Source organism: Diabrotica virgifera, chromosome 4, assembly GCF_917563875.1.
Source record: "Diabrotica virgifera virgifera chromosome 4, PGI_DIABVI_V3a".
Taxonomy (NCBI): Eukaryota; Metazoa; Arthropoda; class Insecta; order Coleoptera; family Chrysomelidae; genus Diabrotica; species Diabrotica virgifera.
The window spans coordinates 234,389,420-234,461,508 of record NC_065446.1 but is presented as its reverse complement, the minus strand read 5'-3'; the positions used below and the strand labels follow the sequence as shown (position 1 = coordinate 234,461,508).

The 72,089-nt window shown below is 32.5% G+C and overlaps 1 protein-coding gene and 2 long non-coding RNA genes across 3 annotated transcripts; 1 reads left to right on the top strand and 2 right to left on the bottom strand.

Annotated features, from left to right (window-relative positions):
• Nucleotides 1–36,086: 36,086 nt before the first annotated feature.
• LOC126884107 (uncharacterized) lies at nt 36,087–47,660 on the bottom strand. Its single transcript, XM_050649908.1, has 2 exons — nt 47,122–47,660; nt 36,087–43,412 (listed from the first exon to the last, which is right to left on the bottom strand). Exon 2 carries the CDS (start codon nt 43,188–43,190, stop codon nt 39,315–39,317), a length of 3,876 nt encoding a protein of 1,291 aa, XP_050505865.1. The 5' UTR covers nt 43,191–43,412; nt 47,122–47,660; the 3' UTR covers nt 36,087–39,314.
• On the top strand, nt 43,391–44,545 carry LOC126884109 (uncharacterized). Its single transcript, XR_007697855.1, has 2 exons — nt 43,391–43,484; nt 44,131–44,545. It is a non-coding gene; the product is annotated as an uncharacterized LOC126884109 (long non-coding RNA).
• Nucleotides 47,661–50,661: 3,001 nt separating the features above from the next.
• On the bottom strand, nt 50,662–50,981 carry LOC126884108 (uncharacterized). The gene is made up of 2 exons (XR_007697854.1): nt 50,840–50,981; nt 50,662–50,719 (listed from the first exon to the last, which is right to left on the bottom strand). It is a non-coding gene; the product is annotated as an uncharacterized LOC126884108 (long non-coding RNA).
• Between the last annotated feature and the right edge of the window lie 21,108 nt (nt 50,982–72,089).

Here is a 72,089-nt window from a genome sequence, read left to right as displayed (position 1 = left end):
CACATTTATCGTATGCTTTTGTAGTTTTATTTGAACATACATTATTCTTCTTTGAGAACCAGTACTAATTAGATACTCTGTTGATGGGGATGGAGCAGGATTTACTGCAATATTTTGAGGTCCAGTAGAACGGATAGAACGACTTTACATAATTAGACAATAATGTACGAACTATATGTCTTCTAAATTCTAAATTGTCATTTTTATATCCAAACTGTCGTGCTGGTGTCCAATCATTAGCTACACAAACATCCAGTACCCATATCCATATTGGAAAGTACCATATTTTCCACGAATTTTTATTTTCTAGTTCGAAATGTTGTTGTCTATCAAGTCGACTCCGTCCATAAATTTTTTGTATTGCGAAATTACAAATAGTTGATCTATTTGAATTTTTAGTTATTTTTTGCTGAATATAAAACATGTTGATACAACAGTTGTAGATTAAAACGAGCCAATTTTTTTGGTCCAAAGGCATCAAACATGATTATTGTAAAATTCTGACCTAGCCATTTATCTCAAACATCAGAGATATATTATTTATCATCCAGTATAGTTTCACTACTTTCAATTTTTTCTATTTCCTCCAGAATTTTTGCAGTAGATAATGGTTTCTTACTAAAAAAACATTTTCTCATTATGACATGTCATGTGCCCAACGGGTCGTTAACGACCCATTAAAATATAATATCATACTTATGACATATTATATAAAATTATTTTTATACCAGTAATATTATAATGTGTTAATACAACTTGTGTTTAACTTTATAAAATGAATTTAAATAATAAAATAATTTATTTAAATGTACTTAGAAATGTTTGAATGAAGCCATGCTGTGAACGTTATTCAAGTTCTATTTTGATGTACACTATACGAATACTAGGAGCGAAATAAACGGTTTGCACTAATAGCCCAGTAAATGAACGGGAAATACGGCGATACCGTGTAATTTTCAGGGGCAACTCCGAATTGCATGAAAATTTGGAAATAGGCTCTACTTACCCTCCACTTCAAAGTTGAAATTGTGCCGTTGGTTGCTTTTATTTGGGGGGTGACAGTCACCCCTTCTGGGGGTTGAAAAAACATATATTCAAGATAAAACCGGAAATGGATAAATTGACTGATTTTAAGCAACTTTTGTTCTAGAGAGTTTTTTATGTAAGTCAATACTTTTCGAGTTATTTTCGATTGAAAATGTTTATTTTTCGACAAAAAAACTACGTTTTCGGACGGTTTTTCGCAAATAACTCAAAAAGTAAATACTTGATCGAAAAAAAATCCCTAACAAAAGTGTAGCTTATAAAAAACTGAAAAAAAATGTATATCAGTAAAGTCTATCAATCTAGTAAAAACAAAGTTGTAGCTCATGGAAAATACGTTCTTGTGCGTCTAATTCCAAATCGAATATTTCAAGGTGAAATCACCGAAAAATTAAGCACTTTTCGGGAAAAACCTATTTGAACTTTTTTAAAGTGTTTATAAAAAGCTTAATTAGAATTGTACATAAAAGTTTCTAGCATTAAAAATAAGCGAGTTATGCTCAAAATAAAGTTGGTCCTCTTTTTTTTTGTAAAAAAAGCATGCAAATCTCCCCGTGTTTAGCTCCTCAAATGAAATTAATCGCTACCGCTATACAAACAATTTACTTACTTATCTATTTTTTGTATGATCTGTCAGTCTCACCGGTTTAAACTGCTTATTTTTGAAAGGGCTATAGTTAAAAAAGCTTGAACGGGTCACTAATCACGAGTGTATGCAAATTTTGAACAGCCATATCTTAACCAATTTTTGTCTTGCGGAAAAACAAAATGAAACTAGCATATTTATAATAACAAAACCTATATTTTTTTACTCTTTAAGGTTTTTCTTATCACTAATACTTTTTAAGTTATTTTGAAAAAAGGAAATTTTTCAAAAATTTTTAGAAAATTTTGTTTTATTATAAAACCAAATTTTTTCAAAAATAAGCACTTCAAGCCCATCAAACTTACAGATCATATAAACAATATATATATACAGTTAAAATAAGTGGTAAACCGGTAACGATTAATTTTATTAAGAGTGCTAAATAGACGGAGGCTTTCACAATTTTTTTTACCAAAAAAAGGGGCCAACAATTTTTTTCAGTGTAACTCGTTTGTTTTTGGTGCTAGAAACTTTTGTAAAAAACAAATATAAATCTTTTTTTAGGTACTTTAAAAATGTTAATAAGCTTTTCCCGAAAGGTGCTTAATTTTTCGGTGATTTCGCGTTGACTTATTCGATTTGGAATTAGACGAATAAGAACGTATTTTTCATGAGCTACAACTTTGCTTTTTCTCAATTTATATACTTTAGAGATACACCGTTTTTTTTTGTTTTTTTATAGGATACACTTTTGCTAAGAATATTTTTTTCGATAAAATATTTACTTTTTGAGTTATTTGCGAAAAACTGTCTGAAAACGTAGTTTTTTTGTCGAAAAATCAATATTTTCAATTGCGAATAACGCGAAAAGTATTGACTTAGGTAAAAAACTTTATAGAACTAAAGTTGCTTATAATCGGTCAATTTATCCATTTCCAGGCTTATTTTAAACACGCGTTTTTCACCCCCTAAGAAGGGGTGACTGACACCCACCCCCCAAGTAAAAGCAACCAATGGAACAAATTCAACTTTGAAGTGGAGGGTAAGTAGAACCTAAATCCAAATTTTCATGCAATTCGGAGTTGCCCCTGAAAATTACACTCCAAAACGGTCATTTATTGGGCTATAAATAAATTGCTTACTTTCATAGTCAGGAATGAACTTGTAAACAAACGGCGACTGGTAATTTCGACATATTTGCTTGGAACATATTTTTGTTAGTTGGGTCGTTAACGACCCATTGGGCATAAATGGGTTAACTAGAAAACTTCTTCATGAATAATGTTTTATTTCTGTGTTGGTTAAAATTATAAGCAAAAAAGTTTGTCGCTTAACTTTTTTAAGTAAACATGAAACTAACGAAAGCTGACGACAAAATGTTTAAAAATTAACAACTCCTCTTTTAATCTGTATAAACATTTTGTACAACGCTCGTTGTTATCTAAATACATAAAAATAATACAGTAAAATTTTCAAGAGGAAATATTTACAGCAACCAAAGAGACGGCGAGGTAAATTTGAAAAATCATCAAAATTTATTTTTCACATTTTTGCATAAAATTTGATTTTTGAACATGTTCCACCAAATCTAGATAAAAATAAACTTCATATTCCGATTCACCGACCTCGAAAACATAAAAAACCACCAAAATTGGTCATTCACCTTAAAGTTAATTTTCGTGGTCGATATAACGTAATTTTAGGGGTTGCTGCCGCTCGCTGAAAGTTAAACCTGTACAAATATATCATTTTAATGACCATCGATCAAAATATCCGCTCAAAAGTTAGGCAAACTTGTAGATAATATGAGAATAAGCGTCAGATTTTTGCTTGAACGCCTCTCAAAACGAATACGCTTAGATATACGGGCCCAATAAAATCCAAACGTTTTCAATCTATCACACCAAACTGATGAATGAGCTCCACACCGATGCACCTCAATTTTTATGAATGCTCAACCGTTTTTGAGAACGCATCACGATTTAGAGGCGAGGGTGATATCGTAAAAATCTAAGCTGCCATCAAAATTTAGGTTATCGTGAAATTGGAACATATTTGAAAGTGTTTTATAAGCTGTTAAAATTTTACTGGATATATTATAGACCTTTTATATGAAAGTTTCTCACAATTTTATTTGAAAATATGTTTTGTGTCTTGATAAGTTTAACATTTTTTTGAAGTTATAATTCTTTAGGCACGATTGGTAGAAATGAGAATAATTTAAAAAAAAAGGACAGTATGAATTACGCGCAAGAGACAGTATGAAGTTAGTTGCTAAATCTTTAAGTTACGCATATACGTGCAAAGTTTTCATCAGTGCAAATAAAGTGTGAAAAAAATATACAGGGTGATTGATTAGTAGGGTAAATAAAGCTCAATAGATCCGCTATAGTCGGAGATAGCAATAAAAGTTAATAACAAAAATTTTAGCCAACTTTGAGTTTCACATTTCAAAATTAGTTAGAATGTTACAGGGTGTTCTATAACACAGTGGCAGACCAAACTTATGTTTTTTTTAATAGAACACCCTATATTTTATTTTAAATTCGAAATCCTGTTAACTTCTCCATTACAAAAATATAAAGGTTTTTTATGTTATACAGGGTATTTAAAAAGTTATAACCAATTTTATATGAGAATCGTAACAAGTTCAACTCCCTGTATAAATAAAAATAAGCAAAACAACAATGGTTTATAAATGCCATATTTTTTAACGTATTGCCAAAATTTTCAAGAATGGTCGATATTGCTAATTTTCTTTATATCAAATACAGGGTGAGTCAAAACGCAAGAACATTATTTTCTCAGTAATTTTAAATGGAACACCCTGTATTTTATGTCACTATTGAAAAGTACCATTACAGTACTTTAATTTTTTGATAACATTCCCTATGTCTAAATTTATTAGTTTTCGAGATATTTTCATTTTTCAATGGACCAGTAGCGTGGCCACCCAAATCACCAGAATTTAATGAACTGGACTGATTTTTTTGGGGTTACGTTAGTAATGAAGTTTATAAAAAACCTTCAACAACAAGGGTTGAGATAAAACATAGAATACAAAGTGTATTTCGATGTGTTAATTTACAAATGCTCCGTATAGTAAGTAGCTCATTCAATGATCGTTTTAGGCGTACATAAATGTGTTAGGAGATAATTTTGAACACCTTATGTAATTAAATATTAAAAATGTTTTATTAAAAGTAGCTTCTAATTTTTTCAAACATGTTTTTTTTGCAAAAGGTATTACTGATAAATTATGTTTCGTTCTTTATTAAATTTGTTACATTGTTACATTTACATAAAAAAGTAGTGTTTAATTGTCTTCACAAAATATTGTATTTTTTGTTTGTGTGTTTTTTTGTAAAAAATTTATTACTAATTTTCTTTGTTTATTTGTTGCATTTACATAAAAATATAGTTTTAATTGTTTCAAAAATGTTGCATATAGTGGTTGTGTTTTTGTTTGTAAAATGTATTACTAATAAATTAATTTTATTTCTTTATTTGCTACAATGTTACATTGATTACCGGATTGGTAATCGGTAATCTTCAATTGTCAATTCAGTCATGGCTTACTTAAAATTTAGATAAATTTAAACACCTAAAATAATTTGCTCTGAAAAATGAAAATATCTCGAAAACTAATAAATTTGGGCATAGGGAATGTTATATAAAAATTAAAGTACGTTAATATTACTTTTCAATAATGATAGAAAATACAGGGTGTTCCATTTAACATTACTGAGGAAATAATGTACTTGCGTTTTGACTCACCCTGTATTTGATATAAAGAAAATTAGCAACATCCGTAATTCTTAAAAATTCTGACAATAAATAAAAAAATATGGCGTTAACAAACCATTGCTGTTGTGCTTATGTTTATTTTTACAAGGAGTTGAACTTGTTACGATTTTCATACAAAATTGGTTATAACTTTGTAAATACCCTGTATAACATCACAAACCTTTATATTTTTGTGATGGAGAAGTTAACGGGATTTCGAATATAAAATAAAATAAAGGGTGTTCCACTTAAAAAAACATAAATTAAGTCTGCCACTGTGTTATCGAACACCCTATAACATTCTAACTAATTTTGTAATGTGAAGCTCAAAGGTGGCTAGAATTTTTGTCATTAACTTTTACTGCTATCTATTACTATAGCGGAGCTATTGAGCTTTACCCTACTAATCAATCACCCTGTATAGGTGTTTTTAGTAAATATATTATTTATTATAATTTTTGTGTCTTTGGATTTGTCTTCATCGAGAATAGGACAATAAGTATTGAAATAGGATGAAAAGATTAAAAAGCAATCTTAATATGATTTATACAATCTGTTAAAATAATTTATTTTATTAGGACTTTATTGTAATATATAGAATAAAATCGTAAATGGCGCTTTTTAAGTTTTAATGAAAAACTTCTACATGACAAATTAATATATAATTAACTGACAACTGTCAAACACAAAGTGTACATAAACTTAAAACTATGCTTACTCTTACAGTTTACATATTATTAATAACTACTTTTTCCAACACTCTCCCTTAAACTGTAAAGTGAGAACATTAAGAAATTAAACATATTGAATTGAACATAAACAATTGAACTACATACACATTAAATACATAATATCCAATATATAAAAAATATGACTACAAAAAAATTCTTTATTCGCTGATGAACAACAGGTTCGTCATCAGAACTAACTAACTGTTAGGTAAAATAATCTGTTAAACAATCGGGTGGACGTCTCTTCTTGACTTTCAGTATCATTTGAATAATCATGAGTGATAGTAAATGATTCATCAATTATAGACTCATCACCAACTATTTGATTATATTCCTTAATAAGAGGTGTTGATTCTATTATAACCTCAGGTTGAGTTGAAACAGAATTCTTTCCATACATTACGTGTTCAAAAATACAACATCTCTGCATTTTTCTACTTTTCCTCTACAATTGGGGTCAGCTAATCTATAGCGTTTAGTATGTTCGCAATATCCTACCATAATCATGGGTTTAGATTTAACATCAAATTTACCTCTAAAATTCTTAGGTATATGAGCATAAGCTTTACATCCAAATACTCTTAAGTGACTCAAATCAACCTTGGAACCAGTCCATAATTCTTCAGAAAGAGTACCATTAACAGCGGTAGTAGGGCTACGATTTTTTAAATATATTGCAGTAGCCACTTCTTCTCCCCAGTAAGCTTTAGGTAACCCAAAATCAGTGAGCAAAGCCCTAGCTTTTTCTACGACCGTGCGATTGGCACGCTCCTGTACACCATTTTGTTCAGGAGTGTATGGCACTGTAGTTTCATATATTATTCCTGAATCCTTAAATAGAGCTCTAAACTGAGCATTAGAAAATTCTAAACCGTTATCGCTCCTACAGCGTTTTATTTTAAGCCCGTTTGCTTTTCAACGAGTATCTTAAATTATTGAAACCTGAAAAAAGTTTCACTCTTAGACTTGAGTCAATATCCAAAAGTTTTACCAGTATAATCATCAGTTAACATAAAAACAAATCTTGCCCGTCCCCAGCTTTTTTCTGACATGGAACCTACCAAGTCTCCACGCACTAACTCTAGCTTGGAGGTAGCACGTCTAGCTTGACCCTTTGGACAACACTTTCTGGTCTGCTTTGCTTCTATACATGTAGTACAGGGAAGCAGTTCAGTATTTTGGTAATCAATACCACTAGCCATACTAGTTAACAAATTCAAACTCTTTGTGCACAAGTGTCCTAAGCGCTTATGCCACAGAGAAACATTATTACTCTAATTAGTAACAGACACTAAATTGTTGTTAACAGTATTGTTACAAGTATTAACTGTTTCTTTAGATGTACTAGGAGGATTCTCATTTTCAGAACTTTCTGTATCAGAAATGGTGTCCAACTTATAAATTCCCCCAAATTCAGAACCTGTAAATTTTACAGTACCCTTAATACTAACTTTGCCTTGGTCATACACATCAAAACCTTTTTGAGTAAACATAATTATATGACCTTTAGATGCTAATTGGCTTACTGATAATAAATTTGCAGCCGGATTGGGTGCATACATAACATTAGTTATTGTACCAGAACTAATACAATTATTGTGTGACTTAACTAAATCACTTGGAATATTTCCAACTCCGGTGGCCAATAACGGGCCCTTATCAGCTGTACAAAATTTAGAATTTTTATTTGGATCAAAATCTACCATCCAATCTCTATTATTAGACACATGTTTACTAGCACAACTAGAACTTACAAATATAGTAGTAGGAATAAATAAAATATTATTAGTTTTATCATGATTCTCCTTAGATTGGTCCTTACCAGTTGGTGGTTTGGAATTAGGTTTCAAATTTTTGGAATTCCTCTTGGGACATTTGAGACGGATATGGTCTTTGTCTCCGCAGCCGTTACAAGTAGGGATGAATTCGGTAAGGAATTAAAGAAAACGCTTCTTCTTGATAAAATTATTTTTTGTAAACAAAGTTTATCCTCACCATTTTCTCTCAACTTTTCACGATCAGTAATATCATTCAACAAGGTTATGACTTCTTTTAATAACTGAATGTGTTGCACAGTAACCATTAACAACCTGTTCTTCAGTGTCAGGAAGTCCACATAACATCAGTGTCCCAACTTCACTATCATCAATCACATCACTATATTTAATTCTGCAAGTTCCTGAACAATATCAAGTATTCCAGATATACACTGTGTCCGTAAAGTGTGGAACAAATTCTTTTTTAGCTAAACAGAGCATTTTAAGAAATAATCCTGAAACACATCGATTTCTGATTTCAATTTACCGTATTTTAAAATAATATTCTATTATACAGGGTGAATTACTTTCGAGTAGTGACGTCACCGTCATTTTTTTTAATGGAACACCCCCATTTTATCTCAATTTTCGGATTACTCTAGCTGAGCTGATTCCAAAAATGTATCACATGTTGATTCAAATTGGTACAGGGTGGACAAAATACAATACCTTTGTGCGTGTTCATAAAGTAACGCGTTAGTTAAATTAACAATATTATCAAAAATACTTATTGTATTTTTGATATTTTAATTAATTTTTGATTTTAATTAATATTGATATTGTTTAATTTAATATTTTAATTTAATATCAAAAATTAATTAAAATTTAATATTATGAACACACACAAAACTATTGTATTTTTGTCCACCCTGTACCAATTTGAATCAACATATGATACATTTTTGGAATCAGCTCAGCTAGAGTAATCCGAAAATTGAGACAAAATGGGGTGCTCCATTAAAAAAAATGACGGTGACGTCATTACTCGAAAGTAATTCACCCTGTATATTAGAATATTATTTTAAAATACGGTAAATTAAAATCAAAAATCAACGTGTTTCAGGATTATTTCTTAAAATGCTCTGTTTAGCTAAAAAAGAATTTGTTCCATACTTTACGGACACAGTGTATAATCACTAATGCAAGAAAAATCTTTTAACTTTGCACGATATAACTTTCTTTTTAGAAACATTTGCCTAGTTAAACCGGTACTTTGATACGCCTTTTTTAAGTTATCATAACCTTCTTTCGAGGTAGTTTCTTTTCTTAGATGAGCTAAGCAAGTTGGTTTCACCGATAAACTTAGTTTGGCTAACGCTCTTTGGTCTTTATCTGGATCTTTATCATTTCCAGTAATACAATTCCATAGACCATAATCTATCAAAAACATTTTCATTTGAAACTGCCAGATTTCGTAGTTTGGTCTTCCATCTAATTTTTCGATATTTGGGGCACCAGGGCTAACAAAAACATTATTAATAGTTCTCGATTCAACTTTTTCTTGTTCAGACATTTCGTCGAGTAAAATACTTCAATAGAACAGGAGCAAACACGTTTATCATAGACACCACAAAATATACGCACCACGTGAAGAGTTTTCAACAATTTTTGTTTTCTTCAATTTGTAACACAGTGGAAATATATAGCGTAAACTGGGCCCATAACCTATTAGGATGTTATTTTAATATATATTAAAATAAAATCCTAATAGATTTTGCTATCAATTTTACGGCCATAGCACACTGACTTACACGGTTGTCGCCTGATAACTGTAGTCAGGCATGTGCTTAGCGCGGTTATGTTTTGGATGGGTGACCGCCTAGGAACACCTCATGTTATTGAATTGTCTTACCATACTTCTTATCGTTCGGTATGGAACTTTGGCGGGTGGAAAATAGAATTGGGCGTTCCAGTCACTAGATTTGCGACTTTATAATATAAACTTGCTGAACAAACTTTTACGTTATAACTACTGCAAGAAGTTTTTCTTCTTTTGACATCGATTTACGAAGTGGAAATCGAAAGATTGGAAGGAATATTTCAGCGACCTATGGACAGAAAACAGAAAGGAATTCGAAACATCAAAACCAGTCCAGGACACAGTAGGAGTAACAGGATATCCAATAAAGCTATCCACCAATGAAATAAAGAAAGTATGTACCGAACTAAAAAACGGTAAAGCACCAGGACCTGGGGGGACTCCAGCCTAGTTGAGAAAAAACGGAATTCCAAGACTTTACGAGCACATAAGGAAACTACTACAAAGATGCATCGACTACAAAGAAGTCCAACAAAAATGGAAATTATCGTATATGTCAGCAATATACAAAAAAGTAGATGGAAAATAATGTGACAACTACAGGGGTATTTCCGTTACACCAACAATCATCAAAATATACGAAAAGATCTTAAAAAGCCAAATAGAAGACGAAAACAAGGAAATTGAAGCAGAAGAACAAGAAGTATTTAGAGCCGGAAGATCTACAATTGACCATGTGTTTGCAATCACACAGATCATCATAATAACATACAGCTGCAAAGTATGAACAACAAATATTAGAGGTCACCAAAATGGATTTCTGGAGAAGATCTGCAGGAAGATCAAGAAGAGAACATGTTACCAATGAACGGATACAAGAAATAATAAAGGTCACCCAAACAATAAATAACGAAATAAACGAAATACAACTAAGATGGTTTGGTCACGTACAAAGAATGCATGAGGACAGAATCCCAAAACAAATACAAAACTGGAAACCACAAGGTAGAAGAAGAAGAGGTAGACCGAGGAAAAGTTGGCAGGCAGGAATAAACAAAGCCATGGATGAAAGAGGTTTGCAAGTAGATCAATGTGTGGACAGAGAGGAATCTCGAACGGGAACCGGAAGACGGTAAACGTTGTAAACCGATAGTATATCTATGTATATAAATAAAAATGAATGTTTGTATGTATGTATGTATGTATGTATGTATGTATGTACCTTATAGACTCGCAAACTATGCATTTCATCATATGATGACCTTAGTCAAAGTTGTTGTACATGAACCCGGGATGGTTTCTGAGTTAGTACCACCAACCTAAGTAAAAAGGGGGCTTGCCCCCACCATAATTATTTTTTATTTTTTTGGACAAACTGTATTTTTTTAATTATATATGATGTAGAACCAAAAGATACATACAGTCCTAAATTTTCACTTTTCTATCACCAACCGTCATTTTTTAATAGCCATCTAAATATTTCCTCTTCTATATAAATAATAATAAAAATGAATGTTTATATGTACAGAGAGGTCCTAAATTATGAAATAAATTCATTTTCTCTAAAATGGACGACTTTAGAGAAAAATTCCGAAACAGATCGATTTTTATTTATAAATTACAATTTTTTGGCATATATCTCATACTAGTGACGTCATCCATCTGAGAGTGATGACGTAATCGATGGTTTTTTTAAATGGGTAGTGTGGCACCTTATTTGAAAGGGCGTTTAATTGTCTATACAGTAATATAAATATTAATATCATTAATTATAGGTACAGGGTGGCCAAAATAATAATTTTTGAATTAAATTAATTCACGAAAAAAGAAGAATGTATGCAATTTATTTAACTCAACATACATTCTGTCGCTGTCAGAAAATAGAAAAAAATGTTTATTTGGCAAATATACATTGCTTTTCGCTTAAATTAAATGTTCAAACTGCCAAGAGGTAGGTGGGAGGTTGTTTGTGATTTAATTTAAGCGAAAAGAAATGTTTATTTGAAAAAAATATTTGACAAAAGTATTTTTTTGGTCAGCCTGTATAAATAATGATATTTTCGTTTATATTACTGAATAGATAATTGATCACCCTTTCAAATGAGGTGCCACACGACCCCTATTTCCATTAAAAAAAATCATTGATTACGTCATCACACTCAGATGGATGATGTCACTAGTATGAAATATATGCCAGAAAATTGTAATTTAAAAATAAAAATCGACCTGTTTCAAGATTTTTCTCCAAAGTCGTTCATTTTAGAGAAAATGAATTTATTCCATAATTTAGGACCTCTCTGTATTTATGTAGGCATTTACGTACCTTATAGACTCGCAAACTATGCATTTCATCATAAATATGATGTCCTAAGCAAATTTGTCGTTGTCGCGGCGGAAGGCGGCGGCGTGCGGCTGCGAGAAACTGAAGATTTGTCGAGGCTCGACGAAATTAACGAATTAAAATTAAAAATCCACAAGGAAAAAGTTTTCCTGTAGTTGTTTGTATACCACGTAATACAAAAAAAAATTAGTAAATCCTTTATAAAAGGTATATATTTAAAATCCCTAAAAAGGGCTACATCACAATCACATAACTAGTTTTCATCTGGTTTACCAGTCATCATCAGTGCTTACGTGAAGTTTACATGCTAACCACCAAGATATAGTTTAACAAAAATATGTGAGTCAAAGCCCTGTATAAGTGGTCCGTTAAGGAAACATAATTTAAAAATGACAATTAAAGCATGGATGTTTAAACTATTTTAATATTATGCCCCAGGTAACATCTGAGCTGTGGTGTGACTTGATTACATTGTGAAAGTCTGGTAGCAAATGACTTTCACCATGTAATCAAGTCACACCACAGCTCAGATGTTACCTGGGGCATAATATTAAAATCGTTTAAACATCCATGCTTTAATTGTCATTTTTAACTGATGTTTCCTTAACGGACCACTTATACAGGGCTTTGACCCACATATTTTTGTTAAACTATATCTTGGTGGTTAGCATGTAAACTTCACTTAAGCACTGATGATGACTGGTAAACCAGTTGAAAACTAGTTATGTGATTGTGATGTAGCCCTTTTTAGGGATTTTAAATATATACCTTTTATAAAGGATTTACTAATTTTTTTGAATTAAAATTAAATATTGTAAGATTTGTGAAAAGCTGAAAAATGCTATAGCTGGAATATACCTACAGGCAAGAAGATGCAAAGACAAAAACGAAAATATTACAATAGATGCTGACAGGCAGGCGAAAAAAAAAGATGGTTGTTTGACGTAGAAGACGGCTTGGAAACTATAAGACGATGAATAAGAAGAACATAAGGAAGGTCTTAATGGAAGGGCATAGCAAGACAGACAAAGAACCATCAACGGTTATGATGAAAAAAGAAGAATTATTAAAATACATACAATACTTAATTTTCTCCCTTTTATCACCTATCCCTATTTCTTAATAGCCATATTAGTAATTTAATAATTTTTTACCGTGTTCGATAATTGACCAATTATGACTAGACCATTTATCCCCGCCAGGCGTCTACCGGTGTCACTTCTTACTCAGTAAACAGCAATATTTTGTGTATGTATGTATCCAGCGTAGTAGTGACGTTTTTAATTGCAAGTTTTTTGGGAGTTTGCTGAATAAACTTTGAGTGTCCATCTTTCGGGCAAGAAAAATTAAACGTGCATTGAAAAACCGCCATTGTTTTATATTTATGCACGGCAAATAGTATTGCTAATCAGAATGAATTAAATTGATACTTTTATATTGGGTAATATGTAATATTTTTTAAGTATTTTTTTAATGTTCTGTTAATTTTTATTTATTGAACTTTGACACATTATTTATTTATTTCTAAGGTGGTACGAAGTTCGCCGGGTCAGCTAGTTATACCGGGTGTCCACTTATATTTTCCCCCATTTTAACTGCCTTTAACTTCTAAACGGCTCAAAATAGAAATATGCGGTTTTCGCTGAAATGTTTTATTTTAGTAAAAGTTTTGTCTGAATGGATTGAATTTTTTATATCGATTTCAAATACGAAAAAAAATGACGTATTTTTGAAAAAAACGTTGACTTTTTTTAACGGAACACCCAGCATATTTTTTTGTAAATCGAAAGAAAGGTCATTCACCTATCCAGCGATATAAAGTTTTTCAAAATCGGTTGTCAAATCACTGAGTAATTAATTTTTAAAATGAGAGGTGCAACGTGGCTATCACATACCTAAATAACATAACTAAGCAAATTGATATTATGTTATGTGATTTCCACATTGCATCTCTCATATTTTAAAAACTAATTGCTCACTTATTTGACAACCGAATTTAAAAAAATTTATATCGCTGGATAGGTAAATAACCGTTTTTTCAAGTTACAAAAAATATACTGGGTGTTTTAATAAGAAAAGTCAACAACGTTTTTTTTAAATTCCGCAATTTTTTATTTAAAAGCGATATAAAAAATGGTCATTTACCTAAAAATTTGAAAGAAAGTTCATTTACCTGTCCAGCGATATAATTTTTTTTTAAATCTGTTGTCAAATGATTGAGCAACTAATTTTTAAAATGAGAGATGCAATGTGGAAATCACATAATATAATATCAATTTGCTTAGTTATGTTATTTAGGTATGTGATATCCACGTTGCACCTCTCATTTTAAAAATTAATTACTCAGTGATTTGACAACTGATTTTGAAAAACATTATATTGCTGGATAGGTGAACGACCTTTCTTTTAATTTACAGAAAAATATACTGGGTGTTCCATTAAAAAAAAGTCAACAACGTGTTTTTCTAAAATCCGCCATTTTTTCCGTATTTGAAAGCGATATAAAGAACTAAACCCATTCAGAGAAAACTTTTACTAAAATAAAACGTTTCAGCGAAAACCGCATATTTCTATCTTGAGCCGTTTAGAAGTTAAAGGAAGTTAAAATGGGGGAAAATATAAGTGGACAACCGGTATTATAAAAATCGTAACGTTAAATATTTTTAGTTAAAACTTACATTACAACATAACTGTAGCTATTCCCATATAAACATAACATTTAATCGTTGAATGTCATATTTTACTCTGTTTTACAACTGTTTTATTAAAACGAATATAGATTTGAGAACTTTGAGAGTTTGCTCGTATTATATCGTTAAATAATATAAAGGATATAGTATCATAAATTAATTATTATTTTCAACTAAAATCCAAAAAAAAGTTCATAAACCTGAACTCTACATCCGAAAATATACTTTATTAGTCTATTGCACTGCCATAAATGACCCTGCTAGGAATATAACAATAACTTCTAGTCAGTTAGTAAAAATCCTCTTGATAGTTATGTGAGAATGTAGAGTTTGGAATTTAATCAAATGGCTTTTCCTGGATTACAACTCTCAAATATATTTTGGTAGGATAACTACGTTTTATGTGATGGGCATACACTGTTAAAACCTGGAATTGAATTTATCTAGAGAAACTATTTGAGGACCAAAGAGATGACACCTTTGAGATAGAAAAAGGGTTAAATGATGGACCAAGAATATTACAGCAGGCAGTTTGTTCTGCAATGACAGAGCTAAAAGATGGCAAAGCAGCAGCAAGGTATAATGGAGGACGAATTAACAGCAATAATCACAAAGGTACTGAACTACATATACAACTCTGGAGAAATAACAACAGAACGCACTTCCAAAACAACCATTCGTAAGAGAATTTACAAGCTCTGTTAAGTCAAATTTTCTCTTAACCAGTGTGGTTTCATAAATGCTGTTGGTACGAGAGAGGCTTTTTTCTCAATGGTTTTATTTCAAAGATGCAGAGACGTCAATTGCGACGTTTAGATATCGCACCTCCGCTAAAAAAGAGTCACAACTCAAAAAACGTTGTTTTGAGAAAATCGATGTTAAAGATTTTAGTTCAGTTGAACATATATTTGTCAGTTCCATGACTAAATGCAAGCTGATATGTTATTTTATTGTAAGTGGGAATATATGTATTATAGTCTAAGAGCTAGTGAACCCTCCGACTAACGGTCGTCCTGTAAGGCTAGAAATTTTTCTAGTGATAATTCATAGCACACCAAGGCTAAAAACCATGACCTGGCAGGCCTCAGTGGTGCACGTGAATCTACCAGGTGAATCGAAAAGTGCAAATTTAGGGGGTAAAATAAACTTTCTCCTGTAAGGTTTAAATTTAAGTGTGTGTTTGAGTCAGTCATTCAGAAGAAATGTGTACAATGACAGGCGATTCTGAAGAGCATAAGACCTTGCCAGGCGACGGGAAAGATTAGGGGTTTTTCCTAAAATTATTCTTTTTGCATCGAACAATTTTTTTTTAGGTTTCTTGAAACATTCCAAACAGAAAACATCTTTAGTGATTTTTCTCTTCAGTTAATAGTTTTTGTTATATAAGCGATTGAAAATTTTGAAAATTGCGAAATCGGCCATTTTTACCCTAAATCGGACATTTATCTAAAAATTTCAATGTTGCCAAGATACGTAGATATTCTTTAAACCTTGATTGATGAAATCCCGAAGAGATTTTTGCAATAAAATATCGAAAACCCCTTTGTTTTTTTTTAATTGCTAATCAAGCAGGTGCGACACTGTAGTATAAGTGAGGACGTTTGAGTTTGCATAAATTCATTATCTCGAGAATGGGCAAATTTCGAGAGAAATCCTTAGACAGGTCGATTTTTATTTTTAAATTAGGACTTTTTGGCATATACATAATACTAGTGACGTCATCCATCTGAGCGTGATGACGTAATCAATGATTTTTTTAAATGAGAATAGGGGTTGTGTGATAGCTCATTTGAAAGGTTATTGAATTTTCTATTCACTAATATAAACATTAACGTAATTATTTATACAGGGTGTACAATTTTTTTTTATTAAATTAACTTTGATTAAATTTGACAAATAGAAAGAAATTTTTTTTGTACACCCTGTATAAACAATTATGTTAATGTTTATATAACTGCATAGAGAATTAAATAACCTTTGAAATGAGCTATCACACAACCCCTACTCTTATTTAAAAAAATCATCGATTACGTCATCACGCCCATATGGATGACGTCACTAGTATTATATATATGCCAAAAAGTCCTAATTCAAAAATAAAAATCGACTTGTCTGAGAATTTCTCTTGTAATTTGCCCATTCTCGAGCTAATTAATTTATGAAAACTAAAACGTCCTCACTTATACTACAGTGTCACACACGCTTGATTAGCAATTAAAAAAACAAAGGGGTTTTCGATATTTTATTGCAAAAACTCTTCTAGATTTCACCAATCAATGTTTAAAGAATATCTACGTACCTTGGTAACATTGAAATTTTTAGATAAATGTCCGATTTAGGGTTAAAAACGGCCGATTTCTCAATTTTCAAAATTTTCAATCGCTCATATAACAAAAACTATTAACTTAAGAGAAAAATCACTAAAGATGTTTTCTGTTTGAAATGATTCAAAAAACCTAAAAAAAAATTTGTTCGATGCAAAAAGAATAATTTTAGGAAAAACCACTAATCTTTCCCCTCGCCTGGCAAGGTCTTATGCTCTTCAGAATCGCCTGTCATTGTACACATTTCTTCTAAATGACTTACTCAAACACATACTTAAATTTAAACCTTACAGGAGCAAGTTTATTTTACCCCCAAAATTTGCACTTTTCGATTCACCTGGTAGATACGCGTGCACCGCTGAGGCCTGCCAGATCATGGTTTTTAGCCTTGGTGTGCTATGAATTATCACTAGAAAAATTTTTAGCCTTATAGGACGACCGTTAGTCGGAGGGTTCACTAGCTCTTAGACTATTAGCTCAGTGTTTTGGTGCAATATTTTTCTCAGAAAACTAAATTTTTGCAGTTCTTAGTGAAAAAAGAGGAACATGCCGATATTGTGACACCTTTTTAGAACAACATATTGTCATCTTAGAAATCACGTTGTTAGAGTATAATAAAACAAACACAAATAAAAACACAAACAATTTTGTATTTATTATTACAAAGAGTTAAAGAAAGCTGAATAACAACTGGGAATGTGATTATGCTTTACTAAATCCAAGACATATTTTTTCTTATTCCCTTTAATGCTAAGTACACTTTTGTAGGCCTGTTGTAAGGTACTTGGAATGGTACTGTTGTTTCTTCGGCAGAGATCTGAGAGAGGGTGGTAGGATTTTCTTGATTTAACTTAAAAACCTTTACTTCAGTAATCTTCAAAGATTTTATGCCTGTCATGCCTATATCGTCACACAATTTTTTAAGCGAATAAAAATCCAAATAGCCGAATTCATTTACATGGTAGGGTTCTTTCTTCTTTTTTGCCAAACGAATGATTTGTGCATAATGACTTGGCACATAGATAGGACCAGATTTTAAACTTTTCTTTACATCCTTCTCAATAGTTGAATGAACATAATCTCTTTCATTCTGACTATGTCCACTTATCAAATATTTATGGGTTATTGAACGTATTTTAGGGTATTTACCCAGAGCATAAATATACATAGCAACTAAAAATATATTTTTTTGTTGGCCACAACAATTATCTGAAAAGAAAACGAAGTCAAGCCCAGCTTTATTATTAGAAGTACCCAGTTTTTTTTTCTATGAAATTAAATAAACACATGAACCTATTTCATCACTCCCCCTATTTCCATGCCCTTCATGCCAAAAGTAGCATTCCGTTGAACCAGTTTTCAAGTCAGACACCGTGAAGTTGTAGCAATTCAACGTCGATTTATAATAAAAAAGAGATACAGTTCCTTGCGTCGTAGGAAGCACTGCTTGCAAGTCACAGACTGATATAATGTAATTGGGATTAGCCTTCGCTTTTCTTGGTTCTTTTCTTTTCTCGATAAATCTTTTTCTTCCAAATGTAATACATACTTGTTTCCCAATATGTCCTTAGCTTCTCCTATGGCATTTTCCTACGCATCACACAACTCGCAGCGATCTTTTCTGGGCATAAAGAAACTAATGCTAAACTCTGTGTTAAAAATTTTTGAGAACATCACTAAATTTGCGTGCGGTAGATTGTTTTCCTGGCAATTTTGCTAATAGTCATTAAATATACCAGTTAAATTTTTTCCACCTTCGATGTATTCCCTATTGGTTTGTTTGCGAAGATAATGACTATCAATACAAGGAATCGATCGAATGTGCTCACGAACTCCGTCTTTAATCGATGGATCCACTTTCTTATGGTTTTTTTGTTTACCTCTTAAGTCTACTTCCAGAAACCCTTTTTCAGCTTTGTCAACGACCGTCCTTTTAATTCGATTGTTGATATCTAGCGTGGCCATAAAAAAGAATTTGCATACGCGAACTTGCTCATTATTATTTATATGAAAATAGTATGCATTATTATGTTGTCTAGGCCTCTCTGCACTGTTGTACCTGTACGCTGGTTTGACTGGTTTCATGCATCTGTGAATGAAATTTCTTTGTCTATTTATATTTTCCAGGGCCCAATATTTTTTAAAAATATCTTTCCTGGTATTTTCGTCCATTTAATTAAAGCATTTCAGCCGGCATTTATCTCCACAAGCAGGTCTGATACTCCTGGCAACAATAGGTTTTTGAGATTTAGATCGTGAGGTATATGCTTGACCAGAGTTTCGTAATTTCTTGGCTTTGTTACTTAACCAGTTTTCTGCCACTGCTACTCGCTTTTTCCCTCTTTTTTAGGACTGGCAATTGTGGTGTCTGCTGGTTAAGTGTTTGCTGCTTGGGTGTCTGCTAGTTGAGTATCTGGTACTTCAGGTCCTGATGCTTGTAAGTTTGCTTCTAGAGTGTCTGCAACTTCAACGTCTGGTACTTGAATGCTTGTTGCTGAAGTATTTACTGCTTGAGAGTCCGCAAGTGGAGTGTCTGCTACCTGGCTTACATTGTTTGAATTCGATAAGAAACCATTGCAACCTGGACTATCACTACTGCTTAAGCTAGAACTATCACTTGATGTAGCAGGACGAACAGGACGAACTATAGCTACTAGAATCTGATTCACAGTTTGGATCTTTTATGGAATCATCATCATTATCGCTTACTAAGTCCGAGATTTGGAGCTCGTCTTTCAGTTCTGGTGAAAGGTCAACCCGTAATAATCTCTCTAAGATTTCTGAAAAAGAAGAAATATTATTATAGCTAAAATAAAAACTTTGTTATTCAGGCAAGCTCTTTTTTATTATTCAATATCAGATTACCTGAGTTTCGCACTTGATCTGGTGCAACGCTCTGATTTTATTTTCTTTGCAAGGGCCATAATTCTGTATGTCCTTGAACTCGATGAACTTTGCATCTTATGGAACCAGCCTGTTTGCTGCAACAAAAATAATAATAAATAAAAACTAGGGAGGATAACACACAGTCATAATAAAGTCCGGATTATAAGCATGACAGAAAGGTCAAAAAAAGCACTATTATAAGCAAAAAATTGTCGCAAAAATAAGCAAAGTTTTTATGAAATAAGCAAGGTTCAAGAAAAAAAACTTGTATTTAAACATGGATATAATGATATAAATATGAATAAAGGACATTAACATTAAATTACATTTATTTTTATTTATCGTATTATTAACAAATAGTAGTTTGTTATTTATATAAGCAAAAAAAAGTAAAAAAAAAGCAAAATGCTTATAATCCGGACTTTAGTCATAAACAAGAAAACAACAGTCAATAATTCTAAAAAAGCGTCATAATTAAAAAAAACGTCAGTGGCTTTGAAAATCGTGTGTGCCGGTTCTGCAAAACAGTCATATTCCAAATATAGTTAAAAAAATATACTTACATATTCAAAAAAACTGGCTCATCTCAAAATGTAACGCTACTCCGCACCACCCAAAAGTACTTTCCTCGTTTACAACTTCGAAAAAACTGTCACAACACAAAAAATAACAGTATTTTACTTATTGCAATATTCAGATATAACTAATAATTCACAAAAAAACTGTCACAATTCTAAATGTGACTCTTTTCAGGATTAAGCACTACGTGTCGACTGTTATAAAGTCAAAGGTGACACTGTACAGGAATGCATGCTGAGCTAACCTGTAAAAAACAAAAATGTCACATCGACATCTCACGGTAAAAAGTTCAAATATAAGAGTGACGCTTTTATGGAAGAAAGTACGACTTATTTTAATACTTGTTGCATGTTCATCTCAATAATGGCGATTTTTAAGTTGTTACTCTTTTTTAGTGGAGGTGCGATATGTATGGTTGATTACGAGACAGCGTTTGATAAAGTACAGCACGCCAAGATAATGCAAATATTAAAAGAATTCGGAATTAAAAACCGAGATCTGAAAATAATTAGAAACCATTACCTACTGGAATCAGACCGCAAATCTCAGAGTTGAAGGTGAATATACTTAATATCAAGATCATGCCTGAAGTGAGGCAAAGCTGTATTTTGTCTCCTCTAATCTTTAATCTCTATTCTGAAAGAATATTTATCGAAGCTTTGCACGAAACTGAAAAAGGTATTCTATTAAATGTGTACCGGTTAAATGCCATGAGATACACACTCAGATGCAAAAAAACGCAACGGAGGAAATTTTGGCCAAATTCAAAGCATTTAAATTTTTTCATTTTTAGCCCTATTTTGATTGATTTGTTTAGCACACTGTGTATAAAATTATAAATTTTAATTTGGTATATAGTCGAGGAAATGAAGCATTTTGGCTCGCAATTTTTTCGTCCAGCATGGATTTACTTGAAATTTTCACAGAAGGTAGAGAATAGTCCAAGGATAATTTTCTATATCATGCCGCTGTACGCTAAAACCTTGGGGGTGGTTGCCACCCCATCTCGTTGGCGGGAATTTTTTATTACATTTTAACTATGTAAATAGATGTAAAAAGTGATTATAAGAAAAAAAAGTTTTTTACATTTTCTTCGTAAAACTAATATTTTTCAAGTTATTCGCGCTTGAAAGTAACAGTTTTTCGATGAAAAAGTCGACTTTTTTAAAGGGTTTTTTGAGAATACCTCTAAAAATATGCATTTAATCAAAATAACTGTAGGTAACAAAATTGTATCTTTTAGTAACACAAACCAAATTATTTTTCTGTAATATCGTTAAGACCAACACAAACCGAGATACGGCATGTTAAAAGTTAGCTTTTTTCGTCAAATGCATAATTTGAAATATTCAAAGTAAAGTAACGGAAAAACTTTGCATTATTCAAAGAAAAATTAAATAATCTTTTTTCAAGTAGAGGAACTGGTCCGAATATGGGCTATGTATTTAATTTGGGCCCCCACAATATCTATGAAACAAGTATAGAAATACATTTAGAAAATGCCCAAATATAATAGAAGGCCCCTCCTTTGTCATATATTTACAGATTCCTCGGCCAGTACATATATTGTTGTTACACAGTGTAGAGCGTTTGATTTTGAGTCTTGAAAAAATTTTATTGGGTAAGTTTATATTACGTGATATTTGTGTTTATTGACATTATTTCGGAATTGATATATTATGCTTGTGTGACGGAAAAAGGAGGAAAGGGGTTTTAATGTAGATTCTGAACAATAAATAGTTACAAAATCATAAGCTAACATTTTTCTTGGACGTACATATTTTGAAATATGGGCCCCTTGTGTGACGTTAATATGGGCTAGGGGCCCATATTCGGACCGCCTGCATAGATCTAGCAGAACTGATGGAGAAAGCATTTCTAAAATCCCAGACCGCAGAGATAACTAAGAATGGGTTTAAAGTAACAGGAATAGGGCCAATAAATATAACCATTTTTTCTGGTGCTGATTTCAGTGCTGAGAAACTTGAATCTGAGAAAACATGTAGCTCGACTGACACTTATTTGAAAGGATTGACAAGTGACCTTGCAAAAACGATTTCTTCAGAAAATATAACAGTTCGTTCAGAAGATCAATGACCAGGTTTTTTCTAAAGACCCAGGTCGACCATTAAAGAACACAACATTTGTTTTTTCACATGTCCCATCAGTTACGAAGCGAGCGTCTTTGAAGAAGGAAAACTTCTCATTCTCAAGTTATAACTTTATCTCCGTACAAATCAAGCCTTGGATTATCAATTGAGAATATAAGAAAATCAAAAGAAGGAAAGGGAAAGAGAAAAGTATTTTCAATTGAATCAAAAGAAAATGAAAAGATAAAGGAAGAAAAAGGGAAGCGAATAGTTTCTGCGCTAAAGCCGAAAGAAAATACAAGTATACAGAAACCCAAGAGGAAAAACCAAACCAAATTCAGTTCGAATAAAGAAGAGAAAGAGGAATGTTTGCCTGCTGATGGACCTTGACATAGCACAGATAGGACAGTATTCTCCTTGAAAGCAATGGTGCCACATGTCTATTTTGTGAAAAACAGTTTTCTGATGATATTATAGGAGTAACATGGGTTCAATTTTTAATGTCCAATCTCTGGGCAGATGAACAGTGTGCCGGAGCTAAGAATACTCTTACGTTTGCGATTTTTGTAGATAATTTTATTTTATTTTTTCAGAGATATGTTTATTATTACTTAAACATAATTTTTTGGCTAAGTTAATTCATATTTTTGTGGTCAAAAGAAAATTTTGCTAGTTTTTGAATGGGGCCCATATTTCAGACTGCGTGGCCTGGTTAGAAAAATATACCCCACTTCATATTATTACCTATAAAATAAATAAACTTTATAATAAAAAATACATAGTTAGCAGTTTTTTTTGCTAATGTCTTGTAGCGTGTATAAATGCCATTTAGACATTATTATAAAAATATAATAAGCAAGTTTCAATAAAAAACAAATGGGGGGCCCATATTCGGACCAGTTCCTCTATACAGTTAGGTCTTTCAAAAAAAAAAAATATTAAAAAGTTTCTAGTCTGAAAAGTAAGCGACTTATGATCAAAAAAAGGTCAGTACCTGGTTTTATCTATGATAAAATCAGTGAAAACAACTCCCTAACTACCCTCCTGATTGAAAATTGGTCTTCACCTTTCTATAATTCCTTTTATATTTGTATTTTCAATACAACCAAGAGGCTTGACCTATTTAAAAGGCCTAATTTTAGAAAAATTGGAGTTTAAAGGAAAATTTATTTTTTGGAATTTCTCATTTTTCACCATTTACTTCAAAATATCTCCGAAAATACTGGAGATGTGAAAAAATGATGGATTACCAAATTGTAGCTTCTTTAATAACTAAAATTACCTTGTGCATAGATTTTCATTACAGTAAACAGTTAGCGAGATATAGCTGTTTAAAACCTCTATTTACGAGCAAACACCCCTTTATTCGAGCCCTTTAAACCCGCCCTAATTAAAAACTGAGGGATCTTATGTAATTTAGTTTTCACAGTCTTATAACTCTTCAAAAACCCTACAAAGTCATTTTTGAAAAATCTTTTCACCGCCAAAAATGAAGGAGCTATGTTCATAAAACGATTTTTTTTTTGAAAAATTCGGATAGTCTGCTTATGGATAATTTTCAATGTATGTATAATACCACAGAACCGGTTCGTATACTGGAAGGTGACTAAAAGACTATTTGTATTTTTATTTGTACATATTTGTAAATTCGTATTTTTGTGTAAATAAATGTTTTTGTAATTCTTTAATTCTACTTTTTTTTCTGTATAGACCTATTAAACTATCTACTTATAAAAACTGTAATGTTATCAACGGTGGTTTTTAAGGGTTGAAATATTATGATATTATATCCTAAAGTATAAAACAATCATTATTTAACCAATCAAAACCAAATTTTACCCATATTAAAGTATACGATGTTTTTATATAATTTTTGAAAATAAGGGGTTGTTTACACCCATAAAAATATTCAACTCCCTTAAGAGTGATATAGAATATGAAGTACAGGGTGAGATGATCCTAATCCCAATTTTTTATGTAAATCGATGCAAGCCGAAATTATTGTTTTAGGATAAGTAAATTTTTTATATATAGCTCCAACAAGGGTGGTTTTAAGGGTTGAAATATTATGATAGTATATCTTAAAGCATAAAACATTCATTATGTAACTAATAAGTACCAAATGTTGGCAATAATAAAGTTTAAAATGTTATTTTATAATTTTTTACAACTAGGGGTAGTTTTCACCCTTACAAAACCAAAAGCGTACAACGGCTCAATATAGAAAATGAACTAGAAGGTGTAATGAGCCTAATCCCAAATTGTTGTACAAATCGATGCTGGACGAAAAAATTGCGAGGTTTTGCCATTTCTTCAGCTTCATTTCCTCGACTAATAGTCAGTTTTTTAATAAAATTTTATATTTGAATTAATGTACGAAGATAATTAAAACGTGGTTTTTATCCTAAATTTGAAACATCCTCTGGAATAATTCCGTTTGCTAATTTTTGTAAAATCTTATTTTTCGATTGCAACCATGTCTCCTAAGCATTGTGTTTTTTGTTTCATGTCAAAATAAGCCTTGGTTCATTTTTTAGAGCCAAATGAATTTGCCACCCACAATTTAGGACTTTTTTAATTATGATTATTTTGGAGTTATTTTGTAATACCACGTGGTGACGGTTATCATTATGTCATATTGACACATTTTGTTTACCTATGATTGATCATGGTTCTTAGTGTCGAACAGTGCCGTTTTATGCACTGGGCGCTTGGGGCGGGCGCCCAGGGGCTCGGGCCCCGGAGGGGCCCGTAAGGACCCGTTCCTCTTACTAATAAAAAAGTAAAGTTCTCTAAATAATTTACGTATTTTCCAAAATAGAAAAAAAAAAGACGAAATACCTGCGATTTCAAATGGTCTGATTTTAAGACTGATGACTTTATAAAAACTGTGAACTTTTAAATAAAAAAGTGATTCCTTAGAACATTGTAAAAAAATGTTTGAAGATGGAGAAAAAGCTTATTATAGAAGACTAAATAAAAGCAACTTTTCTAGAGGAAAACCCAATGGAGGCAAAGAAAAGAGAGATTGGCTAATATACGACGCAAGTGTTAAAGCTGTTTATTGTTACCCGTGCATGTTATTTTCATTTGAAAAAATAGTTTAACTAAGTTTAAACCCACTGGAAACATTTGAATATTGTACTCAAATCTCACGAAGAAAGTAAATTTCATCTGAACTCTATGGTTACATTAATAACAAGATCATCACTAAAAAAATTAAAGAAAAAGGTCTTCTGTGTAAGAGGTATATTTATTATAAATAATAGAGGTATATTAATAGGGGTATAAATAATACAGGTATATTTATTAGAAATAAATATACCTCTTACACAGAAGATCTTTTTCTTCAATTTTTGTAATTGATGGTATACAGCCAGCTACAGGAAATTTTTTCTTATGAAGATCATCATTGATTGGAGTTATAGACGCTGCCTTGAAAGAGCAAGTAAAATGCGAAGCTGACTATTGGATAAACGTCCTAAGACGAGTTGTTGTCACTACTAAATGACTTGCTTCTCAACGACTAGCTTTCCGTTGATGAAATGAGGATTGAACGAGTCATCATAAAGGAAATTGCTTAAGTTGTCTTGTATACTAGGCTAAATTTGACCACTTCTTAGCTGAGCATTTACAACGGAATGCGAATAAATGAAAAGGTTGAGTTAGCTATCTGTCTCACCAAATTTGCAATGAATTTTTGGAAGTAATGAAATCAAAGCTTGTGAAAACTTTTGACGCTGTCAATGCTTTAGTTAAAAACTAGGGATCCATCAAACCTATTTTTCCAGTTAAGCAATAACAGAGACAAAAAATTAGCAATTAAAAATGAAGCCAAGACACTGCAGAATAAAATCTTTGAGACAGCTCTATTGACACTGATTTGGACAAAAACTTTGGAACGAGTTAATGCAAAAGCAATACTTGAACGTCAAGAAACTGTGGACTTAAACGTGTCAATTGGAGTAGAAATAATGACATCTATTTTGATATTTGTTGGAGACGTAAGAAATATGTCAAGCGAAATTGAACTAGAAGCTAAAAATATTTTTTTGCGAAGACGATAATATGTGCTACAATGATGTTACATCAGCTGTTAGATGATTTTCTACGCTAGATAAAGAAACAGCCAAGACGTCAATTAATACTTTATATGTGGAATATAAAAAATATGTTGTTGAAACCAAAGAGAACTTGCATAATGAAATTACCCATTCTATAAAATTATGCCAAAAGTTGAATAAACATTTATAAAATTTGGTGTCATCCAGGATGTAAAGATTGTAAAGGCAACACTTCCCAATATTTTACCTTTACAGCAAGCTTATTTCACGATACCAACTTCTAATGCATCAGGCCAGCGGTCTTTTTCGGCTTTAAAAGAATAAAAATATATTTAACGCCAAATACGGGTCAAGAAAATCTAGACGCATATCACTATTATTGTATTATAGAAAATGAAGACCTGGAGCAAATGAATTGTGATAGTATTATCAGACAGATTGCTAATACCTAGTCAAGCAAAAAAGTGATCTAATTTTTGTCATGTATTTTTTAGAATATATTTTTTTGCTTGTCATGTGTTGTTTTGTGTAACTTTCTGTTTTTTTTATACATTTTTAAATGTATTTTTTGGAATATTTTTTACGTTTGCTATTCTTCTTGTTTGCTAAAAATTGTGTATGGATTTTACGGGTATAAATACAGTGTTTTCTTGTAAAAAATCTGACAACGAATAGCAATTAAGGGGGCCCCTAAATATTCAGCGCCCAGGGCCCGAAGTTAGGTTAAACCGGCACTGGTGTCGAAGGTTGTGCGAAAGCCGTTGCTCTGGTTGAAGATGGGCGAAATTATGGATATGTGGATAGATTACTGCTACACACTCATCGCTCTACCATCCAAAGGGTAGTGGAACGTTTTATACGAACTGGAACAAACAAGCGCAAAGCGGGAAATGGCAGGAAGCGCAAAAGTACCGCGTTAGATGATCGTTTTATACGAGTCACTGACAGTTGAAACTTTAGAGTTAAGACCACGTACATTTTGGTAATAACATATAAGTTCACATCCTACAACACTGTCGGGCTCTATTGGTTTAAAGGCGCTACCTTGGGTATACCATTCATATACTTGATTTTGAAAGATCCATTTCCACTCGCATTCATGTTGTTTAGTTCAGCCTTTACACTGTTGTAATAATTAATTTGATTTCTAGTTCGATCAAATGACATTGACACATTTTTGTAGTTCCCATTTCTTAGAAATTTACCTTGCCGTATTAAAGCAAATACATCATTTTCATCATCCAATATGACCTTAATTGGTCGAATTCGCCCTTGGTTAACTTGCCCAAGTCTGAAGAGCTTAATGTTGGCAGTATTCACATTAGGACTTACGCTTGAGATTATTTTTTGAACTTCAGACTTATCGCTATTCTTACGATGATCCTCAGATAGTTGTTGAACCTGTTCCGGCACACCAAAGAAAATAACATTTCGTTTTCTTTTATTTCATTCGTTGATTTCTTGTATTATTTCTTCCATTTCTAGTGGGTTCGAAGAAGATTTCAAAATCTGGTTATCATTTTTTAGGGCTTGTATTTCAGCCTGAAGTGAGAGAATTAATGATTTTAAGTCCTTAATCTGATTAACAATTTGTCTACAATTTATGCAAGACCAGTCACATCCCTTCTCTTCATCACTAATCAGTTCAAGCTCATTTGCACTAATGTTAACACAAGTATGTCTAAATACTTTAGTACACACAGAGCATTTTAACATTAAATTTGGTTTGTGTGATTTGCTGCAGCAAGAACATATCAAATTTGACGGCATATTTCCGAAAATACAGCTAACGTTACGCTTATGTTCCCTCCTAATACTTTAAAAAGAACAAGAAAAAAAAACAGACTGGAATGTGTTACCTTACTTTATGAATTCTTGTAATTAGCAAGCAATTAAAAATTCTAATATACCTGTTCCAAAACACTAATTGCAAATCACTTTTTAGACTAGTAAAAAGAAATCACAACAAATATCAAATATTAATACGTTGATTCGGTTATTAAAGAGATTCGATGTGGCTTCGATCGTGTCTCAACTACTACTCTGGTATTGGTCCAAGAGCTGTGAGACATTTTTGAGTAGGTATTTTAGGCAACCTGAAAATTTTTCAGGTGACTCTTCCATGATAGCCTAATACAAAAATGCCGGTCTGGCTGGAGGGTAGCGGTTATTTTCCCCAAAAATCCCCCCAAAGTTAAAAAAAGGGCAAAAATTGTTATTACAAAAAATATCATTGACGTGACTTTAAAATAAATTTAAATATTCAAATATAAAGAAAATAAACAAGCCAGGCGATTTGAGGGCGATTTTAACTCTGCAAGATACTTGCATGGGCGTCCCAGGATTATTTTCAGGGGATGCATCTGAACTTCAGAAGATTTCATTTGAATCTGTACATACTATTAACGAGTATAAAATATACAACTATACATACATAGCTATGTATATTCCTTACGGACAGGCAAGTGAAATTGTTATTGTGACAGGGTATTTTTTAATATTAAAAATAAATATTCTAAAGACAGGTTTTTTGGTGAAATTTTCCAACTGCCATGTCATCAAACAAATTACGCGTGCACATCAATGAAAAGCGCTATAGGTAAGCAGAAGTGTGAGAAAGGGCGTGTACTGATAGCTGTTTGCGTCCTCTGTTCTAGCGGAGCGAGTCCGTTCGCTCGAGAATAATCACGTGACCTGGCGATACCCATGTTGTTGTGCCTCGAAACGTTGGAGTAACTATTATATACTATAGTTTTTTAAGTAACTTTTTGTTAATTAAAGGAAAATAATACGTACTATACAATAGATTTTGCAAATATGATAGAAAAAGACAAATTTATTATTATAAATATATAGGTAGAAAAGTATAAAACTATAAGCTAAATAAATTCGGTGTCCGAATCTTGTATTTCTTCTTCAAACTCCTCATGTGAGCTTAAATATTCATTCTCTTCTTCTTCGTCAGACTCATCAGTCGAAGCCTGCACAATCACGGGCGCATCTGAAGAAAGACTTGCCATTGGTGAGATGTGGTGTTATCGAATAATGTAAAAAATATCATGGACACAACACATAGCAAACACGGAAACATTAAGAAAGATGAAAAAGGAAAAAGAAATACTCAACACTATGAAGGAAAAAAATGAGCTACTTTGGTCTTATATTAAGAAATAAAAAACCTGATGTGATAAGTATTGGTTATATAAGTAAGAATACGTAGCAACTCAATTAATTAATCACTAATTAATTTTTAATTAACTCTAAATACATATTACAACTATTTACAGATCAGGTAGAAGAGGAATCTGAGTCTCGAGTGGAGTCTGACGAAGAAAAAGAGAACGAATATTTAAGCTCAGATGAGGAGTTTGAAGAAGTACAAGATTCGGACACAGAATTAAGTTAGTTTATAGTTTTATACTTTTCTACCTATATATTTATAATAATAAATTTGTCTTTTTCTATCATATTTGCAAAATCTATTATATAGTCCGTATTATTTTCCTTTAATAAAAAAAATTACTTACAACAACATGGGTATCGCCAGGTCGTCACGTGATTTTTCTTGAGCGAACGGACTCGCTCAGTTACAACAGAGGACGCAAAGAGCTATCGGTATACGCTCTTTCTCATACTGGTGCTTACCTATAGCGCTTTTCATTTATATGCACGCGTAAATTGTTTGATCACATGGCAGTTGGAAAATTTCACCAAAAAAAACCTGTCTTTTTTAGAATATTTATTTTTAATATTAAAAAATACCCTGTCAAAATAACAATTGCACGTCCCTGTCCGGAAGGAATGTACATAGCTATGCATGTATAGTTGTATATTTTATACTCGTTAATAGTATGTACAGATTCAGATGAAATCTTCTGAAGTTCAGATGCATCCCCTGAAAATAATCCTGGGACGCCCATGCAAATATCTTGCAGAGTTAAAATCGCCCTCAAATCGCCTGGCTTGTTTATTTTCTTTATATTTGAATATTTAAATTTACTTTAAAGTCACGTCAATGATATTTTTTGTAATAACAATTTTTACCCTTTTTTAACTTTGGGGGGGATTTTTGGGGAAAATAACCGCTACGCTCCAGCCAGACCGGCATTTTTGTATTAAGCTATCATGGAAAAGTCACCTGAAAAATTTTCAGGTTGCCTAAAATACCTACTCAAAAATGTCTCACAGCTCTTATACTATATGTACCAGACACAAGGTATGTTGTTCGGTTGTCTATTTAATTGTCTATATTGAATCACAAATGGAACATTATTATTAATGAACCAATATGTATTTATTGACTCTTGAAAGGAAACAGATATAACGACAACTAAATATTGTCAATTTGTTGTTGTCATATCGTGGCTCCACAAAATAATAACATTTAATAGTACTTTAATTCTTTCAATTTAATAAACTTTAATACACAGAAAAGCTTTTTATTTCATATCAATCACAACTGTAAACCACATACCGCTAATAGGCTTAGTATTATAGTAATAAAAAGTTTTAGCGGTATCTACCTCTTTTTATATAAAACTTCGTTTTAAAATATAATTAATGGTTCCCTTAATAAACTGGGGCATATATCCATGCATTAAATCTATTAGCTAGTCCATAAATCCCTAACGGGCCAAAATTGTAGCATTCAATTTTGAAATCGATTTTGCCACCATTTTTTCAAATGTTAGTTACCGCCTTTGGGCCTAGCACGGCAGTATAATAAAACTTTTCCACCCCCGAGGTGGGGTGGCAACCACCCCCATGGAAGCGCCTTTCGGCATTATATAGATTTTGATCCTTGGACTGTCCACTACTTATTCTCAAATTTTCAAGCAAATCGATCCATTCTGTAAAAATTGCGAGGTGAAAAGCTTCGGTTCCTGGACTATAACGATAAACTACAATATCATGGAGTGAGTCGATTTTTTGGCTCGCAAGTGTAGTATACGTTTATAGCAATATAAAAGTTATAACTATACTAAAAAATTTGTTTTAACGTCTTTATTTAATTTGTCTTCTATGCCATCAATATATACACACACTCGAAGTTTCAAAAAGTTCGAATATTTCAAGTAAAGCAACAGGTAACAAAGAAAACCTAGTAGACGAGACACAACCAAAAAATTCCGATTCTTGCCAATACCCATTAGAACGTTGGCCTGAAAAATAATGGAAATCAAGACCAAAAGAGTGTTTTTTCGCCGAGGGGTGCATAATTTTTGAGAACTAGGCATATCTATATGCAAATTATACGGAAATTTCCTTTCATAATCTCTGCGTTTTGTTAAAATTCTCTACAGAGACGGTTTCGCTTCAATAGAATCTATTTAGGAAAATGGCTGCGGGATTTATTCGAATACCGAATTAATTCAAATAAGAAAAGTTCCTTATTGTGTTTTAAAGTTATGACAAAGTTGGGGCAGATAAAAAAGCATTTTCTAAATTTAATATACGCATTGTGTTTCCTTGTAAAGTTCAATATTTGGTAAAAAATGTATACCTTGTTATTATTGTAGGTATATTTGATTTGTAGTAGCACAAAAACAATTTATATATTTATATAGTCCAGGTAAATAAAGTTTTTTGGCTCATTCAGAAGAAAACACAAGTAGAAAAACAACTTTTTTCAGGAAAGACAAATAAATTTTTAAGATCCTAATTTAACTGTAAGTTTTAAATGGTAACTGCTAAAACTTATAAATAAAAACAAGCATATGGATAGGTAAATGTTTTCTAATTGTGTAAGAGGCAAAACTAAAAAAATTATGATATATGATTTAACAAGAAAAAATGATCAACATTTTGAGTTACGTCACTTTTCTTTTAAAATATTCTTCCCTCATTTAAAAATTAACAAAAATACCTAGGAAACTTCTCAAAATACAACGGGTTTTGTGATAAATGATGATACGTTCACGTCAAACGTCAGAGCATAACTCAAACGTGTCATTTTTCCGGAATAAAAATACTCAATTTGCCATCAAATGAATAATGACAGTAACGCCATCTTACGAGGTTGGAAGTACAAATATATGTGACACTTTTCCTGTTAAAAGTGTAGGGACTTTGGAGTCAATTTAGCAGGATAACTGGAATTATGTATTTTTCGAGTTGTGTCACTTTTCTTCCTGATGATCTATAAGCAAATTATACGGAAATTCCCTTTGATAATCTCTGCGTTTTGTTAAAATTCTCTACAGAGACGGTTTCGCTTCAATAGAATCTATTTAGGAGATTGGCTGCAGGAATTATTCGAGTACGGAATTAATTCAAATAAGAAAATTCCTTATTGTGTTTTAAAGTTATGACAAAGTTGGGGTAGATATAAAAGCATTTTTTAAATTTAATATACGCATTGTGTTTTCTTGTAAAGTTCAATATTTGGTTAAAAATATATACTTTGTTTGGTATTGTTGTAGGTATATTTGATTTGAAGTAGTACAAAACAATTTATGTAGTCCAGGTAAATAAAGTTTTTTCGCTCATCCAGAAGAAAAGTGACACAAGTAGAAAAGTAACTTTTTTCAGAAAAGACAAATGGATCTTTTAGATTCTAATTTAACTGTATGTTTTAAACCGTATTTCTTAAAATTTATAAATTAAAAACGAAGCATATGGAGAGGTTAATGTTTTCTAATTGTGTAAGAGACAAAACCAAAAAAACTATGATATATGATTTAACAAGAAAAAGAGATCAACATTTTGAGTTACGTCACTTTTATTTTAAAATATTCTTCCCTCTTTTAAAAATTGACAATAAATACCTAGGACACTTCTCAAAATACAACGGGTTTCATGATAAATAATGATACGTTCACGTCGAATGTCAGAGCAAAACTCAAACGTGTCATTTTTCCGGAATAAAAATACTTATTTTTCCATCAAATTAATAACGACACTAACACCATCTTACGAAATTGCAAGTAAACATTTCTGTGCCACTTTTCCTGTTAAAATATCAGGATTTGTGGAGAAAATTTAGCAGGATATCATGGAATTATGTATTTTTGAGTTATGTTACTTTTCTTTAAAATCACTTCAAATTATACGGAAATTCCTTTTGATAATTCCTGCGGTTTATTAAAATTCTCTACAGAGACGGTTTCGCTTCAATAGAATCTATTTAGGAAAATGGCTGCGGGATTTATTCGAATACGGAATTAATTCAAATAAGAAAAGTTCTTTTATTATTGTGTTTTTTAAAGTTTTGTGTAACAAAGTTTGGGCAGATAAAAAGCATTTTTTTTTAAATTTAATATACGCATTGTGTTTCCCTGTAAATTCAATATTTGGTTAAAAATCTATACTTTGTTTTTATTGTTGTAGGTATATTCGATTTGTAGTAGTACAGAACAATCTATATAATATTTATATAGTCCAGGTAAATAAAGTATTTTTGCTCTTCCAGAAGAAAAGTGACACAAGTAGAAAAACAACTTTTTTCAGGAAAGACAAATAGATTTTTAGATCCTAATTTAACTGTAAGTTTTAAACGGTAACTGCTAAAATTTATAAATCAAAACGAAGCATATGGATAGGTGAATGTTTTCTAATAATTGTGTAAAAAGCAAAACTAAAAAAACTATGACATGTGATTTAACAAGAAAAAATGTTCAACATTTTGAGTTACGTCACCTTTCTTTTAAAATATTGTTCCCTTTTTTAAAAATTGACAAAAAATACATAGAACAATTCTCAAAGTAAAACGGGTTTCATGATAAATAATGATATGCTCACGTCGAACGTCAGAACATAACACAAACATGTCATTTTTCCGGAATAAAAATACTCATTTGCCATCAAATTTCTAACGACACTAACGCCATCTTACGAAATTGGAAGTAAACATTTCTATGCCACTTTTCCTGTTAAAAGTATGGGCTTTTTGGAGCCAATTTAGCAGGATACCTGGAATTGTGTATTTTTCGAGTTATGTCACTTTTCTTCCAGATGATCTATATGCAAATTATACGGAAATTCTCTTTCACAACCTCTGCGTTTTGTTAAAATTCTCTACAGAGACGGTTTCGCTTCAATAGAATATATTTAGAAATAATTCAAATAAGAAAAGTTCCTTATTGTGTTCAAAATTTATGTCAAAGTTGGGGCAGATAAAAAAGCATTTTTTAAATTTAATATACGCATTGTGTTTCCTTGTAAAGTTCAATATTTGGTTAAAAATGTCTACTTTGTTTGGTATTGTTGTAGGTATATTTAATTTGTAGTAGTACAAAAACAATTTATATAGTCCAAGTAAAATAAAGTTTTTCGCTCATCCAGAAGAAAAGTGATACAAGTAGAAAACCAACTTTTTTCAGGAGAGACAAATGCATTTTTTAGATCCTAATTTAACTGTAAGTTTTAAACCGTAACTGGTAAAATTTATAAATTAAAAACCAAAAATTTTCCCAAATAAAACCCAAATATACGCATTGTGTTCCCTTGTAAAGTTCAATATTTGGTTAAAAATGTATACCAACTTTGTTTGTTATTGTTGTAGGTATATTTGATTTGTAGTAGTACAAAAACAATTTATATATTTATACAGACCAGGTAAATAAAGTTTTTTCGCTCATCCAGAAGAAAAGTGACACAAGTAGAAAAACAACTTTTTTAAGGAAAGACAAATGGATTTTTTAGATCCTAATTTATCTGTAAGTTTTAAACCGTAACTGGTAAAATTTATAAATCAAAACGAAGCATATGGATAGGTGAATGTTTTCTAATAATAGTGTAAGACGCAAAGCTAAAAAAACTATGACATATGATTTAACAAGAAAAATGTTCAACATTTTGAGTTACGTCACCTTTCTTTTAAAATATTCTTCCCTCTTTTAAAAATTGACAAAAAATACATAGAAAACTTCTCAAAGTAAAACGGGTTTCATGATAAATAATGATACGCTCACGTCGAACGTCAGAACATAACTCAAACATATCATTTTTCCGGAATAAAAATACTCATTTTGCCATCAAATTACTAACGACAGTAAAGGGGCAGCAACAGTTCTAGCGCAATTTGACGCTTTTTTACATGTAAATCTCCATAAGAAATTTTAAGGTCCATTCTGGTCATTTTTGACGCTTTTTGTGGTGGAGGCGCGACTGCTCGTCAGATCGTGACGTGTGAGGTATCACCGGAAAGGGGAGGGGGTGATGAATACGTTAACACAAAAAACAAAGATGGCGGCATAGGCAAAACGGCACTAAAGCATATCTCCGTTGTTACTGGTCCGATCGTGACGTGTGAGGTATCACCGGAAAGGGGAGGGGGTGACGAATACGTTAACACAAAAAAAAAAAACAAAGATGGCGGCATAGCCAAAACGGCACTATATCGTATCTTCGTTTCTACTAGCTCGATCATCGTGTATGAGGTCTTGTTGGAAAGTGGAAGGTTCAAGGAATATGTTAACATGAAAAACAAACGCAAAGACATTGCCAAAACGGCACTATATCGTATCTTCGTGTCTATTAGTTCAATTTTTGTGAATAAGGTCTTGTTGGAAAAAGAGGGGATATTGAATATGTTAACATAAAAACAAAGATGTCAGCAATGACAAAACAGCACTATATCTTCGTTGCTATTGATTTTAACGCAACAGACGTTGAAGGAAAGGAGAAACATGGCAACATTGCCAAAACGGTGATATATTTGTTGCTATTGGAGATATTTTGACCTGTCAACTTAATGGGGATTCCACGTCTATTACAGTTCTTCGCCTAATCATGCCACCTGTCGGCTGCAACATGTAACTATGCCCAAGCCATCTAGAAGAACGTATACCATTCTTACAGTATGACCAAATCATCAAACATCCTATCACAGTTGATAATCTCGTCATACAAATCACCACCTGTCGGCTGCAGCATGTAACTATGCCCAAGCCCTCTAGAAGAACGTATACCATTCTTACAGTATGACCAAACCATCAAACACCCGATCACAGTTGATAATCTCGTCATACAAATCGCCACCTGTCGGCTGCAACACGTAACTATGCCCAAGCCATCTAGAAGAGCGTATACCATTCTTACAGTACGACCAACAAACATCCTCGATCTCCCTCCAATCATACATTCCTACAATGAGCATATACCATTCTTACGCTGTGGCCAAACCAGCAAACATCTCATGTACAAGTCTTTTCTACGGAAAGTTGGGTAGTATCATGAAAATCACCAAACAAAAAAAAAATGGTATTGCGATTCGCATACTGTATTTTATCTACGGCAAGGAGGGTAATATTATGTAGGTTGGTATTTTACTTTTATAGTTAAATAATCGTCTATTCAATATATAGGAGACTACATTTGCCATCTAGTTTTTATGTTTATTATTAACTCTAATCCTTCCGTAAACGGAACATAATAATGTATACAACGTTTATATGATATATAAACCTTCGGTGTAGAATACTATGACGTTCCCCCACTCATGGAAAATTCACAGATACGCGATAGAATACTATGACGTTCCCCCACTCCTGCAAAATTCGCAGATACATGATAGAATGAATAAAGCAAAAATCAGTATCATTCAACCAATCGATGAAGCAAGATGGAAAAAATTGAGTTGTTCAGAGGTCCGAACGCAGTCAGAAAAATTAAGCAGTTAAATGTAGATGATATACTTATTGATCAATGGATGACAAACACAAAAGTTACCTGCTACATCTTTTATGTCAGCGGAGTACCAGCATCATTTGTACTCTTATCGAAACGTGACTTTGATCCACTTGGACAACATGATGTACCAAGAGTATTAGAATACGTATACACTTTACCTAATCATCGAAGAAGAGGATATGCATGCAAACTTATACATCACATAAAGAAAAATAATGAATTCACTGCGTTCTGCTCCAACGAAGAATCTGAACGGCTTTTTTTAAAAAGCAAATGTATTAATCACGGCTTAATGAATTATAATGTAATGTTTAGATATCCATAATAAATTTATATAAAATATATCTTGTCTTATTTCTTACACGTTTAATGTACTTGTAAATAATAGATGGTGTAGCTTACAATGACAATACATAAAGATGCATGAAACTGCCATGGTTATTAATCCTATTTTGATATCGCCCAATAGAAATATGGGGTATAATAAAATGAATGAAGAGATAAAGAAATGATAAAAATAAAACTTTTTTCATTTATCCACTCACTTATGCGGTTAAAAAAACCTTAAAAAGGAAAAGGTATCTGCTGTTGCCATGCAACGCAGCAGTAGCACACACATTAAAAAACACATCCATCCTTGTTTGCATACAACAATACACTGATCCATAATATAAGAATCAATTTATAAATAATCACATAAAGCATATGATAGAGTGCCAAAGAGGCCTTATACATAACATGGTGTTAAAACAGACATCTTAACGTAATTTGTCATTCAAAATCCTGTAATTTGAGGTGTCATACGATGAGATTCGACATATCAGGCAAATAATAAACGATAATGTGTCAAAAGGGCGTTATACATGACATGGTGTTAAAACAGACATCACAACGTAATTTGACATTCTAAATCCTGTAATTTGAGGTGCTACATGATAAGATTTGACATATAAAAATGATGTTAGCATGCAATGAATGAAAAGTAGTCAATTCGGTCGAACATAAATTTGTTAAAAAAAAAAAAACAAAAATATGTTCTTAACAGCAGTCACCAACGTGAAGGTACGACTACATCGACCGCCATGTTAGTAGAGTTGATGGTTAGTAGGAATGAATTATTTTACATTATATGACAATATATTTAATGATAGCCATATACTTAACTTACATACTAAGATAAGCACATTATTATCTAACTTGGTTTAGTAGACATCTTTTTATTGATCTGTTGGACATCTTTTATTCATATTAATGTTAAAACATCGAAACTTTGGTGTTAATTCTAATTCATTAGATACTATAGTATTCAAAATGAATTATTGAGGGTAAATGCGGTAGCTCTAGGTTATCTAATCTTAAAACTAGGTATTTTTCCGACTCCTGTTTTGTGACAGGCTATCGAAGACTTAAAACTAAATCGGGGAAAAAGAAGACCATTAAGTTATCGATCGTCTTAACTTGGAGGCTACACGAGCAACGGTTCTAGAGTTAACCAGAACGGCTCATTAATTTGCCAGTTATTTTGGTCCATATCAGATATCTTTTTAGTGGTCATAACTAAACATCTTTTTTTTATATGTGCTAATCTTAATAATTTTACTTAATTTTGAGATGCATAACTATGATCTAGTACAATTATCATATTATATAAAAACGATGAATGTAGGAAAGGCTGAGCAAAGGAATATAATAAAAGGGCCTGCTTCAGATATATATAGCATTATGTTAGCTGTAATAATAAAGTTTGATAAATGACTATATTCAATCAACTAAATAATATTTAATGACATTAAAATAATGAGTGATATTAAAGGATGATAAGAGGAATATAATAAAAAAATTGTTTGATTCAGATGTATATTGTGGTTGTAATAAAGTTTAAAAAATGACTATATTCAATCAACATCAATCTTAAAGGCAATCAGATCATCAAGGATAAATGATAAAATATGGCTGGCTTATTGTAATCCTGATTTGTGTTAAATCTAATCAACATCCATCTTAAGATTATCAACTAGATAGTGTCCCCACGGTAGCGTATCATAAGACTCCGGAAGGTGATATCGTTTATCGTCAGTGGGACTAAGAGCAATCTTGCTTTGTGTAATTGTATATACGTGGTGTTTATCAGAGCGTATAAGATTCTGCGAGGCTGTCTTAGTTGTAAAGGTATCCAAACACTCGACATAGTCTTCGAAGGTAATTTTAGTCTTTACAACAGATTTTTTAACCCCCTTCGCCTTCTTTGTCACACCATAATTTTTAATAAGTATTTCAATCTCATCGTCCTCATACTCCTGATCTATTAACTTTCCCCTCAGTTTCATTATATCATTATCTGTGATAGCTACTTTTGTTGTATATAATTTAGATCTGAGCCCTATGTAGTCTGTCATAATGCATCCATTATTCTCATCCTTCATCAGTCCAAGTACTTTTTTATTAACCTGGGGGATGCCATACATATTGTCTTTAGGATAGTCAGATGTATCGAAATACTTGTGGCAGTCTGTTTTCACAGCTTCATAGGGATCTTTTTCCCGTATCTCTACGATCTCACAATCGGTATCTGTATAGCAGGTCGTAAAGTTCTCACCAAACCTTCTATCTAAATACCCATAGTGAAAATCATAGATCGTGGTTTTAGCCAAATCCAATATACTCATGCCCACGTATATTGGTTTATCCAACCATATTTCCGCTCTATGCATCTCGACAGCTACCAAGTTTTCATTAAAAATAGTAGCATTCTTAAATAGGGGACTACTTATTCTAGCTTCTGCTCCGTAACGACCCTCCCATTCAGTAAGCAATTTAATGTCAACGCGCTTGCGCACATTCTCCATGGTCTTGCCGAACACAGCGTTGTTCATCAGCTTGAAGAGATTTTTCTCAAATTCATTTTTCGCTGCCTTTCGGAGATTTGTATTCAAGTCAATGTATGATTTTAACCAAGGACTCTGCTTAAATTTTAGGACTCGGTGAATCTTTTTGAGCACCAATCCGTGTGCTAGCGCTTGCTTCAAAGTTCTGTAATGAATTACGTATCTTTCTTTATCATGAAGGGTAGCCATTAATTTGGTTTGCTCTCGCGGTCGTTTAGGAGGAAGCATAGTTTTAGGGTTCAATGATTGGGGGCAAAACGGAAGATCCTTATGACGATCGTGAATATGTTGGGGGTACTCCAGATCGACCTCGAGGAAGTACCCTTCAGAAGCATCGTCAGGTGTGGACAGAACATCGATGTTAGCATCAACCCACTCGAACCCTCCATACGGAAGGAATTGCGACATTGCCCAGCCATATTGATTATTAACGTCGAAATACATGAGATAGGAGTCGGGCTTTGATGGATCGTAAGATTCCATATACTTGTTATTAGCGTGGACGCGACGTTTCGAGCATACTTGACTCAAACCACCACGAATACCACGCTCCACAAACAAAAACATATCTGGATCTGTTAAAAGCTCCAGTTCCTGTTTTGTATGCTTAAGCATTGCATCCCATGTGAAGCCGGGAAGAGTAAAGTAATGAGCTGGGTCAAGATTATATGTTTTAAGACAACTGGATCGAAATTGCTCAAAGACGTCCGCAAGAAGGAGAATATCCGTTTTCATGTATAAATCGATATAATCCCCGAGATTGGAGCAGGAGAATGAAGACCAGACATCTTGGGCTCTACGATAATGCCGACGAGGACATGGTTTATCCTCAAGTTTATTGTAAAATGCTTCCTGGGGCGGTAGACATGTTTCATTGAATTTTTGGAATGAATCGATATAATCATATGGCATAATACCTTTCTTAGTTAGAAGATTGAAATTCTCCTCAGATAGTGATAAAAATTGAGAGTTGAGATTAGGATATTCTGTCAAATACGAAGAGAGCTTATCGAGAGAAGAAGCCATAAATCGAAAACTATCGATAAAACGGAATTTAATTCGAGCATGATCGATATGTTTCGTAAAAGAGATATATTTCTCCTTAGTAATAGGAAGAAGATCTACTGGACCTTTGATATGCGTAGCAATATCGTTAACAATGAAGTGCGCGTCATACCCGCTAAGGTTATGAAATATCACTGGGATAGTGTGAGCATCTTTGTAATTAATGTTACACCCTTCGTGGGCCGCCCCTCTGTAGTTATGTTCAGGAATCATGTGATCGTGGTCTCGGACTTTCTTATCACTGGGGGAGAAGCGCTGCTCGCAGATATGACAATGAGTGGCAGCATGAAAATCTCTTTCCTGCTGAGATGTCATATTTATATCATAGGGGCACATAAACACTGTAGATACATTCTCAGCAAGCTGATTAAGTTCATCTGCAAACCATTTCATGCAGTCCTTTCCTCGATAAGAGTTATAAAAAGAGAGAGTATCATCATATGAGCATTTGAAGAAATACCCAACTGCTACAGGAATATGTTCCTGATACTTCTTAGGATCTCCCGTACGTTTCAATGCACTTTCGAGATCTGCATATACGGCGAAGGGGGCTTTAATCTTATTCCTATAATTCTTAAATCTTAGCATTTTTCTACTCTCGTCTGGCAGTTTGATGGCTGTTTCATTAATTCTTACGCAATCGGTGGTGTGCGCTTCAAGCTGTTTTGATGATGAAAACGGTTGTAAGCACCTATCACAGATAACATCTGATCGACCTTTGCAGCATGTCTTATGAGCATTTAACTGTTCCTGTGATCGAAAGTAATGCAGGCAGGCATCACAGAAATATTTTGTTCCATCTTCGGTGCTAAGCTGCTTGGAAAGGAGGCGGGATAAATTTTTAATCCAAACGTAATGGTACTGAGTAGGCGGCTCGTCATAATTATCTTGAATCAGAAGAAGATTTATATGTTTATCCTTTCTGTTCTTTGTTAGCAAGATTGGGAGGGTCGTATAGTTCTTCTTCTCCTTTTTCAAATTATATGCGTTAATGGATATATTGTTTTGTTTTTCAAAGTTAGGAATTTGTTTGATGGTCATTGGAAACTGAATACCTTTTAATTTCAATACATCAGAATAGTGTGGATATTTGAAAACTCTTTGAGCATCTTTGGTAGCAGGATATAACGCCGATACAATTGCCCATGCAAAGCATGCCTCATCATCATTTTTGACATTTACGCATGCTTTTTTTCTCTTAATCTGAGGAGGAAGTTCAATGTAGGAGGAGCCAAGTTGCGGTGTAAATTTGTTTATATTCACCCCCAGGTTAACAACTGCCTTTAGAGCCCATCCGGAATCACGTTCTTGGAATTCTTCCAAGTCTCGGCTGATGGGCTCCACTACTTTTTTCTCGAACCATTCATCAAGATTCGTGTCCCGATATATGGCTGAGTTTGAAGTAGTAAAGTACTTCGTTTCATTGATCATCTTATCGCCTTGAGCAATCTCGAATTCTCCACCAAATGCTATATTCACCTTAACGGCCGCCTCTTTCTTTAGTGCGTTCTGAATTCGCCGCTTGAACAGGGCTTTGCAATCCACTAGAAAACTGCCAGGGTCCTTGTGTTTAAGGTTTGAGATGACCCCAGTCCGAATTCGTGAGTTGAACGCAGATAAAGAGTCATCCCATTGTACCCTATGCTTTGCAGTCTCCTTTGTAGGTGTCAGTCCCGCCCCCTTCTTTTGTTCGACCTTTAACTGATTTCGTAGCGTTTTCACTTGCCGCATCTGGGCTTCCAAATGCTGTTTCTCCCCCATTGTCTTAGCATATCTCATAGAGTCCCTGATATTTTTGATTGCCTTATTACATTTCATGAGGCCTTCTCGTATCTTTTCATCATTATAATTGTTTGGGATTAATCCCAAGATGGATGCGATTTTAACAATTAAATCAGCAATTAAAGACATTTTAAGCAAATTCAAAGCTAAATTAAAATGTAAAATTTTCGTAAAACTAGAGAATTAACAAAAAAACTCAAAAATAAATTTTCAGAAAAAAAAAACTACAAATTGTGATAAAAACCACAAATTTTCAAAAAATCAAAAATTTTTTAAAATATATCACTCACCAAAGCACACTTCTGAACTATATAAAACTCATCAGAGCACACGTCTGAACGCTAGGAATATCTGAAACAGAATGAAGAAAATGCCGTAATGTAAGGTATTAAATATACTTCTAGTCGGACGGAAAACTAAATGGTATTATGTTATGCTCAGAAGGCCTCTGAAATGTGTGAATTTGTGCTTGTTCTTCCATAAGAATCAATGTAAAAATGCTGCATTTAAGACATTTATTAAACTTGGTTAATTTTTCAAGGAAGTATCAGTACTACCAACATAAAAAGAAGCAGTACGGCCAACTTAGAACAAATATTACCAGAAAGTAAAAGATACTTTGTGATGATTAGATTGGAGCAGGCACATAAAATTATAAGTCGACTCATTCATAGTTAATTCTTCATCATTCTATCACAAGAAGGATTCATGGTTAGGAATTGAAAGTGGGTTTCATATAATTCTTCTTCCTGGTCTAGTTACGAAAATATTTGAAAAATGGGCAACATAATTATGATAGATGTCAGCTACTTAGCGAAAGATGTGGAAAATGTATGAAGAGAACCGATATACATATATCGAGATATGATGAATAAACACGACATTGAAAACTGTTCAGTTAGATTTGCATAACATTTCGGCGAGAAAACTCCCGCCACTTTCATCACTAACACACTCGATAACACAATAAGTTTTCATTCTTCGAATAACCGTCAAAGCAGGCACAGCAGTTGCTCCAGTATGAAACAGCACATTCAGTTAAACTTGATTAAGACATGTAACGAGCAAGAATTTATTCGAGCCAGCTACGCAGGCGTGTGTTTACCGGCTAGTTTAATATTTCATGAAGTTGCCAGCCAGTATGGGATAAGACAGAGGTGGTAGTAGGTGCAAAGTTCTACTCAAATGGAATTGTAATTACGCCTCATTTCTGGAATGAACATACGAACTAGTATACGACCCAACAGATGCAATTACAAAACATCATCTACCTCATCAAATAGAATTTACGATGAAAAAAGGAATGTTATGTGTAAAAGCGGCGAAGACATAAAAATGTAGAATATTTATTATGATTTTCAGAAAAGCAAATCGACGACTGCCTATTTTAAAGAGGCTCCTGCAGGTCTGCTGGAAATACGAAAAAATATTTTTATTACTGTAGCAAAGATACTTAGGAAAAAATAAATAAATTTTTGAAGTAATTGTTTTTTATATACAACTCAGTTATTGACAATGACCTACTTAGCTATAAAACAAATAATTAAAGAATTAGGTTATATTGTTACAAACAATATATCACTTGATAATAGGAAGTACGTCATTGATGCTTGTAGCAAAAAGGTTGTTGAGCGCAAAGAAAGTGTGATAGCAGAGAAAGAGAGAGAGAGAGAGATAGAGAGAGTTAGGTGCTGACACGTTCTGTCACGTTATTTTACGTCACGTTCTGTCACGTTCTGTCACGTTCTGTCACGTTCTGTTGAGTACTGTCACGTGATTTACGTCATTCACGTAACGCTCTGTTAGTTACTGTCACGTTCTGTTAGTTACTGTGACGTTCTGTGTCACGTGATTACTGCATGAAGTAAACTATGATTCAGCGTTATGTCTGAGGTTATACAGCGATAATTTAACGGTTAGCGCCAAGTCAGATGCAAGTCAGATGTTAGTCAGATGCAAGTCAGATGTATGCCAGATGCATGTTAGCTATATGTCAGATGCGAGTCAGCGGATATAGATAAAGGTGTTAACTAGAGAAACGGCATTCAGATACAAGAAAATTAACGGTGAACATCGTGTCAAGCAGCTTGCTAAGTTATTAGAAAAAGTATAATTCACTCAAAATAATAACGCAACGTGAACAACAACTCAAAACAGTTTTAACACCTAGTACTGAACCTCTTGGAGAACTAAACAATTATCTGAAAACTTCACATCAGACAGAGAAGCATGAAGAGACCAGCGGACACCAAAACAATCGTTTGAGAAATATGCGCCAGAAGGATGAAGAAAGCACAGATGAAGAAGAAGATGAACACCTTCAAAAATATTGGCATCATTCACCAGACCTTGATAGAGCTTATGGTCCACACTATGTTTGGAAAACTGATAAATGGCTAATGGGTGATATGGAAATCAAATTTGCTCCTAAGAATATACTGATTAACGATAGCAAGTACAAGGCTACTTGTGGGCTATATACTGTTATAATTTTATATGTATCCTCAAGACTTTACACCAAATGATAGCCTAAACTATAAAAAAAATATTAGAAGTCACAGGTGTTCATAGAGATTCCCGAGGATATTTGAGACATCAAGCATTCCCGGATAAATTTAATAAGATCATAAAACCTTTGTTTAAAAATAACTCAAACATGCGTCGAAGCCCCTGTGAAAATGTTCGGAAAACTGAGAAAAAACATCGTAAGAGTGTTGAACGCTCTGACCGACAATTTAAACAGCGCACAAGCATAGATTACGAGACATCATCGTTTAACCATTATGTCGTTGGACCTCTGGATAAAAATGTTAAAATAAATCGACTAGGGCATTTAGTTTTTAATTAAAAACTGTAATAATGTACTAGCATAAAAAATTTAAATAAAATAATAAAATGACTCATATTGTCTCTTATTTACTAACCCAATGCATTACAAAGAGTGTCAATATATTTTTAAAAATAAAAATAAGTTGAGTCGTACATAAAATAGAAAATGCAACACGATTATTATCACACTGTTAAAAATAAATACCAGCTACGCTTGGTCGTATATAAAATATAAATGACAGCTACGCTTCATTGTATATTGTTGAAAAACAAAAGTACGGTAGAATGCGGCATAAAAAGATACTGAAATAAATCATAAAATTGTTCAGAAATATACGGACAGGTGTTGCATCATACATGCCTGAAAAACATGAAATAAAACAAATTTATAAATCAAATTAGAAAATAAGAACTAAACGGTAAAATACTATTATCCTAATGCAGATAACAAGAAATATGTGCTAAAAGAAGACGGAGTACCGCGCTAAATGTATCATAAAAAGTTACTATTCTTGAGTGCCCGGGAGTCGGCATACCACCGATTCGGGACCACATGGCTATTTTGGTGGCCCCCGTATCGGCATACCGATTCTGGCTCATGATGAGCTGGAATCCGCCTACCGCTTCTGGCTCATGATGAGCTGGAATCTGGTGCATGAAAGTGACCACGTATCGGCATACCGATTCTGAGCCACATGGCGATTTTGATGCATGAAAGTGGCCCCCCCGTATCGGCATACCGATTCCGGGCCATATGCGGATTCTAGACCATGAAAGTATTAGAAAATAAGAACTAAATAGTAAAATATGATTATCTTAATGTAAAAACCTACCTCATTTATTTATGTAACAAGGAAATATTAAAAGATGAAAAAAGTACAGTAGAAATGAGTCATAAACAGCTATTATTATTTTAGGGATAAAACGTAAAATCAGTTAAAAATATTAGCGACAGATACATCCTACGATATGATAAAAACAAGTAATAAAATTACTATAATAAATCACATTGAATATAAGAATAAAATCACCTATAGTACACACATTTTATTTTAAGAGAAGTATATATATAGATACCTAGAAGACCTGCAAACAAGTTGGGAAGAGAGAATTAAAACCAGTATTACCCATAGATGAAAGGAAACACATGTACATCCAAATTATTTAACAAAAATAGCAAACCAATAAATTCATAAAAACCATATGTAAAATAAACAGCAAAATCTCTTACCTTAATTGAATATTTTCCACTGAACACTGCAACTATACTGTAGAAACTGTCAGATGTCGACTGTGGTATATGCTCGTCTGTTTCAGTATTTATAGGCGAAATTCACACAGCATGAACGTGATCAAATGTTTGAATGTGTTTTGCAAAAACAAGACCTTATAGTTTTAAAAATATGTGATAACATTTACACAAATAACAACTGCGGTTACATGTTCTCATCCGACTACATCCGGACTTTTAGCATTGTGGCTTGTCATATCTTTGGAGGTTAATATTAACAAAAATAACGTCTGCACTCTTTTCTTATCAACCATACACACCCGGCATGTTAACAAACAACTTAAAATATTTTTGTAAATATTTCAAATTATTCGATTTTTCATAATTTTGTACAAATATTTGTATCTTTGGAACGGATAATCAGAAATCAATGTATGACCCATCAAATTAAAGGATTTTGAATGACGAATTACGTTGTGATGTCTGTTTTAACACAATGTTCTGTATAAGGCCTTTTTTTGTACCATATAAGTACATTTTGTGTCAATATAGTACATTGAGAATTTGTAGTTTTTTGTCGTTTTCAGCCATAAATAATGACCGTAACACACTTGGTCAGTGATTTTCTTAATATACATGAAAAGACCTTTCTAATGATATATTGCACGGGGCACTTGGTGCAAAATTGAGCGAATTAGGATTTGCTAGAGATCAAACTGCGATAAGAGATTTTTCTATGCTAATGGCTTTGTTTTAACGTCAATAACAATAAATAAGCATTTACAGCTCAACCAAGTTATCCCTTAGGCCGTTATGGCAATGTACCATGTATCTTCGGAACGGATAATCAGAAATCAATGTGTGACCCATCAAATTAAAGGATTTTGAATGACGAATTACGTTGTGATGTCTGTTTTAACACAATGTTCTGTATAAGGCCTTTTTTGGTACCATATAAGTACATTTTGTGTCAATATAGTACATTGAGAATTTGTAGTTTTTTGTTGTTTTCAGCCATAAATAATGACCGTAACACATTTGGTCAGTGATTTTCTTAATATACATGAAAAGACCTTTCTAATGATATATTGCACGGGGCACTTGGTGCAAAATTGAGCGAATTAGGATTTGCTAGAGATCAAACTGCGATAAGAGATTTTTCTATGCTAATGGCTTTGTTTTAACGTCAATAACAATAAATAAGCATTTACAGCTCAACCAAGTTATCCCTTAGGCCGTTATGGCAATGTACCATGTATCTTCGGAACGGATAATCAGAAATCAATGTGTGACCCATCAAATTAAAGGATTTTGAATGACGAATTACGTTGCGGTGTCTGTTTTAACGCCATGTCATGTATAACGCCCTTTTGACATATTATCGTTTATTATTTGCCTGATATGTCGAATCTCATCGTATGACACCTCAAATTACAGGATTTTGAATGACAAATTACGTTAAGATGTCTGTTTTAACACCATGTTATGTATAAGGCCTCTTTGGCACTCTATCATATGCTTTATGTGATTATTTATAAATTGATTCTTATATTATGGATCAGTGTATTGTTGTATGCAAACAAGGATGGATGTGTTTTTTAATGTGTGTGCTACTGCTGCGTTGCATGGCAACAGCAGATACCTTTTCCTTTTTAAGGTTTTTTTAACCGCATAAGTGAGTGGATAAATGAAAAAAGTTTTATTTTTATCATTTCTTTATCTCTTCATTCATTTTATTATACCCCATATTTCTATTGGGCGATATCAAAATAGGATTAATAACCATGGCAGTTTCATGCATCTTTATGTATTGTCATTGTAAGCTACACCATCTATTATTTACAAGTACATTAAACGTGTAAGAAATAAGACAAGATATATTTTATATAAATTTATTATGGATATCTAAACATTACATTATAATTCATTAAGCCGTGATTAATACATTTGCTTTTTAAAAAAAGCCGTTCAGATTCTTCGTTGGAGCAGAACGCAGTGAATTCATTATTTTTCTTTATGTGATGTATAAGTTTGCATGCATATCCTCTTCTTCGATGATTAGGTAAAGTGTATACGTATTCTAATACTCTTGGTACATCATGTTGTCCAAGTGGATCAAAGTCACGTTTCGATAAGAGTACAAATGATGCTGGTACTCCGCTGACATAAAAGATGTAGCAGGTAACTTTTGTGTTTGTCATCCATTGATCAATAAGTATATCATCTACATTTAACTGCTTAATTTTTCTGACTGCGTTCGGACCTCTGAACAACTCAATTTTTTCCATCTTGCTTCATCGATTGGTTGAATGATACTGATTTTTGCTTTATTCATTCTATCATGTATCTGCGAATTTTGCAGGAGTGGGGGAACGTCATAGTATTCTATCGCGTATCTGTGAATTTTCCATGAGTGGGGGAACGTCATAGTATTCTACACCGAAGGTTTATATATCATATAAACGTTGTATACATTATTATGTTCCGTTTACGGAAGGATTAGAGTTAATAATAAACATAAAAACTAGATGGCAAATGTAGTCTCCTATATATTGAATAGACGATTATTTAACTATAAAAGTAAAATACCAACCTACATAATATTACCCTCCTTGCCGTAGATAAAATACAGTATGCGAATCGCAATACCATTTTTTTTTGTTTGGTGATTTTCATGATACTACCCAACTTTCCGTAGAAAAGACTTGTACATGAGATGTTTGCTGGTTTGGCCACAGCGTAAGAATGGTATATGCTCATTGTAGGAATGTATGATTGGAGGGAGATCGAGGATGTTTGTTGGTCGTACTGTAAGAATGGTATACGCTCTTCTAGATGGCTTGGGCATAGTTACGTGTTGCAGCCGACAGGTGGCGATTTGTATGACGAGATTATCAACTGTGATCGGGTGTTTGATGGTTTGGTCATACTGTAAGAATGGTATACGTTCTTCTAGAGGGCTTGGGCATAGTTACATGCTGCAGCCGACAGGTGGTGATTTGTATGACGAGATTATCAACTGTGATAGGATGTTTGATGATTTGGTCATACTGTAAGAATGGTATACGTTCTTCTAGATGGCTTGGGCATAGTTACATGTTGCAGCCGACAGGTGGCATGATTAGGCGAAGAACTGTAATAGACGTGGAATCCCCATTAAGTTGACAGGTCAAAATATCTCCAATAGCAACAAATATATCACCGTTTTGGCAATGTTGCCATGTTTCTCCTTTCCTTCAACGTCTGTTGCGTTAAAATCAATAGCAACGAAGATATAGTGCTGTTTTGTCATTGCTGACATCTTTGTTTTTATGTTAACATATTCAATATCCCCTCTTTTTCCAACAAGACCTTATTCACAAAAATTGAACTAATAGACACGAAGATACGATATAGTGCCGTTTTGGCAATGTCTTTGCGTTTGTTTTTCATGTTAACATATTCCTTGAACCTTCCACTTTCCAACAAGACCTCATACACGATGATCGAGCTAGTAGAAACGAAGATACGATATAGTGCCGTTTTGGCTATGCCGCCATCTTTGTTTTTTTTTTTTTGTGTTAACGTATTCGTCACCCCCTCCCCTTTCCGGTGATACCTCACACGTCACGATCGGACCAGTAACAACGGAGATATGCTTTAGTGCCGTTTTGCCTATGCCGCCATCTTTGTTTTTTGTGTTAACGTATTCATCACCCCCTCCCCTTTCCGGTGATACCTCACACGTCACGATCTGACGAGCAGTCGCGCCTCCACCACAAAAAGCGTCAAAAATGACCAGAATGGACCTTAAAATTTCTTATGGAGATTTACATGTAAAAAAGCGTCAAATTGCGCTAGAACTGTTGCTGCCCCTTTACTAACGACACTAACGCCATCTTACGAAATTGGAAGTAAACATTTCTATGCCACTTTTCCTGTTAAAGTATGGGCTTTTTGGAGCCAATTTAGCAGGATACCTGGAATTGTGTATTTTTCGAGTTATGTCACTTTTCTTCCAGATGATCTATATGCAAATTATACGGAAATTCTCTTTCATAACCTCTGCGTTTTGTTAAAATTCTCTACAGAGACAGTTTCGCTTCAATAGAATATATTTTTAAAAATAATTCAAATAAGAAAAGTTCCTTATTGTGTTTAAAATTTATGACAAAGTTGGGGCAGATAAAAAAGCATTTTTTTTTTATTTAATATGCGCATTGTGTTTCCTTGTAAATTTAATATTTGGTTAAAAATGTTTACTTTGTTTTTTATTGTTGTAGGTATATTCGATTTGTAGTAGTACAGAACAATCTATATAATATTTATATAGTCCAGGTAAATAAAGTTTTTTCGCTCATCCAGAAGAAAAGTGACACAAGTAGAAAAACAACTTTTTTCAGGAAAGACAAAAGGATTTTTTAGATCCTAATTTATCTGTAAGTTTTATACCGTAACTTCTAAAATATATAAAATGTATAAATTTAAAACGAAGCATATGGAGAGGTGAATGTTTTCTAATTGTGTAAGAGTCAAAACAAAAAAAAATATAATACATGATTTAACAAGAAAAAATGATCAACATTTGGAGTTACGACACTTTTCTTTTAAAATATTCTTCCCACTTTTAAAAATTGACAATAAAATACTGAGGACACTTCTCAAAATGCAACGGGTTTCATGATAAATAATTATACGTTCACGTCGAACGTCAGAGCATAACTCAACCGTGTCATTTTTCCGGAATAAAAATATTCATTTTACCATCAAATGAATAATGACACTAACGCCATCTTACGAAGTTGGAAGTAAACATTTCTTTGCCACTTTTCCTGTTAAATTATAGTACTTTGGAGCCAATTTAGCAGGATAACTGGAATTATGTATTTTTCGAGTTGTGTCACTTTTCTTCCAAATGATCTATATGCAAATTATACGGAAATTCCCTTTGATAATATCTGCGTTTTGTTAAAATTCTCTACAGGGACGGTTTCGCTTCAATAGAATCTATTTAAGAGAATGGCTGCGGGTTTTATTTGAATACGGAATTAATTCAAATAAGATAAGTTAATTATTGCGTTTTAACCCTTAAATACTAACATCTTAAACAAGTGACGTAAACACTAACTAACCGCCTGACAGACGGGTTTAACATTTTAGTGGTAATTTTTGTTTTTGTTAAATATTTTAATGCAAAAAAATATATCGATGACTTACTGAAAGTATTGATTATCTATGGATATAAAAAATACAGTAATCAATCTAGTTTTTCTGTATTTATTAAAATTTAAAATCATTATAACAAGAATGGAAGGATTGTTTGTGTACCTTTTTACCCCTGAAAAAAAGTGTGGTAAAAATTAAACAAATTAAAGAATCTTAATAAAAATTTATAATCGAGTTAAACAAAGAGTAAGAAGAATGAAAATAAAAATGTTTTTAAAAAATGTTAAAACAAAAAAAACTGACTGGTACTATAGTTAATACAGTGTAGCAATGGTAGTCAGTGGCAACTTTTTTATCACAAATTAATTCCACTTCGCTTATATCGTCTTCTACCTCATCAAATCATTTCAACAGAGTTTCCTCAGGGTCTTTATTACCTTATTTGAGGTTTTTTGAAGAACTGTGGCACATTCTGTGTAATGACGAACTGGGCACAAACACTAACACCCCGTCTATTAGACGGAAATCACACTTTGAGCCTAAATATCTTTCGAATAACAACCTGCCGCAAATTGCCGAATACTACTAAAGAACAACCCAACTTGAAAAGTCATAAACGGGTGATCTTCAAAATTTTCTAGGAAAATATACCACTTTCGACAAGCGATGCCGTCTGAGAGACGGGGTGTTAGTACTTAAGGGTTAAAGTTATGACAAAGTTGGGGCAGATAAAAAAGCATTTTTTAAATTTAATGTACTCATTTTGTTCCTTTCTTGTAAACCTTGTAAAGTTCAATGTTCTTTTTTAAATGTATATTTTGCTTGTTACTGTTGTATATTTGATTTGTAATAGCACAGAAACAATTTATATACAGTAAGGGCGTGAAAGTTTGCATAAAGTATAAAGTTTGGGCATGCAGGATATCATACTAGTGACGTGATCCATTTGCGCCTGATAAAGTAATCGATGATTTTTTACTAGGTTATTTGCAAGGTTGGTCAATACTCTATTCAACAATAAAAACATTAACATAATTAGATAAAAAAATCAAGGCAGGTTTTGTTTATATTTGATTCAGAGTTGGACCACCATCTCCATATAGCTATTTCAGCATCCTTATGCCTCATCAGTGAAGCTCAGAAGTCTCAACTCTGAAGGAAATACAAACAATTCTACCATTTTAAGGCAAACCATCGCAATGCAATGAACCCACCTCTGAGACGCAATTTAGCGACATCTCTCGTATTACGAGGAAAACAACGAAAGGCCCCAGATACAAAGTTTACTATCTTTTAAACAATTAGAATAATTGAAATAAAAATATAGTAAACAATATTTAATATAAGCGTCCTCTATTTGCTTTCTCCTACTTTCGTCGTCTCTTGTGATTATATATTGTAAAATCCGGAGATACGGGATGCAACCAGAAAGTAGTTTATTAACGAAAAGTCTTAGATTTAAAATATTGTTTATTATATTTTTATTTCAATTATTCTAATTGTTTAAAAGGCAGTAAACTTTGTATCTGGGGCTTTTCGTTGTTTTCCTCGTAATTAACATAATTATTTATACAGGTTGTGCAAAAAAAATTGATTAAATTAATTGACACACAAAGAAAAATGTATTCAATTTATTTAATTCAAAATACATTTTACTGCTGTGAGAAAACAGGAAAAATATTTTATTTTACAAATAAACATCGCTTTTCGATTAAATTCAATGTTCAATCTGCCAACCACCTGCCTCCTGGCAGTTTGAACATGTAATTTATTCAAGCCAAAAGCAATGTTTATTTATTAAATAAACATTTTTTCCATTTTCTGATAATAGTAAAATGTATTTTAAATTAATTACATTACATAAATTTTTATTTTTGTGTCAATTAATTTAATTAAAAAAATATATTTTGGACACCTTGTATAAATGATTATTACGTTTACATACTTGAATAGAGAATTGAGTAACCTTCCAAATTGGCTAGCACTCGACCCCTATTCTCACTTTAAAAAATTATCCATTGCGTCATCACGCCCAAACGGGTGACGTCATAATATATAATGTCCGGTATAACTGGAAGTAGCAAATAGATGAAAATATTTTTCATTAAATGGATCAGTCTTCAAAACCCCTCTATTCTAATTTTCATGATTCAGTTGCTTTTAGTTCTCGAGATATTTCTAATAGGCCCTTTATTTGCCTCACCCTGTATATATTTTCTATTTAATTAATCTAGTAGTGTACGTTTCTAATATAATAAGTTTATAGGTCGTTAGGTTACTTATGTATTTAGTGCTGATAATAATTAAAACAGCTCTGAGAACAGCTTAAATCTTTAAAATATGACCTGTTAGCGATCAATAACAGAGCGGATAACAAACTCATCCAAACTTTCCCAATATTTCAACAAGCTTTGTTAAACATATCAAAACAACTTAACCCCATTAAAAATTTACAGATACGTCATTATCATATTTTAAAGTTTTACGAAAACGTCTAAACAAAAAAATTTTACGCCCGGGAAAAGTAATCAAAAGTTTCTAAGAGAAACCAATACATCCTTAACAAATTTTTGTCTTCATGCTAATACTTCGGAGTTTTTTCGAAAATTGGCAAGAAGGAGCTAATACGTCGATACTTTTACTCTGGGTAAATTGGGAAAAACAAGGAAAAGTTTTTTAGCAGTTTTTTCACACAAAATAATTTTTTGTGTGAATAGAATCATAAGATTGCAAATACATATTTAGACGGGGTTGTAATCGTCGCCCCCGTTAGCGAAATTATTCCGATTCGATTTTTTTGCACTCACTTTCTCAAAAAGAGTTCCTTACACCAAATCCACAGGGTGCCAGGCGTTGCCGTCGTCAAACATTGTTTAAAAAAATTTTTTAAACAATTTCACAAAAATAATTTTTTTCTTTCGATCAAGTCATTCTGAGGAAAAAAGTCTGTTGTCATTTTTCTCTAAAATTGATTGTTGTCGAGTTATACGCGATTTAAAATTTGAAAAATGCAAAAATGGTCATTTTCAAGGCTTAATAACTCGATTAAAAATTATATTGGGAAAAGTCAGAGTGATCAAATCAAAGTTTAAAACCCCTCCTTCAAGATTCTGCAGGAATTGTTGTCATTATTTTATTACGAAGCTGTTATATATTTTTAATTATTAACAATTAGCGCTATTACTGCCGTGCTAAGCCCAAAGGCGGTAACTGATTTTTTATCGAAAATGAGATTGTTGTATTTCTACGTAGATCAGGGTATTTAGAATATTTTTACCAAGTCCTTGGAGTTGTAGAACTATTATAATGGGTATCTAGAATATATTTACAAAGTCTTTGGAGTTGTAGAAGCATTATAGTATAATGAAACCTACCTAGAAATACAAAAATGTCATTTTCGATAAAAAATCAGTTACCGCCTTTGGGCTTAGCACGGCAATATAGTCCAGGCTCTATCGTTGCCCCCGTTAGCGAAATTATTTCGATTAGATTTTTTTTGCACAAACTTACTTGAAAAGAGGTCCTAATAACACATCCATAAGGTGCCAGACGGTAACTTGATCGCCTGGCACCCTATGGAATTACTAATTTTTTTTAAACAAATTCACAAAAATATTTTCTTTACTTCGAACAAATTTTTTAGATAATTTGAGTCATGAGTAAAAATTCTTATGATTTTCTCTAGAATTGATTGTTGTGGAGCTATACGCGATATAATTGAAGACCTTGGGACCAGAAGGGGGCATGCCACCAAACAATATTTTGGAGAAAACATCATTTTAAACTTATTTTCAAATCCTGAAATCCAATTTTTAAATTTTTCTTGGTAGTGAGGCCCATAATCGTTTGGAAATGTGACATTAAATACACAAATAAAAGTAACACATATGTTTATTTAACGGTTCTTGAGTTTTTGAACATTTTTTGAAAAAATATGAGGCTTATCCCCTTTTGTATAAAAAATATATTCTAAAATATGAACATAAAATGTAACAATAAAATAATTCAGTTGTCAGCATTTTCAATATCTGAAAAATCGTCCAAATGTTCATTGTCTTCCAGTGGTCCATTATTCTCAATATCTGGTAGAATCTGTTGGCAAGCACCAATTTCTGCCTACACTGTTTTTTGCAACCGCAAGGTGCACCTAATTTTTTTGGCTCTATTTTCTTCCCTTTTGTATTTATATACATATTCGTAAACTAGATTTTTTCAGTCTTGCGCTTAATTTTTTATGTCGTTATGTATCCTTGTGTCTCCATCTATAAGGCGCCTTCTTTTCTGGAGATCGCAAGAAAACTCGAGAAGTCTGTGGGGTATAAAACTATTCATTTTCCTACAATGAAGTAGGTATTTTACTAAAAAGGTGTAAGCCACAAACAACCTTTAGAACAATCCTAATATTTTTAGGTTCGAAAAATATAACATACGGGGACAAGCCACACAGTAAATAAACTTACTGTTCCTGAGTTTATATTTTCCCAATCGCTGCTACTTCCTGATACTGTATAGTCTTTATCATTTTCGCTTTTATTTAAAAACGGATCTTGGTCACTGTGTTCAAAATCAAACTCAGAAAAGTCTATTTTCCGTTTACATGCAAGGGAATGTTCCGCCGCCATGTTGATTACTACTGTGGCTTGTCTCCTTCTGTTGCAATATAAAGTAATGGTGACACAACGGGACTTAACTACAGCGGCGCCATCTATGAGAAAACTGCTGACATTTTCTGTTTGGGACATTAACATGGTCTTAAAATGTGCGATTTCTACTTTAACTCATTTTTGACGAAATTGTGGCTTGCCCCCTTCTGGTCCCAAGGTCTTCAATTGTTAATAATTAAAAATAACAGCTTTGTAATAAAATAATGAAAAGAATTTCTTCATGATCTTGAAGGAGGGGTTTTAATCTTTGATTTGATCACTTTCTGACAATTTTTGCATTTTTAAAATTTTAAATCGCGTATTATTCGACAACAATGAATTTTGAGAAAAATGACACGAGACCTTTTTTGCTCAGAATGACCCAAATTATCTAAAAAAATTTGTTCGAAATGAAAAACAAAAAAAGTGAAATTGTTTAAAAAAATTGTTTAACAAATTTTTCGACCACGGCACCGACTGGCACCATGTGGATTTGTTATAAGGACCTCTTTTTGGGTAAGCTTGTGCCAAAAAATCGAATCGGAATAATTTCGCTAACGGGGTCGACTATACAGCTTAGTCTAATTAGTAATATCGGTTTGCAGATTCCGTAAAAAGTGGGCTAGTTTATGTATTAACAAATTTGTAATCAATATTTTTTTCAAATGTTGTTCTTCAGATTAAAAAAAAACGAATAAAATTCCTCTATGGGAAGCCCAGAACATGCACATACATTTTTTACGTATATACCTATTTTGAAATTTGAGATTATGTTTTTTTAATCTATACTAAATTTACAATCAAGATGCAGTAGAAATAAATAAACCACGACAAGTAAAATGCTACTAGGAGCCCTCCCGAATCATAATTTACAATGTATATACATTGTAAGTCCCAAATCATGATATCCAAAGTATATATAATATATACATTGTAAATTATGATTCGGGAATGCTCCTAGTAGCATTTAACGTTTCTTGGTTTGTTTATTTCCACTGCATCTTGATTATAAATTTAGTATAGTTTTGGCATTTTGGTATTTTTCAAGCGTAATAGCGATCGTTATTATTATTAAAATATGTGTTATAAGTTATAAGTCTCTGGAAGATATAAAAATTTGACATAAAGAGAACCGAAATAAAAAATTAATGATTTAAAGACTACCATTTTATTGTTTGTAACTTCGTCGCAAATGCCGGTAAACTTTGACTTGTTGTATCTCAGGAATCAATACCAGTAATTTTACTTTTTTCTTTTCAAAAGAAGCATCTTGCTGAGTCCTTTCCAGCACAATTGGCTCAAATTTAAATTATTCTGATAGCTACCGACAGAATCTAAACATTCCGTATATGTATTTGGAACCTAGCAGTTTTCTATTGGTCGTTGCAGCACGCGGTCATATTTTAACCAATAGTCGGCGAGGTCCCAAACGCATATACGGAATGTTATTCGGTTCCAAATTCATATACGGAATGTTAAATATTCGTACACCGAAAAAGATAAGTTTTTGTTAGAGTCTGTTAAAAGGAGATTAATTTTAAAATACTTGTTCTGTATTATTAAATAAAAATAAAACAATTATAGTATTTGGAATGTTATTTAGTGCGAAATTCATCGCTGTGAGCTCGTACGTAGAGGGGATATTTATAAATTCGCGAGCGCCAGTAGTGACAAATCAGTGAACGTTTACCGGAAATTTGACATAAATATCAAAGTGATTAAATTAAAATTAAAATTAAAAACATTAATTATAAAAAATATTAGTTGGTCAAAGCTGTGGTATATATTTTTACCTTAAATATACTTACGTTTTAAATACTGAATTTCCGTTTTTTTAATGTTCTGTAATATGTAATTATCAATTAATTTGTTAATCTTAGCGCCATCTGCACGATAATTGTGAAAGTATCCGAAGTAAGAAATTAATATTTCATCAATAGAACGTCAAAATGATTAGCAACATCTTAAAAAAAAATCTGTTACAATTTAATTACTTTTTAGAGTTGTAAATATTAAGCGATAGCAATTAAATAATAAATTTAAAAATTACCGGTGAAAGTTGAATTAGTAATCCGCCAGGAGCGACACCAGCGAAGCTCAGAGCGTATACGGTATGTTAAAAAATATCCGTAGAACAAAAAGACGATTTTTATTAAAGACAATTAAAATGAGGCTGGTTTATATAGTATATTATGCAACGAGCATTTAATGATGGTCATTATGAAGCAAGTATAAGGGATACGAAACGAGCCGCCTAGCAGCGAGTTTCGTATAGAGTACGAGCTTCATAATGATAATTAAATGCAAGTTGTTTACACGATTTTTTCTATGATCATTCACAAAAAAATATAAGTATTCAAATTTATTAATTTTGTAACGCAAACAAATTAAGTAGTTTGTCAGTCTGACAGTTTGTTTACATATTGAGAACTGTCAAAGAGTATGTATTTGATTCGCCATTGGTTACTGCGCGTGTGCCACCTTTATCGCGAATATCATATCGCGATTCTATTGGTTAAAAATCTGTATCCTAATGAAAATATGTATCATAATGAAGTTCATTATGATACAGGTAGTGACATAATAATTGATATATTATAGTATGAGAATAGAAAAATTATTGTTAATGTATTATTAAAAGCCTTACACCTAAAGCTAGAAAGGCTTAGGACTAAGTAAGTAAGTAAGTATTATTAAAGATCCACAAGGAAAAAGGTTTTCCTGTAGTTGGCTGTATACCATATAATACAAAAAAACGAATAAAATCCTTTATAAAAAGTCTATTTAAATTCCCTAAAAAGGGCTACATCACAGAACTAGTTTTAGATTGATTGACCAATCATAATCAGTGCTTTCCTAAAATGAATATAAGCTGATAAAATGATGCAAAAGTTTTAAAATTTTGACTACGTTTAAAAAAAGTCGTAGGTTATACCTACTCACGTGTCCTTACCATGCTAACCACCAAAATGTAATATTACAAATTTTATTTACATATATTACATATTTCCAAATATTTTGGTGGTTAGCATGTAAGATCACGTGAGTATAACGTACAACTTTTTTTAACCGTAGTCAAAATTTTAAAACCTTTGCACCATTTTATAAGGTTATATTCATTTTAGGAAAGCACTGATGATGATTGGTCAACCAACCGAAAACTAGTTCTGTGATGTAGCCCTTTTTAGGGATTTTAAATATAGACCTTTTGTAAAGGGCTTAATTCGTCTTTTTTATTATATGGTATACAGCCAACTACAGGAAAACTTTTTTCCTTATGGATCTTTAATAATACATTAAGAATAATTTTTCTATTCTCATACTATAATATATCAATTATGATGTCACTACCTGTATTATAATGAACTTCATTATGATACAGATTTTCAATATGATACAGATTTTTAAACAATAGAATCGCGATATGATATTCGCGATAAAGGTGGCACACGCGCAGTAACCAATGGCGAGTCAAATATATACGCTTTGACAGTTCTCAATATGTAAACAAACTGTCAGACTGGCAAACTACTTAATTTGTTTGCGTTACAAAATTAATAAAGTTGAATATATTTTTTTTTGTGAACGATCATAGAAAAAATCGTATTTACAACTTGCATTTAATTATCATTATTAAGCTCGTAATCTATACGAAACTCGCCGCTAGGCGGCTCGTTTCGTATCCCTTATACTCGCTTCATAATGACCATAATTAAATATACTATTAAAAATGTCTTATAAAATGTATAATAAAATGTATATAAAATGTATAATATACTATTAAAAACATAAAAACCAGTCTCATTTAACTGGCTTTAATAAAAATCGTCTTTTTGTTCTACGAATATTTAACATACCGTATATGAATTTCGCATCAAATAACATTCCAAATACTACAATTGTTTTATTTTTATTTAATAATACAGCAACAAGTATTTTAAAATTAATCTTCTTTTAACAGACTCTAATAGAAACTTATCTTTTTCGGTGTACGAATATTTAACATTCCGTATATGAATTTGGAACCGAATATTATTCCGTATATGTGTTTGGGACCTCGCCGCCTATTGGTTAAAACAGGACCGCGTGCTGCAACGAACCAATAGAAAACTCCTAGGTTCCAAATACATATACGGAATATTTAGATGCCTACCGACATATCGTATTTGATTAAAAGCCAAAAAATTATTTAAAAACTTTAGGAAGTTTCTGAGGCCCTTCAAATTGTCTTCTTTCAATTCTGTAAAATACGTCAGATAGGTGTAGTGCCTTTTTATGTAAAATTATAGTTATTCTAGTGTATCATAATTTTTCCGGTTATTATTGCACCCGTAAATTTTTAATTATAGGTAATGGATTTTGAAAAGAGCTGAGTGGCTTCATATCAAAGATGGACATGTGTAAAAAAATAAAAATTTGGTGAGTACTGGTTTTTTATAGAATTTTTCCTGTTCTTTTCAACGGTGATAATAGTTTCCTTCAAACACGGACACAAATCCGCTATTATCAGCTTCGCAGTTGAATGTTTGTTTCAAAAACGGACTCCTGCTATGAATGTTTATTTCGAACACGGACATCTCCCCAACACAGGGCCCCCGTAAAGACTATTGGCGTCTGTGTGCAAAAAAGGATTTTGGTGCCCCTTAAGGCATTTTAGATCATGTTTATTTATTTATTTTTATGAAGGTAGGTAGGTATTTTAGGTAGGTGCCTGAGATCAGGCAAAAAACTGAACTTTAGGAGTCATAATAAGTTTTAATGAGTTTTCCCCGAAAAGTGCTTCATTTTTTGGTAATTTCACGTTGAAATATTCGATTTGGAATTTGATGAATAAGAACGTATTTTTCATGAGCTTCAATTTTCAGGATAAAGTCTATATAGACTTCATGAATATACCATTTTTTTTCGTTTTTTTTTATAAGCTACATTTTGACAACAATATTTCTTTCGATAAAATACTTAGTTTTTGAGTTATTTGCGAAAAACCACCCAAAACGTGTTTTTTGTTTGTTGAAAAATAAACATTTTCATTCGCAAATAAGACTCGAAAAGTACTGATTTACTTAGTTACAAAACTCTATGGAACAAAAGTTGCTTAGAATTGGTCAGTTTATCCATTTCCGGACTTATTTTAAACCTATATTTTTTCACTCCCGAGCAGTCATAACTTTCACCCCCAACCCAAAGCAACCAACGGCACAAGTCCAGCTTTGAAGGGTAGGGAAGTAGAGACTAAATCCAAATTTTTATGCAATTCGGTGGTAACCCTGAAAATTAAACGGTATCGCCGTATTTCACCTTTATTTACTGAGCTATAGAGGTACAATAGAAAAATAAAAAATAGCTATTGTAGTAGCGATATTTTAGGAGACTTTTGCTGTTGCAAATTCATTAATTACATCGCTAAAATTTACACCATCAAAAATTTCTTGTTCAATCGCTAATATTGCTAGCCCAGGCAATCTTTCTTGAAGCATTTACCTTGAAGCATAAATTGTATTACAGATACAGGCACTGTCAAAAGAGTTCTTTATGAAATGCTTAGGTTTGGAAAGGTGGAGATTAAATTGTTTTCAAATATATATTGTAAAATTCTTAAGGGGTCAGTATCATTGAATAATATTAACTTTAACGCTTTAATTTCATTAAACAAATAATTGGAGTCTATATCCTTATTATTCTGATCTGTCAGTCGTTCTTTAAGAACAAAACAACGTAGAACAAAAGATAGCTGTCACTTAATTTAAATAAATGTTTCGTGTGTATTTATACCTAATCCTATTTAATATCTCAACTTTTGTTTTAAAATTATTTTTTTTTGCAATTTTTTTTTTCAATTTTTAACCCTGAGTTTTGGCGCCCCTAAAGGATGGCGCCCGTGTGCATTGCACACTTTGCACATATAGTAGCGGGGGCCAGCCCAATGAAAATGTTGTATTGTTATCACATGCGAAATCAACAAATCAACTAAAATTTTAGGAAGTGAGATATTCATAAACAGAATAATAGCAGCTGTGTACATGTGTACAAAAAACTAATTTATCTCAATTTTTCTTGTATGACACATTATGTCCGTCTTTGATATGACGTCACTCCTATCGCCTTGAAAATGTCACAGAATAGGTATAACTAAATATCTGTTTTGTTACTCAGATTGTTTAGTCTTTTACAATATTTTAGAATCCAAAATATTTAGTTATATTATTAAGGAATTGGATTTTATTTGGATGCCGATTTAGTATACAAGTTTATGTGAAACTTTCAAGGTCATAGCTCTTGTCAAAATCCATTACCCATAACAATTTAATTGTTGCTAAACTATTTGTTCGATTTTCTCCGTTTTCTGGAAATATAATCTACCACAAAAAACTTTTATTTGGCCAAATTATTTAACTACTACTACTATCCTTCGGATTTACATCGTTCTCCGACGCCTTTCGAATACTAACCGTCATTCTTTTCTGTTTAACCATAGACCTGAAGAAATTTCTCTTACCTCTAGTTCTTTTTAATTCCCTCTATTAGTTGTTTTGTTTTTAGGTCATCAACTATTGTATATGTGACTCCCATATGTGATAGCAATTGCCGCTAGGGCATCCCTGCCATTTCGTTCGTTGCAATCCGTGACTACACGCCGAGGTTTTTCCTAGTTGGGTCAGAGAGAGCAGCATATGTGCCTCCTAATGAGAGACTAATAAGTTTCGAAACCGGTAGAGGTGCTTGCTCCACTCTCTGATTGAATTGGAATAATGATGCGGCTGTAGTTTCGTGTTGCAACGAAATTGAAAATGGTTATTCATTTTAATAAAATGTACGTTTTGCTTTTCTGGATATTTTTAATTTTTGTTTTCCTGTTAGACAAAAATTGGTTATGCTATGGCTGTTCAAAATTTGAATACACTCGTGATTCCTGACTGGTTCAAGCCATTTTAATTACAGCCTTTTCCAAATTAAGCACTTTAAACTGATGAAACTTACGCATAATAAAGAATACATAATCAAACGAACTGGTAAGGCGGTAATGATTAATTTTATTTGAGATTCTAATTAGTGGGTAATTTTCGCGATTTTTTTACCAAAAAATAAAAAGGATCAACAATATTTTGAACATACACTCACCGACGCAAAATTCCGCCACACAAAATTTTTGGTTAAAGTTTGACAACCTATAACTTTAGTATTTGTACTCCGATTTGAAACATTCTTTCACGAGTTTGTAGGCACATGTATTGATGTCAATTGCTATTATTCCGGTAACAAAAATTTTTTGCTTAGATGGCATTATACGGGGGTGTATATAAGCATTGTTTTTTCTCCTAAATTTAAAAAATTCTGTGGAAAAATTGGAGGGCTGATTTTGTTTCGTACTTCTTTTTTTATTATCCTGTAGGTATCACTAAGGTCTTGTTATTTGAATTATCTGAATATCTCTTTTCTTGTAAGAGCTGTAATTAAAAACACTGCTTTGAAGGTCTATTTAATTAAAAATATCAAACGCACTAAAATTAAAAAAACAAAACAAATTTAACAATAAAACAAAACAATTCAATAGCGGTTATGTCCACCTCTTGCAGCAACGACTGCTCGCAATCTGTTTAGCATCTAATAAAGATGTGTTTTCCTTGCCTGGGGAATAGCCCGATATCCCTCTACTAGGGCCATAACTGTACCAAATTTTCTGGAGGCCGAGGATGACGGCAAATAGCTTTTTTTTATTCATCCCATAAATGATTAATATGATTGAGATCTGGGCTGCATGCGGGCCATTCTAATCTTATCAATCCAACCTCAATTGTATGAGTCAATCAGTGTTTTTATTTACAAAAAATGGTACAGCTCTTACAAGAAAAAAGATATTCGGATAATTCAAAAAACAAAATGTTGTTGATGCCTCCGGAAAATATGACAGGACTATGAAACAAAATCACCTATTCCATTTTCCACAGAATTTTTTAAAATTGGGAGAAAATACAACGCTTGCTTTCACCCCTGTACAATGACATGGAAGCAAAATTTTTTGTTACCGGAATAATACCAAACAATACGAATACATGTACCTACAAACTGGTGTAAGAATCTTGAAAATCGGAGCACAAACAATAAAGTTATAAATTGTCAAACTTAATCAAAAATTTTGGGTGGCGGAATTTTGTGCCGGTGAGTGTATATTGAAATAAGTTTTCCCCGAAAAGTGCTTCGTTGTTTGGTTGGTACACGTTGAAATATTCGATTTGAAATTTAACGAAGAAGAACTTACTTTTCATTATCTAGAACTCTGCTTCTAGTGAGTCTACAAACTTCATACATACACCATTTTTTTCAAATACTAACTCTGAGTTATTTGCGAAAACCTGTCAAAAACATGTTTTTCTTTATTAAAAATGAACATATTCACCTTAAAATAACTCGGAAATATTGACTTTTCGCGATTTTGACGCGAAAAAACTCTATAGAACAAAAGTTGTTTAGAATTAGTAATTTTATCAAATTCCGGATTTATTTTGAATGCATATTTTTCACCCTCGAGAAGGGGGCATTCCACTCAATTTTTGTAAAATAGAGGGGATGTAGAATTGAAAACTTTTTCTTATATAATAATAGACAATTGCAACTACCTATTTCCAAATTTTCATCCTTCCTTTATTTTTTTTTTGAGGTGTTCGTAAAGTTTTGAGTTCTTTGATCGGGCTAAATAATGCAATATTAACATTTATTTCGAGATATAACATAGTAGTCTGGAAGGTAGTGTCAAATTTTTAAGGTGATTTTGGCACGGATTCTATGAATTTATTTTGGTAGATAGTACTTGTTTGATAACGAACATCCATCAGCTGGCGCGACTCCGGGTATTTTAGGCAAGAAAAAATAACATGAGAGTAGATTTAAAAAACCCTAGAACTTATATGTCAAATATTTATCTTAATGCCTCATATCTTAAAGGGTCTTTTATATTAGCCCGGGAGGTAATGTCAAATTTAACCGGAGCATTTTAGCATGGCTGTTTTCTATTTATTTAGTTAGGTGTTCCAAAGCTTATTAACAAATGATGTGTCAGCTGGCCCAAAACCGGGGATTTTAGGCAAGAAAAGGTAAAATGTGAAACATGATGGAAATACGCTACAACTTATATGTCAAATATTTATCTTCGTGACATACGTGTATAATAGCCAAGAATACCTAGCTACTGGCTTTCACCCAGACAACCCGGGTCCAATTCCTTTTTGGGTTCAAATCACAGTGTACACAAATTTTGAATTAGGCCCTTATATTACTGAGGGTGCGATACAGACTCTTTTATATTGTGTCGTATAAATAATAAAAACGTGATATTATCAAAAAATAATTATTTATCAAATCAAGATGTCAATTTTAAAAACAAAAAAGATTTTTCAGGGCCAGGAATTGAACCCGAGTAGTCTGGGTGAAAGCCAGTAGCTAGGTATTCTGGGCTATTATACACGTAACTCACGGAGAAAAATATTTGACATATAAGTTGTAGCGTTTTTCCATCAAGTTTCATATTTTACCTTTTCTTGCCTAAAATCCCTGGTTTTGGGCCAGCTGACAGATCATTTGTTAATAAGCTTTGGAACACCTAACAAAATAAAAAGAAAATAGCCATGCTAAAATGCTCCGGTTAAATTTGTCACTACCTCCCGGGCTATATGGTCTACTTATAAGATACATGGCTTTCGACCAGGAGGCACGGGTTCGATTCCCGGGATCGGAAATCTTTTTTGTTTTTAAAATTGACATGTTGATTTAAAAATAATAGTTTTTATATTTTATATTATGTCCTGTAAATAATAAAAACATGGTATTATAAAAAGTTCTTTTCTATAAAAGTGTAATTATTTTTATGATTAATTTTCCTGGTCCTCTTTCATTTTGTGCCCCGTTTTTCAGCTAGCTGACACATTATTTGTTAATAAGCTTTTCAACAACTGACTACATAAAAAAACAGCCATGCCAAAATGCTCCTGTTAAAGACGCAACTTCCCAGACTCAGGGCCGCGTTTAGGTCAATTGACGCCCTAGGCAATTCTCTGGTAGCCGTCATTCAAGCATGTACCATTTTTGCAAAAAAAAATGCAAGCAGATTTTTTTAATTAAATAAGAATACATAAAAATTGTCATTCCAGTTCGATCACATCAGATTTTTTCTTGATTTTTCTTTGGAAAAATTTTCATGTCAATGTCGTCATAATTTATTGCCATTGTTACGTCGCTTTCTATGGACAAAATCGACAAATTGTTAAGACGTTCTTGCGTCAGCGTCATACTTGATCGGAAATTATTTTCATGATTATTTAAATTCTTGACATTCTCAAAAATGAATTTTCAGCGGACACGTTGGTTGGCAACTGGGAGGCACAAATAAATGCGCAAATCAATATCAAAATTAGGGAAAATATCTTTCAATTCACATCCAAATGAACCTTAAAGTGAATGCATTCATGTATGAATGATGTAGATATCTATTAGTGCAGTCAGTGAGGGTATTTGGCTCCGAATTCCATCCTACTACATCAATTTACTTGATATTTTCACTGTAAGTACTGTAAGTAGGGAATAGCTCAAGAAACAAAGTCTATGCTATATTATATGACGCTTTTAACTTGGGGTGGTTCCCACCCGTTCTCGGGGGTGGAAATTTTTTGTATCAAACTAACACCGGAAGTGGCCAAAGAACCTAATTCTAAGCAATAACTGTTTTATAATTTTTTTTGAAAACTCAATACTTTTTGAGTTATTCGTGGTTAAAAATTTGCTATTTTCATTGAAAAATGACACTTTTCGGAGACTGTTTTTTTGGGAATATCATAAAAATTGTGCATCTAACGAAAAAAACTATATAAAACATTTTTGTAGTTTATGAAAAATCAGAGAGATTCATTTTTTCAAAAATCTTCTAGTTTTAATAAAAAAAGAGATGGTAGGTGAAAAATGATTTTTTTGGTGCATGCTCAAATCGGTGAACTCAACTTAAAATAACAGAGAAATTGTCGATTTTAGGGGTATAATGCTACGAATACATTTTGTAGTGCTTGAAAAGACCTTGAAAACGAGAACTGTTAAATGTCGGTTACATTCAAACTAAGCGAGATATGGTGCAAAAACTTATGACTAATGTAGTTTAAGGAAAAATGAGAAGCATATTTAACCCCTAATCCACCAGAATTTAAATTTTTCTTCTAGAATACCTTCTTCTATAGTGTTATTTCTATATTCAAAAAGTTGGACGGGTTTAAAATGAATGGTTTTGAAAAGAATAAGATCAAATTATAGAGCGCATTTTTAAATTTTCCTAAAAATCTTCTATTTTTCCATGTAATTCGAAAATGATAAGAGATACGTAAAAAGATACCTTACAAAAATGTAGGTTTTCTTAAAAATCTTCCTTTTTCTCCATGTAATTCGAAAGTGATTACAGATACGTAAAAAATACCTTACAAAATGTAGGTTTTCTTTTAGGTAACAATTTTATTTTTCTTTCATTACTGTATCTCATTATCATTTTCGAGTTACATGGAGAAAAAGAAAGATTTAAAAAAAATTAAAGATGCTCTCTATAATTTGATCTTATTTTTTTCAAAAACCATACATTTTAAACTCCTCTAACTTGTTAAATATATAAATAACACTATGGTAAAAGGTATTGTAGAAGCAGAACGATGCATTTAAATCTGGTGGATGAGAGGTTAAAATATACATACTTTGCATTTTATCTTAAAATAAATTAGTCATCTTTTTTGTTGCACCATATCTCGCATATCTCGCTTAGTTTGAATGTAATCGAAATTTAACAGTGGGGTCGTTCTAAAGGTCTTTTCAGGCAGTACTTGCAAAAGATATTGATACCATTATACCCTTAAAATCGACCATTTCTGTGTTATTAAGTTGAACACACCCATTTGAGCATGCACAAAAAAATTTCTTTTCTCTTTTTATAATATCACTAGAAGACTTATGAAGGAACGAATCTCTTTGATTTTTCATAAACTACAACAATTTTTTATATAGTTTTTTTCGTTATATGCATAATTTTAAGGTATTCGCAAAAAACCGTCCGAAAAGGCGACATTTTTCAATGAAAATGGCAAATTTTCAACCACGAATAACCCAAAAGGATTCAGTTTAAAAGAATTATAGAACAGTGCGCCCGCCGCCTTCGCGGTGCTGCCGACGACCCAATAATCATTAAAATTTACGACTTCTGTCCTTTTTGAATGAATAGTGTAGAAATGAATGCCCACTTATATTCCATTGATGGATGTACTATGTACTTAAATGTTAAGTATTCGATTTTAATTTTTATATACAAATATTTTTTGTACAGTATGTATTTTTGCCGCCCTCTCATAATTTGCCGCCCTAGGCAACTACCTATATTGCCTAATGTATAAAGCAACCCTGCCCAGACTATAGGTAACTGCTAACAAACTTTTACCAAAAATGGCCTTTTCTCGATGATTTGCCCAGACTATCATAAATTTTTTTCTTCATGCAAATACTTCGAAGTTGTTGAGTTTTCCCGAAAATTGGCAAGAAGAACCTAATAAGTCGATACTTTTTGCTTTGTTTTCTGAGATTTGCGTTCCATTTGTTACTTTTCCATTATAAGTTCCAAATTTTCGCAGTTAACGTATAAATGCCATGCATTATGGAGGCGCTGGTTCAATCGATATGATTTATATCGATGAATAGAAACTTTATGAATGAATTTGAAGAAAAGATGGCTCTAACTCTAGAAGATATAAAAATGGAGGAGTGCAAAAGCGGGTTTTTCATTTATTTACGATTTCTAAAACTTTGAAAGTTTAAAGTAGACTTTGGTAGATATTACAGTTTTCTGTACTGTATTCTTCTCGAAAATATTTTAGAATATACAAAGTGGCACAACGCCCGAGTACTAGTACAAAATGTAAAAAAAGTAACTTCTATAAAAATGAAAATGGTTTTAATTTTACTATTAAATAGTAAAATTAAAACCATTTTCTATTACTTGAAGACCACAAGGAAGAAACGCGAAATGTCAATTTTTTATTATTTTCGGGTCAAAGCAGAAATATGTAGGTTTTTAGTAGTAGTTTTATGCGAGTCATTCAAACATGGGAAAAAGACGAATCCTCATAGCTTAAAACACGTTATAAAATTCTTCGTACGAAGAAAGGCGAATGGTCCTCGCGTAAATCCGAGAAAGGTGGAATGTCAGATGTCAGTGCTTGTCGGGACGTCGGGGGAGTACACGCCACATTTTGTTTACTAAAAACGTTAAATAAAGTGCGTATTATTGTGCTCGAAAATGACGGATAGTGAAAGAGATGATACGGGTCGCGAAAAAACACTAGAAAAAGGAAAATTACAGGTCGAATAAACGAACAAATGAAGCGGTTAAGACAACAGAGCCATGAAACAGGTGACGATTGTCAATGTAAGAGACATAAGTGTTTTAAAACAGTAGATCAGCAAAATCGATCAAACATTAGAAACAATTTTAACCGTATGGTGCGTAATAAACAAAATATTTATTTAGCAGAGAAGCAAAGAAGAGCCCGAGATGAAGCTACATCAAGATTGCATGATGCAACGTATTATTTTAGAGTTAGAATAACGACTGACGATAAAACTACTGACGTCCCAGTTTGTTTTAAAGCTTTTCTAAGCCTTCATTGAATTGGTCGGAAAAGGCTTGACAATATTCAAAAAAGTTTAAAAGCTACTGGTAGTGCACCAATTGACAAACGCAGAAAAAATCCAAAAAACACGCATTACCAAAACAACAGCTAGATGAAGTTATTGAACACAGAAAGCGTTATAAAGGAAGAGAAAGCCATTATTGTAAAAATAAAACTAAGAAAATGTACCTTCCGGATGACTTAAATATTAAGAAAATATGTACACTATGTACAAATCCGATAAGGGCGCTCCTGTGTCTTACGAAACATATCGACAAATTCAACGATCTGGTCCACTTGAGTCAGTTTTGCACATCTGAAAGGGCTAGATGGTTCTATAGAGGCTTTCCTTACAACCAAAACGTAAATAAAATGAGGAGAAAATAATAAAAGCTAGACAAATGAAAAACAGAAAAAAAATTGTTGTCATACATTCCGCTATATTCCCGTGTTTGTAGTGACTTGTGTTTACATAAAGCAATGTTTCTAAGTTTTGCGTTTTATTTTAAATTCCGTTGATTAAATAATACGACAAAAAATAACTACGAAGACTACTTAAATGAAGAAGTATGCAAAATATGTAATTGTGTGTTGATAGTTAGGGTTTGAAAGTTAAAAATTTAATTTTCTCGAATTAACCTCTTTGTGACATTTCGCCTTTCTTCCGTGTGGTCTTCGTATGTTAAGTCTGTAGTGACTCGGCAATATGGTGTATTCCACGAACATACGACTGTTTTGGATTATCGCGACAACGAATATTTTAGTACGCAACATAAGAAGTACGAAAGTATTGTGCTCTAATAATTACTCCAATAAACAACAATATAATTTGCAATTTACTTTCGTTCTTTATATTTTGCACAGTAAAATATTCGTTGTCGCGATAATCCAAGAGGGTCGTATATTCGTGGAATGGGTTATAGTAATATATTATGTACATCTAACATTATTTTTCAGTAGAGCATTTTGAAAGTTAAAAAGGCACTTTAAATTCTTCAAATTTTCAAAACGAGTTGCCAGTGTGATTTTCAACTTACCACATTACCGGTGTAATGAAATTTATTTATTTATATTAGATGGTTGTTTAATGAATGCCTCCTTTTTAACGATTTTCTTCAGAATATTAATGCACAAAAAAACAGAATACATATCATGTTTTGACAACACAAAAACGAAAAGTAAATGGACGTATCAATAACTGTCAACATAAGAAATCAAGTTGTCTGTTCTCTGTTCTCTCAATACCAAATACATACTACATACGGTTAATGGCTCCAACAACAGAGCTAAAAATGCCTTGGAAATCTCCTGCAGTAGATAGGGAACCATATTCACTTCTTCTTCTTTAAGTGCCGTCTCCTAATCGAAGGTTGGATATCATCATCGCTATCTTTACTTTATCTACCGCTGCTCTGAAGAGTTCTATAGAACTGCATTTAAACCAGTCACTCTTCTGACTCTCTCCTTCTTCCTTTACTCCTTCCGCCTCTTATCTTTCCCT

Excerpts from the sequence above, each read along its gene's own strand:
- LOC126884107 (XM_050649908.1), bottom strand. The coding sequence starts at position 43,190 with ATGTCTTTAATTGCTGATTTAATTGTTAAAATCGCATCCATCTTGGGA.